At 38.9% G+C, this 72,089-nt stretch overlaps 2 protein-coding genes across 2 annotated transcripts; both read right to left on the bottom strand.

The window, feature by feature from the left end:
- Positions 1-1,292: 1,292 nt before the first annotated feature.
- On the bottom strand, positions 1,293-28,253 carry LOC108427622 (carbohydrate sulfotransferase 11). Its single transcript, XM_017697901.2, has 3 exons — positions 27,712-28,253; positions 8,485-8,567; positions 1,293-3,329 (listed from the first exon to the last, which is right to left on the bottom strand). The coding sequence occupies exons 1-3, from the start codon at positions 27,803-27,805 to the stop codon at positions 2,481-2,483; spliced, it is 1,026 nt and encodes a 341-aa protein (XP_017553390.1). The 5' UTR covers positions 27,806-28,253; the 3' UTR covers positions 1,293-2,480.
- A 7,641-nt stretch (positions 28,254-35,894) lies between these two features.
- Positions 35,895-52,180, bottom strand: txnrd3 (thioredoxin reductase 3). Its single transcript, XM_017697902.2, has 16 exons — positions 51,761-52,180; positions 50,368-50,428; positions 47,391-47,500; positions 46,599-46,706; positions 44,811-44,883; positions 44,575-44,694; positions 42,213-42,355; positions 41,168-41,283; positions 40,371-40,596; positions 40,060-40,152; positions 39,701-39,777; positions 38,752-38,908; positions 38,476-38,583; positions 38,284-38,379; positions 37,601-37,735; positions 35,895-37,469 (listed from the first exon to the last, which is right to left on the bottom strand). Exons 1-16 carry the CDS (start codon positions 51,875-51,877, stop codon positions 37,407-37,409), a joined length of 1,803 nt encoding a protein of 600 aa, XP_017553391.1. The 5' UTR covers positions 51,878-52,180; the 3' UTR covers positions 35,895-37,406.
- Positions 52,181-72,089: the final 19,909 nt, after the last annotated feature.

Raw genomic sequence — 72,089 nt, forward strand, 5'->3', positions numbered from 1 at the left:
TTAAATAAGTACATATTTGAGTTGGGAACTTTCTTAATCTGACTTCTTCAGCAACTTAAAATGAACAGTTTCAACTGAGCTGGCAGTACTCTATTCTTTTTAGAACAAACAGGTAGTGTGATGAGAATGTGCTGCAACAAAAAAAATGAACGAATGAAAACTGCTAAGAATGCTGAAAAGATTTATGAACAAAAGACTTCAATCTTTAGAACGTTTCCAAATTAATTGATCTTAATGAGCTTTACTTAAGTAACTAAGGCATTATACATAAAACAGTAAGCAGTACTAGATTTGCATCCATACGTTTAACTAATGAGTAACCCAAAAATATAACATTGCTGTCAGAACAAAACCTTGTATCTCAATCTTTGTCATTTTTCAGCTTTTGACATAACTAGAAAATACCTGTATTGTGTATACATTTCATGATGAATGGACCAACAGAAATGCACAAAAACATCACTTGGAAAAAACATCTGGTTCCATAGACACATTAAAAGTAAAGGAGGTTTTTTCCTTCTCCTGTAATGTTAGCATTTTGGAGAGGTTTTGATCCCACAACAACGAAGTGATAAATTAGTGCAACTGTTCTATTTTACAGTGTAGTTTTTGTGAGTAGGCATGTTTATGGTTGTTTTCAGTCAGAGTGTCCCTTTAATCAGCACTTTGTATAATAACAAAGCACTGCAAAGTAAACACGAACACATACACACAGACAGTTATTCCCCAAAAACAGACACGCACACACAAACAAGCCTGCTTTGCCTGGTTTATTTGAGTTGATGTGTAATAACGGAACTTTTGAGTGTTGAGTCTACAGTATGAGAACAGCAGTGTTTCTCCAACTTAAACTTCATAATAAATAAGCGTAATTGTTCCTTGCCCTGGAGTATCATGAATGGGCATGTGATTTTCTGACCCTGTTCTGTCTGACCATAACAGTTCTGTTCAATAATGTTTCTGGTCCTTAAGGCACTGAGAGAAAGCAGATAAAGAGCACTTGAAGGAATTCTTGAACTTTCCTCTACACAAATGTGTGATGGTCAATATGAAAATATGAGCACTATAGAATCCAGAAGAACATTCCGTTACTGTCTGCAGAAAGCACTTGATCCAGTTCAGGCATTGCATTTGCTCCATGTTCTGAACTCTTGATCTCCACTGTGGACAAAGTCCATGCCTCATATCCTTATCTTAGAAAGGAAAGCATTTAAATATTCATCAAGCAATACGGGGAAAGTGATACTCCTTAATTTCCTGATAGAATATCCACATCGACTATTCAGCCAGGAGGTCCAAGTACAACATAATTTGTGTTCTGTCAACTGAGACCAAGTAAAGATAAACTTGATAAACAACAAACATATCCTACTCCTAAGTCTTTCTGAAGCAAAGGTACCTCTGGTCTCTTGGGAGTGTTTACTGATAAAGCAGTTTTCCATCACAAGTGTGCATGGTGGTCATAGATAAATAAAAATCCAGAGAGCATGAGGATCAATCTCCAGCACAAACCACTACTGAAATCACATTGTTGGCATTTGCATTACGCAACATCATCATAAAGGCTTTCAACAGTTTGTTAGAAAACAATCCTTTATAACTTAAAATCCAACAGAGAACAGAAAAGGGATTTTACTGAAGCTAATTCAGTTTTTCAGGCTCTCAAAAACAGACAAAAAACTAACAATGTAAAACTTAAGATGTTTCTGCTGCTTTTTTCCCCATTATGCCATTGACAGTTTTTGTTGAATGGTACTGTTCCCTAGCAGTGCGATTACAGTTGATAATTTGCAGATCAATACTGGCCTGTGCCAAATGATACTCAACTCAGTGTGGACTATGCTAGAGAGTGGAAATCATGTTCTCAGTTCTTATTTCTCATATGGGGGAATTCTAACAATTGTTTCAGAATTTCTGCATAACGACATCGTTACGAGGTAATCAGAGTGGTTTAATGTGAAATGTGCCGTTCTAAATAAACTTACCGAGTCACAATTGTTCACAGTGGTGACAACAGGAACCAGATGTCTGAAGTGAGACAAGTGGGGTGTGTGCGGTCACTTCACAGAAAAAGGGCATCGGTTTGTCACAATCACACATAAAAGCTTAGAAGACATTGTTTGAATAGTAAATAAAAAGGCTATAGTAGCGTTGGAGACATTGTGAGCCCTGGTTCTCATCACCACCACTGTAAGTAATTTGAGTCTAAGTTTTTCTAAACTGCACATCAGACCTCTCTGACTGATCCTGTTCACATGACTGAAATCATGCATTCCTGAAAAGCAAATGTTTTATAGAAAGAGAAAAATTTATCCACCAAAATGGTTTCAACAACACTTTTAAACAGTACACAACAGCCCACCTAATAACTTAAAACCCAGTGAGAGAGACAGTTTCTCCTGAGCTTGTGCCATCAAACCATTAAAGTCTAAACTAGGTTTTCCTGTCTTGGGAAGTGGGTCAGAAAAAGGCGCCAGGCCTCAGGTGAGCTGCAGGTACGCAGGGGTGGAGTAGTTGAACAGCAGGAAGTCCATACTGTACAGCTCGTACAGCTTCTTCTGGAACTCCGGACTGATGCTCTTGAAGAAGTCTGAGGCCATGTCCCCCGTGGTGCGCGCGTTCCCGGCCGTGCTAGGGAACGTCACGTGATCGTCAACGCCCGCCAGCCGCAGCACATAGGCGGCGTCCTCGTGCAGCGTCTCGTACTTGCCCACCACGTCGTAGCCGAGGAGGCACGGGTGACAGAGTGCGTGCGCGCGCTCCCAGTGTTCGTTGAAGGGCTCCTCGCGCCGCGTGCTTGGGTCCACGAGGTATCTCACGAACTCGGCAAAGGACACGTCATCGCCGCGCTCGAGCGCTTCGGGCCGCGGCTCGGGCCGGTGCTTCCGGATGATGCGCGTGCCGTAGCGCCGGTGGAAGGCCGTGTTGTATGTGCGCGTGAACTTGTTGCGATAGGCCGACACCAACCGCTCGAAGGGCTCGCGCACGAACAGGAACTTGAGGTAGGCGCGCAGGCGCCGGTTGATCTCCGGCGCAGAGTACTCCGAGAGCGCACGCAGGCGGCCAGGCGCGTGCGCCTCGTTGGCCGGGATTTGTAGAGGCTCGTTCAGGCCCCCCGACTCGCCCGTGAGAACCAGCAGCACGCGCTTCCAATTGGTGCACGCTACTTTGGGCACGTAGCAGTAGAGGAGACCATGGTGGTCGTCCACGATAACGTGCTTGAGGTCGTCCCGCATCAGCACGCGACGCTTGCGCGTGTGTGAGCGGCAGGCGTCATGCAAGAGCTCGCGCCTGGCCTTGTGCATAAGGTGCAGGGGAGATGGGTCCATCTGAGAGAGAGAGAGAGAGAGAGAGAGAGAGGAGAGAGGAGAGAGAGAAGAGAGATAGAGAGGAGAGAGAGAAGAGAAAAAGAGAGTGAAAGATGGAGAGAGAGATAGAGAGAAGAGAGAGAGAAAAAGAGAAAGAGAGAAAGATGGAGAGAGAGAGACACACACACATGAACCACTTGTGCAGTGATTGCTTTAGCTGGCCCCAGTGCAACTGCCCACCTTGGTCCCCTCCAGTTACACCTCCATCCAGTACCTGTGTGAGGACTTGGACGGCATTTGTGATCCACAACTAATCATCCATCATCAGAACCTGACTTCACTGATGCTCTTGTGGCTACATTCAGGTCCTCACAGCAATGTTCCTACATCTAGTGCAGTTGTGTCAAATCTCAACTACTGAAAGGACCGCATTAAAAAATCTCAACAAATCTGTGGGCCAGAGAACACCTATACTTTATTTCATATATAATAAACATTTTGCTATAAACCAAACTGACTGTTATTATTCAAAATACACAAAACTTTAAAAAAGTAAAAAATAAGCACTTGTAGTTAATCTTGAAATAATATAAAGATCCTTGAAATGTTCAAAATTTAATTGTCACCAGGAGCTCAGTGTTTTAAACCTACCCATTTACTTGAACATGTCACCTGGCGTCTTTTCTTTGCTCCAGGTTCCTTGAAACTTTAGCTGAATTTCTGAGCTGCTGAGCTGAAGTTAAGTGTTTATATTGGCTGAACTGCAGTTAGTTGTTTGGTGAAATGACTGGTGTGGAACTGTGTAAATTTGAGGTGTAACCACTGTCCCACAGATTGTGGTGGGGTAGGAGATTCAAAGTGCACATAACATTGCAGTGCATGATTGGGTCTGTAGTGCAGTGCACTGTGAAACACGCTAATATTAATAGTAAATGAAAATACTTTCAGGGGCTGGACAGGATTTTCACATGGGATCTGATGTAAAGATGGAACAAATTCCCTATTAATAACCCATATGTCAAAAAATGTTGGGTGTCTACAAACTTTCAGATATACAGTGAATAAAGATTCATTTCTTGCTTCTCTAGTGGTTCTTTCGTGCTGATGTCCCTGACCTGAATTTCACCTATAATATATTCACCTATGACAACAACGAGGACGACGACAACCACAACTTCTTCCTGGAACATTTTAAAATGACGAATATAAAAAGCAACTGCCACTGATATAAAATAAGTAAGTTGCAAGTTGTTTCCTTTCGATAAAGCTTTCAGTCTACCATCTGTTTGTATGTTTGTATCTGTTTATAATACATTACAATGCATCTTTTCTGTATAACATAGCCTGTTCATATTTCACTGCATCCTACAAAACACAGAACTTAGCACTGCCTACAAAATACAAATAATGTAACGTTACCATGTCTGCAGGTCTCTAGCTGGTCTAAAGGTACAGGAACACATGACATTTCAGAACTGTGCTGTAAAATGTTATGCAAACTAATCTGAATTGAAATACCTATACAGGCTGAATAGAGTGTGAAGTGAGATTTAAATAGACTACTGCTGGTTTGCTCGGCTGTTATGTCTAAGCTTTACAGTAAACATGGTTTCATTGTCCTTGTACAAGTACTAAACAAAATATAAAGGATTTTACAGATGCTTTTGTCCTGGTCAGAGTCCAAATTTACACACTATAGAGAATATTTGGTCTCACATTAAACAAAAACTAGATTGGCAATGTTCTTCAACCGTCTGAACAATGCTGAGTGAAACAATATTGACTGCTTTACATAAAATGCTGTCGGCATGTTTTACAAAGAAAAACTATCCTGTACTTTATCCATACATTTATCTATCAAGTTACTTTATCCATTTTCTTTGATGATCTTGTTGTTAAGACCATTGCAAATGTTTTGCCATTTTTTTTCCACAGGAGAGCTCATGTTAGATGCAGTGTTGGCTTGTAAATCATACAAGCATGACGCCATCATGAAAGCATCATATTAATGCATCATGCCAAACTACAAACTTTGATAATTGTAAATAAATTTAAGGATCAAAACAAACAAACAAGAAAAATGCAATGTCTATTTCTGTATGCACTGGTATAAGACAAGTTTACTGACATGGGTGCTTTTTGCACATGTTGTACAATGCAGCATGATCTGTCTTTATTTGAGGAAATCAGTTTTAACCCTCATGTTAACCTCAAAATTACTAATGTCTTTTATCCTTGGGGTCAATTTAAACCCAGCATTTAAACCTCAGGGAAATATGTTTTGCCCTCCCCCATGTTGTGTGAACTATCAGTGGTCTCGCACTAGTACAGGAATAGCTTTGTAAGGTCAGGGCTCTTCAGTGAGGGAGGCTTTTTGAAGATTATAAAAGTGCATGTTATAGTGATCTCAAAACAAATGTTTTATGCTTATACAGCTAAAACAACCTGGGGTCAAACTGACCTCAAAGAACACTGATATGTACAAAATGTTTACAGGACATTCAAAAAATATCATGTTAACTTTCTGTTCACTCAGTTGTCCCCCTTAAATTATGAAAAGTAAAAGCAATGATGTCAATTATTTACTTAGAGACATTAGTTGATAGAATGAAGTGTAGGTAAGTAAGCTGAAATGTGATGTCCTCAGATGAGGACTACTTTATTACTGAAGTTAAAGCCATGCACTGGAGGTCTTTCCTAATGGGCAGAATTTAGCTGGGCACCTTCAACAGCAAGACTTCAGTATTCAGGTTAATAATTACAGTGCATGGAGTGCTTGTAAGGGCTGATTTATTTGTATCCATAAAATGAACAAGTTTAAAGCACATGTTCTGGCTCTGTAACAGCTCTGCTACACAGCCAAGCTGCGCTCTCTCACCACAGAGAAGCACTTGGTGTTCATACATTCTAATAAAGTCCAGAGTACTTTTCCACATACCCACTGAGTCAGACATGTTTTCCTCAATGCCAGTTATACACCGTGAGCTGTTATTTACCTGTCTGTCCTGAGTAGAGACAGGAAAATGATACTGAGGCCTTTGATCTCTGTCCAGCCGTCTGTGTTGCAGTAAACTGAAAGGATTTGGTAAGCTAAACTGTGTCGTGTGGCGACAGCCTTAATTGCTGGTGGTGTTCCCATATTAGTAATAAGCCCATCTTACCCTGTTATACCTCTCAGTGGTAGGGCTGTCCACAAATTATATGGAATAACAGCAACAAAGTGAAAACCACTGGAGTCCGTCATTAGCCCCGAGACACGTTTTGTCTTATGGAGTTTGTGGTTTTTCACTGAGCTGGAGGATTTAAGTCAAAACAGGTTCAGCGTGTAGCGGACTCTTCCCTCTCACTGGGTACTTAGAACAGTTTTTCATCTAAGAGTGTGGATGTGTACAAGGAGCCTAGAAAACGAACATGCATAAGCAGTGTGTTCCAAGTTTCTCAGCAGAGTGGACTTGAATGGTTCATTTTATGTGTGAATACTGGTGTAAAATGCAGACTAGTGGAAAACACACATCCCACACGTCTGGTCTGAAGGCTCAGATGAGCTCGCTGGTAAAAGCGGTTTATTAGTCAGTTTATTAGTCATTACCAAGAAAGCTGAGAGCACAGCTCTCTCTCACCAGGCCTACAGATACAGCAGCAGAGAGAGATGAGGAGGGGGGCCAGGCACCAAGCAGTGTGACCTCATGTTCTCCCACTGTTAGGAATGAGGTCAACTTGAGAGAGAAGAGCATTTGAACTACACTTCAAAAAAAAGATAAAAAAAGATAGTTCTTCAAGAATTCCATAGCCAATGGTTTTATTTAGAACCATGAGTTCTATATAGAATCAATGCTTCATGCTTAAGTGGTTCTCTGCATAGTGAAATGGTTCTTCAGATTGATGGAGAATGTGTTGAATATGGTTCTATACAACACCAAAAAGGTCCCTTATATTGTTACAAATATGACATTGTAACAACAGCAGAACCCTTTTTGGTGCTATACAGAACCACTTTCAAAAAAGGTTCTATATATAACTATACACAACACATTCTAATTCAATCTGAAGAAACATTTCACCATGCAAACAACTCTTTACGCATGAAATGGTTCTATAGAGAACTTGTTTTAAAATAGAACCACTGCCTTTACTAAAGAACTCCTGAAGAAGCATCTTTTTAAATGTGTACTAAAGGAAGTAGTTCCATTGCTCTTGTTAGATCCAACTAGCTGAAGGTCTTTTTCACCTGGAAGAACTTTAAAAGCAGTTGGTGGCCAACAAAGTCTAACAAATAAATTAGATTCAGATTTATAATATGATACTTATTATGAAAAAGGTGTGTTGGATACCAGTATTAAGAGAAGGCTGAGAAAACTGCTTGATACACCAAATATTCTGAATTTGAATTAAAATATTTAAAATACAAACACTAATGTGAGATTAATTTAACAAACAAACAAGTCACACATATTATACAGCAGTGTTCAAAGCAGAAACATTAGCACCAAGCTGTATGGTTTACATTCACTTTCCAAATGTGATGTAATACTGCTTCTTTGAAGCTTATGCAATATTCACATCATCCTAACGGTGTATGATTTTCAGTAATCCTTCATAAATACTCAATGCCTAACTCCAATCTTACTGGAGGAGACTATTAGCCCCTTAACATCTAGAGAGCCAAATGTGCTTAACACACTTGGCCTTGTTATTGTTTTAGTTCATTTTCTCTTTTTATATGCATTTTGTAAATTTAAATCACCTCTGCTGCCAGTTCAAAAGTAATCCCTTGTTAAAGATTGGAATACATTTAATCTATGATCTATGTTTTAGTCTTAAATAATATATTTTAGCTCTGAGGACAGAGCCCGACATTTATTTGTGTTTTTTTCCCTGTTTATTTCTTTTTACTAGTTTTCTTCATAAAAGCATTTTCTCACACACACACACACAGACACACAAAATGGGCTCTTTTTATAATATAGCATTATATAACTAGATAACTCCTTGTATATAACATATGAAACACTTTTTCAGTAAACAGTATTCAGTATGTCTGCATGAATTAACCCTTCTAACTGAGATGGCAGTAGATTTAGGGGTTTTGTTTTATTACTGTTGGATTAAACTCAGCTCTCTGTAGCAGCTGACGAAGTGTTACATCAGGTGGGTGTGTTGAGTGACAGCTACTCACAGAGTCAGCAGCGTAGAGGGTTTGGAGTGGGCTCCTGACAGACTTCCTGGAACCTCTAGCCTGCCCACTGCCCTGAGGAGATGCTGAACAGAACACAGAAAAATACAAATGTTATAAATGAACAACACTTAGTGGCACAGCACAGGCTTAATGACAAACTAGACCAGACAGTGGAAGCCATGAAAGCTACTGTAAAAATGAAAAGACAAACACATTAGCAAAACCCTGACTCAATAGCCAGCATTCGTGAAGTTGAAATAGCTCACAAATATCAGCCAAATCTTCTCTTTCTCAAAAGAAATAAACTCCTATTACCGTTAGTGCAGACATTGGACAAGTCTTGCTGAATGACTGTGCTGTATGTGAGCCTACCACAGGTTGACCACAAACTCTCTCTGTGTCTACCTGTGTCTGTTGCTCAGTGGACTGTTTAGGTTTTAGATGGAAAAATACTTCATAACACCCTGACACTGAAGACAGCGAAATAGAAGTTTCAGTGCCCATTCCTTGTTTGTTAATCACAAATACAGCTTTGTGCAAAAAGAGTGTTGAGACTTCTTTTGCTGTCTCTTTCTTGCTGCTTGTCTTTGCAAGGCCTCAGTTTCAATGGTACTGTCAGGGATCAGCTATTGGGTCAAGACAGTTGGGCTGCAGTGTTGAATGTCAGTTCAATACTGTACAACACTTTCTTTGTAGCCAACAGCTAAAATTCCCAGAGCGTTCGTCTGTACCCTGTTCCGGATTTAACAGTGTTCTCTTTTTCCATATGAAGGTTTATGAAAAGCAGATGGGCTGAGGTTTCAGGCTCAGACTGCACCCTCCATTTTCAAATATCCTATAGGGGATCAGCAGGACTTTCTACACAGGAGGAATAAATGTATGAGAGGCATTCATGTGTTTAAATGAGTGGTTAAAGCTTCTCCCTTCCCAGCCTTGACACTGTTTTTAGAGTCAAACTATAATTCTATCATGTACATACAGCAGTTTGGAGTCCTACTTCTGAAATTCAGGATCTTCTTTAAGAGCTGTGTCTTGTCCCCTTGTTTGGCTGTGAGACACCCCCCCCCCCCCCCCCCCCCCCCCCCCCCCCCCTAGGATCAGGCTCCTCATAGGTTACACATATCAGACTGTGTAAAATCCCTATCCTAATACAAGTTTAAAGAAAAAAATAATTCTATTCTGAGAGGGTTTGTGGATAGTGATCGCTTTAACTGATGCCTCACTCTGTATCTGCCATTCAGTTCCTTCTCTCTCCCTTTCACAAACCTAATAACCACTGCCTACATTCCTTCCATACCAGCCAGTCTTTGTCTGTTGGCCTGGTACTGCATGCTTACAAGTAGTGGTTTCTAGCAGAGAGAGGGCTGCTTGAATTTTGATGGAGTGTGTCCTGAGGAACTGTATTCTTGTGTTTGCTCTGCACTGGCCCTGTATCTACCACACTTAGGCCAGAACTCATAAGGACTCAACTTCAGCTGGAGGGATGATGTTAGGATGCTAGGATGTCTTCCAACACCTGCTGAGTCCAATCTAGCTGTGTTCCATTAAGCTGTTTAACACAAGAGAAGAGTGCTGTTAAATGTAGCCTCTTTACTCTTAGAAGTGACAGTTATCACTGGTGACAAAATCCTTTTAACTGGAAAAGCAATTTTGAAAATCAATAAATCTGAAAGATATTAACAATAATGTTTTGACACATATTGATATTTTCATTATGTTAGTGACGTTCAGTATATCTAGTAGCAGGTACTTGAGTACTCCGTTAAAACCATTTGAGGTGCCAGTATTCGATTACCAAAATCACTTTTTAGATATTCATTACGTTGCACTGGAAGACAAAGAAAATGTATAAGCTAACAATTCAGTGAAATGTTTGTGTTACACTTTGCTACTCCTAAACATGAGCTGCTGAACATGAATGAGTTTCCAAGGACAAATTGTTAGGGATGTGACTGAGAAAGCAGAGATAGCCTAGTTAGCAGTACAGCCGTGATTTTTAAATTTTAACTTTTTACAAAAGCCGTATATTTAAATGAAAATAGTGTCAGGACAACATATCAAATGTTAAACCAAGAAACTGAAAAATGTCCATTTTAAATAGTTAGACCAGGGACAACAAAAGACTGGTAAAGTTGTGTAATGCTAAAAAAAAAAACAAAAAACACTTGCATAAAATTGGCGGCAGCTTGGTAACATGACTGGGTGAAAAAAAAAAAAAACAGCATCCCAGAAGGGCTGAATCTTTCAGTAAAGATGGGTAAGGGGTTCACCACTCTGTGAAAGGCTGTGTGGGCAGGTAGTACAATAATTCAACACTAACATTTCTCAACACAAAATAGCAAAGGGGATCATCTATGGTATTAAATATCATTAAAAGATTCAGAGAATCCAGAGAAATCTCTGTATGCAAGGGACAAGGCCAAAAACAAATATTAGCCGGCTGTGATCTTCAGGCCCTCTGTTGGCACTGCATTTAAAACAGACACGATTCTGTAGTGGGAACCACTGCATGGGCTCTGGAACACCTCCGAAAACCATTGCTTTTGAACACAGTTAGTCGCTGCATCTGCATCAGTTAAAACTCTACCATGCACAAAAGAAACCATATACTGTATATACAGGATCCAGGAATGGCAGAGGAAGACATAGCCAACATTACTCATTCAACGGGAAAACCTACCAACGTACTTCTGTTGTTTTTAAAATCATGAAGCATGATTCTGTGCATGCTGCTATATTTTTGGGCAACACCAGTGCTGTTACCTATAAAGGTAACACCACAGCCCTACATTAGATTCCTCCAAAGTCCATTTTTGGTGTTTTTCTTTCTCTGTGGTTAACTGGACATTTGTTCATGAATTCTTATTAATAATGGGATATCAAAATGAGTCAAAATGCACATCCCAAAAATCATTTTCCATTCCAGAGTTTTACAGACAAAAAAAAAAAAAAAAAAAAAGAAGCATGCCAAAACAAGTTCTGAAAACCTACACATTCACACTAATAGTGTCTTTCATATCAAAGCTCATGGTTGCTGTCGTGGTTTGTTTGCTCCTTTAAATTCTCAGAACTTAGAGCCTTAAACTCCACCACCCATACATCGCTGCTGCAGAGCTTCAGGTCCTGGGAGGTTAGTGATGAACTTATTTAGCAGAATGCGCTGTTGCCCATCACCTTCACTTTTCAATTGATGCATTTCTTTTTCCTAGATGTTTTCCTGCAACAGTAATAAAAAAAAAAAAAACGACTTCACAGCAACTAAGCATTAAACTAAAATTAGAATGAAAAACACTTTCTGATGCCGTTTTCCTCATGTTACAGTGTGACACAACTCATTGCTGCATGTGCAAATGAAGTAAAAACAGGATTAGAGTTTCATATCATGGATCATCGTGCTGAATGCTTATTCAAAAAAATGGGAAAGAAAAAAGGAAATTCAAACTATAGATGTCATGGCAGTTATCAATTATCACTAAACTGACACGTGGTCTCTGAGCCCTTATTGTTATTTTATGTTTAATTACACCTCTCTCCTTAATCATCGAAACGGTTCAAAACTGCAGAATTTAAACATTTGATTGAGGTCACATTTGCATCAGTAAGTAGAAGAGAAAATATTTTATTATGATTTGAGTTAGTTTTTTTTGTTTGTTATTGCTGCCCATATAGTGTCTAATTCACCATTATCATCCTATTAAGGAGAAATTTCTCCTTAAAAATTGTTGATGAATAGGCCCATGAGGCCCATGAGGCCCTGACCATAACTGGTCAGAAGTGCAGACATGACCTGAATGCAAATATGTTTCATTATTATGTAACTATGTAAATGTCATTATATTAGTTACATTTAAAAGGACATCAAAGTGACAGTAATAGCTCTAAACCTCTAAGGGATAAATGTTCAAAAAAAGCTTATCAAATGGAAGCAAGCAGGTTTACCACATATGTTCCACACACATTTTCTATCTGTAGTTCTTGTCCTTGGCAGAATTTCTGAATTCTGTTTGGACAAGAAACTGAGACTGGAGGACACTGCAGCACTACTTCAGGGTCAAACCCAGCGTGTATAAGATTTCTCAATTCTAGTAGACTAGGAAGTGTAGACTAATAGTAATATCTGTTTAAATAGCACAGTGTTGTCACTGATTTAACCCTCTCAAAAGGCCAAGAGCTGCCAGCATGAACAAATAAAAGACAGCAACTGTTAATTCTAGCTTACCCTAATAAAACTTAGGCTCTTCAATTTGTCATTGATTTTAATCAACCTCAGTAAATCAATTTATAACACCTCTTAACTTTGCTATAATTACATACACCTTCTTAAGCAGTTAAGCCTATCAGAGCTGCTCTTGTGCCAGGCACCCACTTAAGGGGAGAACAGACAGACAGGTAAAGCGGTGTACACCAAGACAACCACATTAGTGTGCTGATACACTACATTGCCAAAAGCATTTGCTCATCTACCTTCACACTCATATGAACTTGAGTGACATCCCATTCTTAATCTATAGGGTATAATATTATGTCGGCACACCCTTTGCAGCTACAACAGCTTCAACTCTTCTGAGAAGGCTTTCCACAAGGTCTAGGAGTGTGTTTCTGGGAATTTTTGAACATTCTTCCAGAAGTGTATTTGTCAGGTATTTGACTGATGTTGGATGAGAAGGCCTGGCTCGCAGTCTCTGCTCTAATTCATCCCAAAAGTGTTCTATCAGGTTGAAATCAGGAAGTACAGGCCAGTCAAGTTCTCCCACACCAAACTCACTCATCCATGTCTTTATGGACCTTGCTTTGTGCACTGGTGTGCAGTCATGTTGGAACAGGATGGGCTATCCCTAATCTGTTCCCAAAAAGTTGGGAACATGAAATTGTCCAAAATCTCTTGGTCTGCTGAAGCATTAAGAATTCCTTTCACTGGAACTAAGGGGCCAAGCCCAACTCCTGAACAAAAACCCCACACCATAATCCCCCCTCCACCAAACTTTACATTTGAATTTTAATTTAGAACCATTTGCCAAATGTGTTTGCACACTGTAGAATAAGACCTCCACATTTAGTCCTTGGCATAATGCAGTCAGACAAGTACCGTTCTTCTGGCAACCGCCAAACCCAGACTCATTTATCGTTTCCCAGATGGAGTAGTGTGATTTATCACTCCAGAGAACACATCTCCACTGCTCTGGAGTCCAGTGGTGGTGCTTTACACCACTGCATTCAATGCTTTGCATTGCACTTGTTGATGTAAGGCTTGGATTCAGCTGTTCAGCCTTGGAAACCCATTCCATGAAGCTCTCTGCACATTGTTCTTGAGCTAATCTGAAGGCCACATGATGTTTGGAGGTCTGTAGCTATCACAGTACCATTCTGGAATTCCCTGAGCTCCTGAGAGCGACCCGTTCTTTCACAAATGTTTGTAGAAGCAGTCTGCATGCATAAGTTTTATACACCTGTGGCCATGGAAGTGATTGGAACACCGGAATTCAATTATTTGGATGGGTGATTGGATTCTTTTGGCAAAACAGTGTACGTACTAAATGAGCTTAGAAACTACTAGTCCATATACACTACACTGTCCAGAAGGTTTTTTTTTGGTATTTTTAGGGAGTTCCCCACTTTGTTGCAGTAACAATCTCTATGCTCCTGGGAAGGCTTTACACTAGATGTTTAAACAGAGCAAGGATCTGACTGCAATTCATCCATAAAAACTACGTAAAAATTACTAACTGAAAAATGCTGTTTGCATAAGTATTTAATCCCCGTGCTGGAGAAGCTTCTCGTTTACTCAGATGAAAATACTGCAATAATGAGGACATGGCCATCTTACAATTGACCTCTACCTGTTAATAACTAAAGAAGTATGCCTCTTCTGGACAAAAGACCTCTTAATTAATTAATAATTAATGAATCCGAAGAAAGCAGTGAAAATGAGACCAAATTAAATTAGAGATAAAGTTGTAGACATTAATAAAATAAGAAAAGGCCACAAAATAATATCCAAGTGTTTGGATATCCCAGTGAGCACTGTTGGATCAATTGTGTGGAAGTGGAAGCTGTATCATACAACCCAGCCACTGCCTAGACAAGGCTGTCCCTCAAAACCCAGCAACAGAGCAAGAAGGGGACTTCAGAGAGAAGCCACAGACTGTCCAGCAATTACTCTGAAGGAGCTCAAAGGCTGAGACTGGAGTGAAGGCACACCAGTCAACATCATGAGCTCTGCATACAACTGGCCTATACTGGAGGGCAGCTCGAAAGAAGCCTTACTAAAGAAAAAAACATCAAAGCAAGTCTGGACCCATCTAAATTGTAGGATAAGGTTTTGTGGTCGGACAAGATTAAAATGGAGCTGTTTGGTCTAAATTCAAAATGCTATACGTGGCACAAACCTAACACGACCCATTCCTCAAGAAACACCATTCCAACAGTGAAGTATGGGGGTGGCAGAATCATCATGTGTAGGTGCATCTTGTTGAAATTCATGACAGATGGATGATGCAAAATAGAGGGATATATGAGACAACCTGGTTCATTCTGCTAAAGAACTAAAGCTGGGGAGAAACTTCACCTTTTAGGAGGACAGTGATCCCAAACACAAGGCCAAAGCAACACAGGACTAGCTAAACAACAAAAAGGTCAATGTATTACAATGCCCAAGTTTACCAAGCTCTAACTTGAAAGGGTTGAATGTGTGTGCTAGCAGCATTTTTCATTTTTTTCATTTTTATTTTTAAAGGTCTGCTGATAAATACTGAATTTTGACATTGAAAACTGATTTTAAAGGCATACTGATTTGCAATAAACATACTGGACTGAATCTGTGCAAGTGTAATTTGTAATTCGGATGAATTTGATGACTTTTAAAGGTTTTAAGGGACTTTTAAGACAGAGTTTTGGAATTTTGTAACGGTAATCCAAGACATGACCTGCCAGACTATGTGACATGACTCTTTAATAGACAACTACTATTTCATCTTGTTGACAAAATCAAACTTTCTGCAATTTATGTGTGAGAGACAGAAGTGTCTGGGAGAATATCAGAGTGAGGTAATTTCTCTTTGACTTTTTGTGTGAGACTCCACGCTCCAGTGAGACTTCGCACTAAGCAGTACACTGCTGTCTGTGAACCCACTCACACTCTCCATACCAGTACCAGTCTGAGAGAGAGAAAGAGAGAGAGCGAGAGAAAGAAAGAGAAAAAGAGGGACAGAGCAAGAGAGAGAAAGAAAGAAAGAGAGGGAGAGAAAGAGGGAGAAAGAAAAAAAGAAAGAGAGAGGGAGAAAGAAAAAGAGGGGAGAGAGGGAGAGAAAGAAAAAGAGGGGAGAGAGGGAGAGAAAGAGAGAGAAAGGGAGAGAAAGAAAGAGCGAGAAAGAGAGAGAGCGAGAGAAAGAAAGAGAAAAAGAGTGACAGAGCAAGAGAGAGAAAGAAAGAAAGAGAGGGAGAGAAAGAGGGAGAAAGAAAAAAGAAAGAGAGGGTGAAAGAAAAAGAGGGGAGAGAGAGGGGGAGAGAGAGAGGGGGAGAGAGAGACAGAGAGAGCGCGCGAGAGAGAGAGTGAGAGAGCGCGAGAGAGAGAGAGACAGAGAGCGCGCGAGAGAGAGAGACAGAGAGCGCGCGAGAGAGAGAGACAGAGAGCGCGCGCGAGAGAGAGAGACAGAGAGCGCGCGCGAGAGAGAGAGACAGAGAGCGCGCGCGAGAGAGAGAGACAGAGAGCGCGAGAGAGAGAGAGAGACAGAGAGCGCGAGAGAGAGAGACAGAGAGCGCGAGAGAGAGAGAGAGACAGAGAGAGCGCGAGAGAGAGAGACAGAGAGAGCGCGAGAGAGAGAGAGAGCGCGAGAGAGCGCGAGAGAACGAGAGAGAGAGAGAGAGCGCGAGAGAGAGAGAGCGCGAGAGAGTTGAGTATCCAACTTGTAAGATGCCTTTAATGCATCAGTTCCTCAAAGATTTTTTTACTTCTGCTTTCTTTTTAAAAAAAAAAAAAAATCATAGCCCGTGTTCAGAGGCCCACACCTCTGCTTAACATTCTAAATTCCACAGACCAAGTCAGCGCTCCACATCCTCAACCTACACAGAAGAAAACTTGCAGAAAAACAATCATACACAAAGGCTCCATTCTTCTTTGACAATAGAACATGATGATAATGCATCACTGACATGACATACTGAATATATAAATAATAATATACTGAACCCTAAGGCTCACAAGACCAAACAGATTATTTTTAAGCCAAACACAAACCAAGAGCAGAACACTTTCCACTCCACAAAAGTATACAATGTAGCTGGGAAAAGAGAAAGCGAGAGAGATATTAAGAACATTGTATAAAGAAAGGTTGTAATGATTTTCATTACATTAAAAAAATTAACCTGAAATACATGTAAATGTATTGACGATTCGGCCCAAGTTCTTTTCCCAGAAACTCCAATTTTCCATCTTTCATAGAAACTCGTGTGAATGACCAAAACTAGGCATCTGGGTGCATCCTATCGGAGCCAAGTCGGTGGGGAGGGGTGGAGCTTATTCTAATGACATACACATGACATAGAGTTGGAAAAAATGTTCTAGTGGAGAACTTTAATTTATCTGGACCAAACTTATCTGGGTGTGGTTTCCAAGAAATATCTTGGCAGAAAGTTTCTTAAATGGTAGAGTGATCATCAGGGTGAACACTCTCTAGCAGTTAAGGTGATTTTAAATCTCAGATGCTTTTGAGGAAACAAAATATTTTTTAATACATAAAATATTGAAAATCAAATCTTGATCTAACCTGAAAATGTGTGTGTATTGTTACACCCCTAGCGTACACTGCATCATACATTATGCATTACTCCTGTGAAAATTGGCATACTGTGGGTCAGAATGTCAAATGCAGAAAAATCTATCTTCATGAGTTTTACATTCTACAAGTTCTACTGACAAGTTCTACTATAAGACGAATCTGTGAAACAGAATGAGAAGAAAGAAAAGAGAGGTGACCAACCACGGTGTGGTACAGACGTAAAAGTCTCTTGAAAATACTCAGGAAAGTACAAGTCAATCAAATGTTTTCTTGAATATATGGAACTAAGTAAACAGAACAAGTTACTAGCAATACATTTCGTAACTAGAAAATGTAGTCCACCTCTTATGTAGGGCCACTACATGCATTCACAGTAGGGATGCAACAGTACATGTTATTTTATCGAACCGTTTGGTACGCTTCCTACAGTTCAATACACACGATCTGCAGTTGAATGCCATGATGAACACTGTTATACACCTGTTATTCTCCTATAATGTCCTTACTTACTGCTCTGCAGGCTACATGGATGTTGCAAATGAATTTCCCTGGAGCCTATCAGCACTTTATGCAAATAGCAGCCGGAGAAGAAAGGGGGAGCCTAAACAACAAACAAAGGCCACCGGCACACCAGACCAAAAGCCTTTCAATTTAAAACCTTTGATTTTACAGGTTTATGCAACATCACTAACACTCCTAGTCAATGTACAGTGATGCTCATCCATCAGCCAGTCTTTTAGTTACACAGACAAGCCTTTTTCAGCTCATATCTTTCAGCTCAAAACAGTGAGTTTGTAAATAGGTAGTAAACAGACACCTCATTTTATATGAGTAGAGTGTAAAAATGAACTTGAGCCTGGCTTGTATTGGCTCTCCCTGCCGGTGTTCTACAGCAGTAATTCAGTAATTTCAGCAAAGTAATTCCCCAACTCTATAAAACATCATGGAAAGAAACTGAAAATGAACTGATGCAGACACGCTGTTTAGTTATTTAAGATAGAGAAGGCAAAGTGCCTAGGCTGTTTAAGCAGATTTAATTTGAAGCTTTTTTCTCAACTTGATTTCATATAGTAGAAACAGAAACTAGGCCTAGTCAGTCATGCTGTCATTTTTCTCAATGGGATGTTGAAGTCCTCTTTAGGCATAATAAAGAGTTCACTGTTTAAAGGATGATGTCTTTATTTTCTTCTTAAATATAAAGATCCTAATACCAAACCATTTCCTTTGCCTAAAATGGTACATGATACATACAGAACCGTGGGCCCACTGTACTCTCTCTCTCTCTCTCTCTCTCTGCCTCGGCCCAGGTAGTGTCCATGCTATCTATAAATTCCCTGACTAAGCAGTTATCCAGGACCACTGCAAAGGAGCAAACACACAGGACAAACCTGAGCCTCTAAGGCTGAATAGCAGCACTGTGTGTGTGCGCACACGTGTGAGCTAACTGCTGCGTTATTTCCCAGGTGGGGAAATTTTCCTTGAGCGTTTGGCCTTGACTGAAATATCCCTCCTCCTCTGCATCTGGAAATGTTGGGGGTTTTTTACTACGGGATGCTTTATGGTTTTTTTTATTTATTTATTTATTTATTCATGTCTGCTAGACCCCCTGCTTTTTCACTGAACCCTGTATTCAGAGATGGCATTCTAGCTTCAGTTTCTCTAGAACTAAAGCTATAACATTCCCCCTCTCTTTCCTCTTTCTATCCCCACTTCTTCTCTCTCTCTCCCTCTCTGGAGTTCAGAGAGGATAATGCAGGTCCCTGTAGCTGCTATGAAGGGCGCTCTGTACAGAGACCCTCAGGGAGGGAAGGGTACAGCTAGCTGAGGACTGCTCTTTACACTATAGGCCTCTAGTCCTCCTTTCAGCTTTCTAAGTGAAAAGAAGTTTGGCTTCTTTAGGAAGTTGCTTTAGTCTTAGCGGTTACCTCCAGCAAAGCAGAAGAGGAGCCAAGAAAGCCTTTTTTATTTCCTACTAATTTTAAATGCTTGAGGCATTTAGGGCTGGTTTCCCAGACTCTGATTACAGCTAAGCCTAGACTGAAAAGACTTTTCAGTGCTGAATCATCACTGGCAATGCAGTTTAGTTCAGGACTGAGCTTTAGTCATATCCATGAAAAACAGGAAAAACGTTTTAGAGCATTCAGAAGTAAATCTGTTACCACATGTTAGTGTTGAATGGGTTTAAAATTGGGTCTCTATAAATCTTCAAATCACTAACAAACTATCCAGTGATTTAGTTGAACCAGTGTTAGTGTTAGCGCCAGGGTGACGGTTAAAGGTATCTAAAAAGCATCTGAAAAGGTAGAGTAAAAATAAAGTGTTACTGAAAATTGTAATAAAAAAAGATATTATTTGTAAAGTAAAATAACCTTTTAGCAGCCATCCATTCTGTTCAGTGTGTTTATCACCTCTTTGAATGCAATCAATACATTTAAGGGCTATGATTCTATGTATCAAAGCACATGCATTATTTCTTGTTTGAGACAATAACATATATTCCTTTGGTTTTCATCTCTGTGAGGCCTCTCAGTGATCTGCATAAGCTGTTTTTTGCTTTCGTAGAATCATGATGTCTGGAATCGGCTATTCTAGTGACAATGTTGTTTAGTAGGTCAGTCACAGTAATGGAATTTTATTTGATGATCAATTGTTCATCGCAATCATTTATATGACAATTTAATGTTTTTTTTCCTGTTAAAGTACAAACCTAATGTGGCCATATTAGCTGATTTTTTTAATTAGCAATCTCGCTTCTTCACTGTTAATATTTAGTAACTCCCAACTGACAACAGAAACATCTTGAGCTCAGATTAACAAACATTACTCTAAAGGTGTTATAATCAGAAATTAGAACATTTGATGTTTTGTAAGGGTAAAGATCTATGATGTGTTCTTTTATTTACATGTATTTTCTTTCACCAAACTGATGAAAACAATCCAATTTCATATTCTCAAATATCTGTGATCAGGCAATTATGTAATAACTGTGACAGGCTGGCTGCCTGGCCACAAATTTTACTGTTCAATTCAAAATTGAATAGCATGTTTAACTATTGTCATTGGAATAGCTGACGCCCAGACATCATGATTCCACGAAAACAAAAAAAACAGCTTATGCATATCACAGAGAGGCCTCACAGAGATAAAAACCAAAGGAATACAAGTTTAACCATTGCTCTTCATGACTTGTAGGCTTTGGCTCTGAATCAAATATTAGTTGCAGCTTAGGTTTTTTGGCAACAGCAGTTCAGACTGTTTGATGTTAACAGCCTGGTCACAATCAGGTACTCCAGTCAAATCAGCACGTTCCAGTGAGGTCAGCATGACCAATCATTACATTCAAAAACAGACCCACTAAAGTCTGGACTCTCTTGCTGTGTGCAGCACTTTAGTCTGAGCCCCTGGCTAAGATGTGTTCCATTACTACAGGTACAAACGCATTTGGCTAAATGTTCAGTCAATCAATGTTTGGTCAATTGAGAGCAGCTGTAAGGAACACAAGCAAAGAGGAGCCACATGTGTATGACGTTACTGGTGAACTTCCAAATAATTCAGTCCATAAGAAATGTCACCATGATTTACCCGCACTGAATGAGATTTGCCAACACAGCTGGAACACAAAATGCACAAAAAAAAATCCACATATCATTATTGTGATGTTATGCTTTGCAGTACTGATATTGCAGAAATCTGTCATTACTAATCACAATAACAGAGGCCCATGTTTCATCATGGCATTAAAGGTCACATGGGTCTTTCAATACAGTACTGTGCAAAAGGGCTCCCTTCATTTATTTAATTTCCACTCAAAACTGGCATTATCATTTTTCAGCGCTAGGAAAAAAAACATATAAAGCATTTCATTCCAAAATGCATTACTGGAATGCATTATAATGAATTTTCCTTTTTTATGATATATGCTATTGAGAGAGGACTTTACACATACAAGAAATATCGATGCAATGTTATGATTAATAGTTTCTTCATTAGAAAAATAAAAATCATACATCAGCTGTTATTCTTTTCAAAAAATTTATGTTGTCCCAAACTGATGAACAACATTTTGGAATGAAAATATCTTTTTTTGTTCAGTATTTAGTGTGTGCATCTCTTGCTGTTATTAAAGCTTCATTGCTTTTCAGTTTTTTAAAGAAATCTGCGGGGATATTTTTCCACACCTCTAAAGTTCAGGTCTTAGACTGGTTCCATTTTTGCTTCTTATTTTGCTTCATACAATCCAAATAATCACACAACATTCAATGATGTTGATCTTTGGGCTCAGCTACACATCCTTTCAGACCCAGAACAATGGACACTGGAAGGATGGACAGAAACACCTGTGGATATTTTCAAATCTGAAGCAAAAGCGTAGCTTGATTTTTTCCTCTCTCACAAAGGTTAAAGCTTTTAGTACTGTTTATCCGATGGCCACAGTTTTGGTGGTCTACCAGGTCTTGCTCATTTGTTAAGGGTCCCATTTTCTCTACATCTTCAAAAAAAATTTAAACTCTAGTTTTGGAAATGCCGGTTTTTCCCTTTTTTGCCAGTGGAAGAAGGGTGGTCTATAACCTTTGCACAGTACTGTATATTGCATGGCAAAACATCATGTTTCAAGTTCTGAATATTAAACTGTTGTCTTAGTTGCCCTTTTAAATGCACCCTTTTCTTTGTCCGAGTGCTTTTTAGTTTAGTCTAGTTTAGTTTTGTTTAGGCAAAGCACGTTTAGTTATACAGCACCTTTCAAACACTTGTCATTCAAAGTGCTTTACAAATGAGAACAAAACATTTATATAAATAAAACATTTACCTTGATAAACCTCTCTTATCTAATTTTTAAATATTTGTTGCAAAGACCCTATATTGCTACATGACTTCACCCAATGTTTCCAGTATTTCTCCCAGAGTTTCTCCCATTTTGCCTGGCCTGCCATAGGGAGCCCCAGTTTGGAGCCAGATAGAGAGTACAAAAGGCAAGTCATGCTGCAACAGGGTTCAGCTGGGAAGCTTCAGGGTACAATTATTTAAAGATCTCTCTAAGCCTGGCCTCTGTGCTTGTACAATAAATAATAAACAGCAGGTGGAGAAATCATTATATGTACATTTAGCAAACCTAATCAAAGAGGACAGACTCATCCAACTGTCTTAGCTCAGCATAACCAAAAGCCCCTCTGAAGAAAGAAAAAAAAAGGGACAAGAACACAATTATTGCCAAATGATGTAAACTAAAAGACAATGTCTGTTTATGCTACGTATTTTGTCCATGTGCAACCAACGTGCACATGTGAATCAAGTAAATACAAAGGAAAATGCTGTATTGTAAATGTTCCTCTTCTTCATCATATGCATTGTAATTTCAGATCACATAGAGGCAGAAGTATAAATAAACTATGACAAGCGTTTGGGAAGAGCCTTGGACAGATTGATGTACTTCAATTCACTGTACTATGGAAAAACTGCTGTATATCAAAATAAAGTGATAGCCTGTGACTGCTGTTAGGTCAGCTTTGACATCTCACCAATAAATCTCTGCTATTATCATTTCAGACCAAATCCCCTATAGAGGAAACAAACGTCCCTAAAGACCTCAGGCAATTCAGGCAGGTTCAAACAGAAGGTGTAGGGAAGTGGAGCACCTGTGCTGGACTCCAGTTCATCATGCCCATCACTGCACTCCCCTTCATAAATCAGCCCTCCTTTCCAGGCCTGCTGCATTCCAGCCTCAGCTAGCCACAGTGCCATGAAAATGTGCTCAACCATGCTGCGAGAATCAGTGGGCCAAGTAGCTTCAAGACGTACTGACCACAACTGTAATCTAAGCTCATGATGCTTTTTAGACCACACTTCTAGTAGGTTGATTACATTTTATTCAGAAGTTTGGAATCACTTATCAATGGTATATTAACAGTATATTAGATCTAAATGTTATAAGCTAGACATAAGAAATTAAAGCGTTTTACTTAACAAGTTAGTAAAGAAGAATTCCACCAATTTGCCAAAATATCTGCATAATTAAAATGTTGAGTCTAAAACAAAGTCATTCAGAGTGGTCAGGAACTTGTTCAATGTGGAGAAAGTTACTGTCTCAGATTTCTTTATAGTGGTGCTGATAGGAACCAGAGGTCAAGATGACTAACCACTTTCTGTGAGGGAGCTTTTAGAAGCATCAAACTCTTTGGACATCTCGTTCCTATCACTATGGCTGTGAACAATCCTGAGTAAATTTCTCTAAAAGAGCATTTCACATCAAACCACTGGAAATGACTTTGCTTACATCTTAACAATTTAATTATATTGAAAAATTGGTAGGATTCCCCTTCAAATTGCAAATAATATGGTACAATTATTGTTACTTTTATATTTATCAGCACTCATGAAATACAAGGCATTTTGAAATGTTCTTTTTATTATATCACAACTTCCTCTTTTTTTTTTAGCAGTTTCCTAGCTTCCCATAAGTTATCTGAAACATGAAGTTGCACAGGACTTGCATATTAGAATCCTTTTACACATTTATCTGCAACCAAACTGGTTTTATATTATATAACTCAAAATTACAGTGTACACATGATAGTGCAAAAAACAATCCAGTGCCACGTAGGCAAGCTTATACACATTTAGCTCCTACAATGGAAGGCCATTTGCTTTCCTTTCCAAAAATATGACCCTGGCTGTCTCAGAGACCACAAACTGCATCCTGGGATGTGTTCTGGTCCCATGTGATGGATCACCACAAAATGTCCTTCATATTCCTTGTCCTCCTGGGACAAGACAGCTAAAACAGGCCTACCCAGCAGGGACAGCCCATACTCCATTTGGGGAGTGCTGTAGCTTTACTCTGATCCCTGGCTTTGGTAATGACACAGCACATGGATGGATTAGTCTCATTGTCAAGGGTTAGAATGAGGACAGAGAAAACTCACTGACTGTTTCTGCTGTGTCAAAGTTACTCTTCTGTCACAGTACGAGCTTTGCAAAAAGAGCAGGCTAGATTCATGAAAGCTACTGACTTGCACTTGTAGTTGTGCCACCATGACTAGCTGATGTGGTGATGGGAACTAGGAAGATCAAAGTTTACAATTATAGCCAATTTGTTTACTGTCTGTAATGACCAGGAAACCTAAATGTATTTTGAGGTTTTTATATGTAACGTTAAGGGTGAAATTATGGCAAATCAGTAAGAACAGATTTTCTTTGGTGACTAAGTGTGTGTGTGTGTGTGTGTGTGTGTGTGTGTGTGTGTGTGTGTGTGTGTGTGTGTGTGTGTGTGTGTATGTGTATATATATATAAAAATGTCAAATATTTTCTCAAAACTACCATGAAACAATGTCAGTCATCAGACAGTGTATTCATAAACATCACATCTAATAACTTTACATGAGGGAGTTTTTAGGGAAGTTAAACACTTCAGATGACTGGTTCCCATCACCAACACTGTAAACAACTCTGACTTGTTAACTTTCTCTAGAACAGAGCATTTCACCTAAAACCACTCTGAATGAGTTTGTTTATATCTTACCAATTTAATTAAAGGGATTCATCTTTAACACTTGATTTGACAACATGCTAATGAAGCAGATCTGCTATAAGGGTGGGAAATATAATTCTTCAGTGTATCAGGTTTCTCTGTTCTGAATTGATTCACAAAACGGCATAACAGTTTTTATGCAGTCTTTACGTTTCCTCTTCTGTAAAATAAACACATGCGCACCAGAAACAAAGTAGGACACAGTGGCTCTCAGTGGCTCAGAGGGGAAAAATGCAGGATCTTATACTTGTTTGCAATGTGTTTGCACTTGTGTGTAATGGCTTGTTAAGGGCATCAATAACTTTTATAACTGCATCATGTTATACTGTATACAAATTGAATCATGAGGTGCCTAGAGGCAAGCTGCCTAAATAATTATTTGCATACCTATTTGCTTATCTCTCTATCCATTTGTCTGCCTGTCCCTACAATGAACTGCATATAAGCAAGCACCTGGTAATTCTTTACTATCCTGATCTATTAAAAAAGCACATTTTCTTTAATCAGTAAGTATTTATCATAAATTTTATTCTCAATGTATCAAGTCTTTTAATCTAGTATCATCTGCTGCCTTGCACTGGTGTCTAAGCTTACTTCGCACTGTGCAAAATCTCACTCAGAACAGACAAGACAGTGGTTACATATTAGGGCAATTAATCTCATCCAAGGCAGGATTTCCTGGATAGGATCTGACAGTGAGTCATCACTTAGACACATGCTCATTAGTCATGCCTTTTGACTGTTTCTATGTGCAAAACCATTGCATACCTGCACTCTTGGCAAGTGCAAATCCGATTTTTTTTTACCCTCATGTTTGAAAGCTTTCATTGTATGAGATGGATCTGACAGCCAGGGGAAGGGAGGGAGAGAGAGCAAAGCCAGCACTCAGACAAACCAGTCTGCATTCGGAAACAGTAGAACTACATGCCAGAGAGTAATGGGTGTAATGGGTAAATTGTTAGTTAGCTCAAAGCCCTCAGTCTCACAGAGCTTAGCACATACGCCAGGGCAAAAGCAGGTCCAGCCTAATTAAAAAGAGCTACACCCTCAGCAGTTTCTACATGAGGACTACTCCTTTGAGTTGTCCCAGTTTAGTTCATACTGCTAAGAGGGGGGAAAACGGGAGCCTAAAACAACACATCTTATTTATCTCAATGATGCATCACTCAAGCAAAAAAATTTCCCATTAATGATCCCACAGTAACCTGCTCCTTTGTTGTCCCACTCCCTTATTTGTCTTACTTTGCTATACAGTTGCTAACCTTTACAATGGCAATGCATGGAACTGAAAGACAATCTGGCAAACACAACACAGGTTTAAAGTCCATGAGATAAATATGCCTGTCTTACAAAAAGTAGACTATACCCATTACAGATACAAATTTTAAAGGCTGTAGAGACAGCAGCAGGAAATATGTTAGTTATTACAACAAGCTTTTCTGTGGGCATCTTCAAGTACTTCTGATCAAGTGCATGCATCATCAAAAAGACAGATTTAGACCAATTATAGACACCCTGTAAACAAAAGTAACCCAACATTTGTCACACTCTCAGAAAAACTACCTTTCAGGGTACAGTCATTGTCACTGTGATGGTACCCGAAAGTTAAGTCTTCAATACCTTTAGGGAAAATATCTGCCATATTGTGTAGCAGTTATTACTCCCCACACCCCGTCTTGCCTCCCAGCTTTTCATTTTGTTCTTCTACTTGAAGCAAAGTTATAAAGTTCTAAAAAGGCTCAGGTATGCCCCTATCCTCTGGGAAACTTAATACTGTGTACCTTTAAAACTCTTTTACGGTTTACAGTTGGACCTTAAAAGACCAAACCATTAATTTGAGGGTGCATTTACATTGTACCCTGGGGGACTCAAATTTATCTTGACAGTATCCTTTTTCTAACAGTGTCCATAAGTCCATAAGCTACAAATAGGATGTCATTTTTGGTACATTAGGTCTGTTCCAACTTGTTCACAAACCTAAACAAAAACGAAATATAACAATGCATATTTTGTATCGTAGAATGTCTTTTTCAATCACAAATCAGTGTTCCACTTTTGCTACATTTCCCAATATTATGTCATAACACTGAATGAAACCAAACAACATAATCTTTATCAAAGTGTCCAAGTAAATTTCAGTCCCCCAAGGTACAATGTACATGTAACCTCAAAGCTTCAACACAGTCCTCAAAATCCAATCGTGCACCTTAAATAAGTATTAAAGCTACAATCCCATCACTTTCCCAGAGGAAAGAGGCATATTTGTACTTTTTTTATAATCTCAGTATAATGTGGTTCACACATGTTTGTTCCCAAACAGCTCCTGAGGACATAAGCATGAAGGTACCACCGCAGTGACAGCATGTTCCCTGAAAGGTACAGTGTTTTCCTTAGTGTGTGTGGCATCATCAACACCACCCAGGATCTCAAGGAACAGGAGGAGGCCGCTGGGCTATTTTCATCATGTTTAACCCCATACACTTAAAGATGGCTATTCAAGGGTTCCTTAGTAAAGAAAATGGTCCTGTATAGAACCATGAACCCTCTGCATGATTAAAGGGTTCTTTGCATCATGAAATAGTTCTTAAAACTGATGGAGAATGTGCTGTAGATGCTTCTATATAAAACCAAAAAGGGTTCTCCTATTATTACAAGCTCAATCGTAACAACAGAAGAACATTTTTCATGCTACTTAGAACCCTTTTTTAAAAGGGTCCATCCATCCATCTACAGCACATTCTCCATCAATCTGAAGAACCACTTTACCATGCAAAAAAACAGAAGCATGAAATGTTTCCATATAGGCTCTAAACAGAAGCAGTTCCTTTACTCGAGAAGCCGTGAAGAACCTTTTTCGGGAGTGTAAGTAACCCTTATAAGCCTACACGAGACAGAATAGAACAATTGTAGAAGCACTAGAAACTCACCTGATTTCAAATTACTTTGGAAATAGAATATGCCCATGACGAAGGAACCCAAACACATGGCCAGAACCATGCGACTGATTTTGGCTTTTCTCATCTTGCCCTCTTTCCCTGGTGGACACTGAAGACATGAGACAGAGCTGCTCTTGGGCCTCGGCCACCTGCAGAGCTTATGTGGTTATTTCACCGGGAACATCTCCGGGAAACGTGCACTAGTCCGGGACACACAATGACTCGTCTCCTCTCGAAGTCCTATCTCTTTGACCTCCGTCCTCTCCGTCATTGTGTACAGAGCCGGCTGAAGCTGACAGCGAGAAGAAGCCACTTACATCGAATGGACGAGCCGGTCTGTCACCGCTTTAAGCTAATTCCTGTGAAACGGTACGTGTAGCTCAGGGCTTCTAGTTCCCGGGCCGGGCTGTAGGTTGATGGTCTCACACAGCCTCGTGTCTGTGTAGCTCTTTCTTCAACTGTTTGCTCACAGGTTTAACCCCTCGGTGGCCAAAGAGGAGGAGAAAGGGCAGTTGTTCCATGCTAGGCAATACTGTAGCACCTCCTTCTGTTCCCCAGCACAGCACAGCACAGTGAGTGAAGGAAACCCCATAACCTCACTCCTCACTGCGCTTTATTACATGTATTAAGAGGTTACAAAGTACAAAACCTCCGCGAGCGGCTAGTGAGCTTTACTCAGCTACATGTAGCTACTTAAAGGAGAACTCCAACGATTTTTAATAATAATATACATAATTAAACGGGTGAGACGTAAACAAAGCCATTCCGAGTGGTTTGGTGTGAAATTCTCTGTTAAGAGAAACTTAAGAGTCCGAATTGTTCTGAGTGGTGATGAGAGGAAACCAATGTCCACTTCTAAAAGCTCCCTCACAGAAAGTCATTACATGAAGCAGTTAGATAAGCTAAATGCTGCCCGATGTTTGAGACATTCTTTACGATAGTTGTATGATACAGTTTTACCTTAAAAAATAATTTGAATCCATTTCTTTGAATCCAATCATTGCGGAGAGGCACAGGCAAGGTGTTGTTGTGAGGCAAAATAGTCCGCTTCTTTTTTCAGATGTATGATTATTGTACCATCATAAACATTCCATAGAAACCCTAGAAGACACGTGTAGGATCACTGGTGGTGTTGGATAGTAAATAAAATGGCTATATTTGTGGTGTAGACATTGTGACCTCTGGTTCCATTCACCATCACTGTAATCAGTCTGTAAGTTTCGCTATAACAAACCATTTCACATCAAACCAGTCTGTTTACATCTCAAAGACAGGATTATTCCATATTGGTGGAATTCACCTTTAAATAAATGTTGATGGACTTTCCTGGGAATTTCAAGTATATTTGTGAGGAAAATGAATGTACTTTTTCCCGATTTGCATTTAGTAATTAACATATATTTGGCTGTTTGAAGGTTTGGAATCATGTCATATCAGTGATCTTTTTTACTTACAATAATAACGTATACTTACAATGAAAAATAAAGATTTAAAGAGTTTTATTTTATCGTGTGAAGCAGAAAATGGAAGCAACTTCTGAACAATGGAAAAACATCCCGGTGCACTGTGTAAACAATGTAAATGTCCCCTTAAAAGTACAACAGTGGCTTTAGGGTCCAGTTGTGAACCTTAAATACGTTTTTCCATATAAAGGTTTTTTAAAAGAATAGCAGCTGGTGTGCAATGGACAGCTTTTTTTTATTCTTCTAATTAAAGTGGTATTAATCATAATGTAGCGCTGATGTTTCTAGTATGCAGTGGTGGACAGTAACTAAGTAAATGTAATTAGTTACTGTACTTAAGTACTTTTTTGTGTATCTGTACTTTACTGAAGTTTATCCATTTTGGGCAACATTTTATTTTCACTCCACTATGTTTCAAAGTCAAATATCTTACTTTTTACTCAACTACATTATGTGAAATCTGTCGTTCCTTTTGGTTTATGTGTGTATAAAAACATAACATGTCAAAACAAAAGAAGCGCAAAGCAAGAGCACCAATCAGGGCACAGCGGTCACTTTCTTTCTTTCTTTTTTTTTTTTTTTTTGGCTTGTTTTGACCTGTTGGACAAAACCAGGTTCAACATCAGTGCAGCAATGTAAAATTTTAAACCTAAATGATGGAACTAACCTAACTTTGTGTAAATAGACTACAATATAGAAATATGTAAACATATGCAGTCGTGACTGGCTGTGCCTTTATTTTCTGAATTTATACAAAAACTATTTCATGTTATAGTAAATTTGTTTACTATAACAAATGTTTTGTTTACTAAATTTGCTAGTGTATGAACAGAGACCTACAGATGCAATATAGTGAAGGAAACTCATTTGTGATCCTGAGTTTAAAGCAAGTTTTGATTAAAGCACTTTTTCCAAAAAGTGATTTCAGAGCCACTCTGTTCTACCTGATGGAAACTGTTTACCTTCAGCGTTTTGTGCTTAGGATAATTTTAATAGACATCAGTGTTAGACTAATTAATCACATTCTATTAAAAGACTGGTTTACCAAGAGAGACACTGGAGTATTTTCACCTAAAATGAGTTCATGAAGCCAGTCTTGTTACAAAAATGATACCAGGACATCAGAGCCAGAATTACTCTTTTAGTATACTTACTCTTTTACTTTTACTTTTGATACTTAAGTACATTTGAAGCCAAATACTTTTGCATTTTTACTGAAGTGGAGGTCTAGAGTAAGGACTTCTACTTTTACCGGAGTAATATTTTACCTTGGGTATCTCTACTTTAACTCAAGTGCATGATTTGTGTACTTTGTCCACCTCTGCTAGTATGTGTAAAGCCCACTCCCAAACAACAAATATTACTGAAGAAGGTCTGTAATGTGTTCTCGATCAAGACCCTTCATTTTAAATTTTTTAGTCAGTGTTTTAAGTTGGGAGGAACAAGAGGTCATTAAATGATATACTATTAGTATTTATTTACAGTAGAGATGGGTAATAGGGCAAAAATGTGATATCACAATACTTGAAGACTTTAACATACACAACATGTACAATTATATGAATTTATTTTCTGAGTTTGATCAGTTGCAAAAGACAAAAGATCTGTAGGGCTGTGTTTAAAATATTACTATAAAAAGTATGAATACAGCAGTTTTTTCATGGTTTCACACATTACACCACACTTAGTCCAGTTATACAGATCTGATTATGCTCATTTTGTAAAAACACAGGCAGTTGGTCACTGTTCTGTAAGTGCTGACAGTCTCCATGATATGCCCAGAAAAGCACAGTCTGTTGTAATTTAACATGATAAGGACAAAAAAACAATCAAATTGCTGTAATTTATAATATCAGCCTTTGATTACCATTTGAAATACAACACATTTAGCTTATTCATTTATTAATTCTAATTGATGTTATACAGCTTTTTCAGTCATTTTAGAGAGATTTATTTCCATCATACTGATTATTTGACGCATGTAAAGCTGCACAGGTAGCATATTCATCTATAAGAAAAGTGGCTTTATATTATTACTAACATTGACTCCAAGCATTTCAACAGTGCAGTTAGTCATTGCTTTTTGTGGTTTATTCATTCCGTTTTTCTGGACATTGTTTTAATTTAGACTGAGTATATCAAACAGAGTCATTAAATATTAGTTCCTATGCTGATATACGCTGACTGGACCAAGAAGCTCCACTGCGCTTCTGTAAGTTATTCAGTGCCTAAGTAATTTTTTGACCAGATACTTTTCTACTTCTACTTAAGGTTTTTCTTTTTTGAGACTGCAAATTGCTATAAAGCAGCAGTCACACAAACTATCACATGCTTTGTGGTGCTCAGGGTTATGCTTTGAGATATTTTGCAGTGAGAGAGGAAATGAAGAAAATGGCATGAGAAACTGTGACTGAGCTGAGTACCGTATAAGAAGAAGGGGATAAGAAGGACAAAGAAAAGAACAATGCTTTTCAGTATGGAGTGAGTTTTGTGAGCTCAGGCTTTATGGTAAGCTTTGTGTCTGTGTGTGGAGGGGGGTCATAACATTTGGCCAATTCAGACTGCAGAGAAGATTAGATCACTTAGTGACCCCAGTCCAGCTGCCTCCTCCCTTCCTGTTCATTTCTTCAAACACAGATTTTCTCTCCCCCTCCCTTTTCTCCCAGACTCTCCTGTCTGGACAACACATCTCATGGCTGATCTCTTTTCTGTCCTGTTCTGGTTAATTACTGTATTTCCTGCTCTTGTAGTCTAACTGTAGACCGTTACATGAGTAGGTTTTCTAAGAGGTTTTTTTTAATAGTTTGCTGCCATCTAGTGACAATGCAGAAACATGACGAGAGCTCAGGGCAAATCAATTGAACTGTGTTTTGCAGTGTAACAGAGCCATAACTTTACTATTATTATTATTATTATTATTATTATTATTATTATTATTAAGAAGAAGAAACCATGACATACTTTAAAAAGTGCCGAGTTCTTTTGTGAGGAGGGGCTGATTTTAGATATAGTGACATTTGCATCTGGCATGCAAATTCCTCATTTTTACTGACGTTGGAATCACACACTTCCAGAGTCCTTGTAAATGTTGGCAGTAACTCTCCCAGGTGTCCTAAAAATGTGAGTGTTAGGACACAAGACAATTGACAATTTTCATTCAGATCTCATGTTTTATTCATTTTATTCAAACAGAAGCCAATTAAGCTGCTGGGCTATGCTAGTATATTTGAATCCGGAAAAATAAATTGGCCTGGTTGTTTTAAATGCTGGAGATACATGTATTTCTGCCTGTCACAAATCAGTCACATTAATCAGGGCTAAGTCTGAACTTCTGGAAGCCCTAAGCAAAATCCTCATTGGCACCCCCATTCAGCCCAATCATATGAGTTAATATTTTACTAAAATATTCAAACACAGTAAAAAAAAATGACTTGGAAAACGTCTGGTTCCATTGACATCCATTAAGGGTAAAGTAGGGTTTTTTTCCCTCCTCCTGTAAAGTTACAACAGCAATGTGTGTGTACACACACACACACAGGGTGGGCCATTTATATGGATAAATAAAATGGGAATGGTTAGTGATATTAACTTCCTGTTGTGGTACATTAGTTTATGGGAGGGGGAAAACATTTCAAGATGGGTGGTGACCATGGCAGCCATGCCATGCACACCATTGTTTTTCTTGTGAAATTCTCAATAAGTTTGATGTGTCACATGACCCTCTTCCCATTGAAAAAACTAAAGTTGGATCCAAAATGGCCAACTTCAAAATGGCTGCCATGGTCACCACCCATCTTGAAAAGTTTTCCCCCTCCCATAAACTAATGTGCCACAAACAGGAAGTTAATATCACCAACCATTCCCATTTTATTTGGGTGTATCCATATAAATGGCCCACCTTGTATATAACCTAACTTAAGCTGATGGGGCAGTGCTGTTGTATTGACTGTTGGCTATTCAGACAATCAGTTTTTTTATACTGTTCAAAAGGCATTCCTGTATTCTGCGTTCTCTTTTACAGTTGTCATTCAGCTCCCAGGTCTATGGGTGATGTTAAACACACTACTCTTCATTGTTTTAAATAGGCTTCTTTCTTTCTCAGCACCACTGAAAAGAAGGGCTCCTTACTGCATTCTGAGACATCAACTTTTCAAATGGCTGTTTTTAAAGTACAAAATACACAAAAAAGCACAGACTTCAAAACACTGTTTAATTTATGTAAAGTCATGGTCAATTCTTATTTAAAAAGACACTACTAATAAATATCAGCAGGTGGCAATAGAGGACGAGTGCCCAAGGGTGGAATTTAGTCACCTAAATTAATCTCAGTGAAAAAGGAAGCTGTATAGTAGTGTATTCCAGGGCCATCTTGGGAAATGCATCATCATTACCAGTCAACAGTCTTTCACAACACCCTGGTTTTGTACCCAAGAAAAAAAATTTAACTGCACTGTCATCCTGCAGTTTCACAAATCTTAACGTCATAAATTCATCTCACCATAAAGCCTTAAGGCCCAACAGTTGCACATATAGATTATAAGGCTTATTGTAATTTCTCAATTTTAGAGTGATGACAGAAACCTGCCAGGTCAAAATGTATTACTCACGATGACCATGCAAATTCTGTACAGTCTGAGGGTGGAGTGGGCAAGGACAAAGAACACAAAACAAAGGACAAATTGAAAGGTGACTGAATATTATCTCTTTTCTTTTTAAAATCACTAGCACACAAACCTTTGAGCTGATTGCTTGGAAAAAGGCCATACAGGTTCAGGTCTGGGGTGGAGAGAGAGAGATAAGACGTACAGAATAGGAAATAAGTGATGTTATATGTCACATGAGGCCTATCAGGAGCACTCCTTTAAGCCTCTTGTTCCAGAGATTTGTAAAGTTTAAGTGTAAGTCACTAAATGCCTATCTTTTGAATCACTAGGAATTATGGGGAAGATTAACATACAAAACACAGTCAGCTTCTGGCAGATACACATTGGTAAATAAAGGTGGCAGAAAGGGTTCTTTACAGCGATGCCTTAGTACAAGGGCCGCTAGTTTTATTCACAAAGGGCCGGAGTGGCTGCAGGTTTCCATTCCAACCATCGCATCTAACTATTCAATTATTTGATAACTGAGACCAGGTGAAATCAGGCGTGCTGGAATGAAAAACTGCAGACACGCTGACCCACTCTAGATAAGATCGGTGACCCTTGCCCTTCCTGAAAGCACCTGTATATCCAAGTCAAGACTCTCACAGATTTTCAAACATCATTAATGTTTATGGTATCCTTGAGTCTAACGTCAGTTTGCAAATCCTAAATTCAGTAACCCAAAAGAAAAGATCAGATTTCAGGGCTGAAACCTGCAAAAATACCCCCATAACATCAAAGTTCTGGCATTTACTTGTGCATTTGGGGATATTTAATCCCCATGAAGACAGAAAAACAAGACTAGACCCACACCCACACAGGAACTAACACAAAAGCTTCACACCAGTAAGGCCTCGTCTGATCTTCAGGCCTGTGTTGAGCACCATCACAATTAACCCATTGAATGAAGGCAGATTAAAAGGAGGCGTTATATTATTAGACTGCCCGGTCTCCTCTGATGTATATAAATGAACACCGCTCTACTTCACAGGGACAGGTGTGAGCTGCTTTGTTACAGTCCTGGAATTGAATAAAGTGTTTTAAATCTGGTAGTATAATTGGATGTACATCAATATTCATTAATGATCAAGAAAGGCTGTTTAGAATGGACACATTTTGCTGATCAAATACTGTAGGCTCTATTCTCAGGCCTATCAAAATGAATCTGTGGTCAAAAAACATGATTACAGGATTATGCAAGAAAAATACTGACTACAGATATTTAATGCATCATGACCAATACTCATCCGTCATAGATAGTCTGCAGTTAAGAATCAGGTTTAACCGTTGTCGACTTCTGCTTCCTCTCTGGGGCAAAAGCAGAAACATTTAATTACTAAATCGACTTCTGCTGTAAGTTAAAACCCAGATTTCATCATAATCACACCTTTGATTTTTTCCCCTCTTCTTACTAAGCAAACCTGAGCAATTTCTTCATCTTTGAACGTTTATGTCTGTAGTCCAAAAGTTGAATAACCCTGGTCAAATTACATTTTGTTGATTTTCTAAGTGAACAGATCCTTCACAGGGAACAAACATGGCATTTTCTGCTCATTTTAGTGCACATTTTTTAATTTGCTGAATTCAACAGAAGGAAAAATAAATAAAATGTGCCATACTTTTGCACAGGCCACATTTGTGTTAAATTCAGTACAGTAAATGTGCTGTATTCTCTGTAGAGCACATGTGTCAGGCTCTAGTCCTTGTGGGCCAAAACACTGCAGACTTCAGCACACTGCCTCAAAACACACCTCATTCAGCTCTTCAGCTAATTTGCAAGGCTTTTATGAACTGAATTCAGAGCGGTAGATGAGGGCAATCTCCACAGCCCTTTGGCCCAGGAGGTCAGTTTGACATGCCTGCTATAGAGGATACGTTATTCTCACTAAATCAACAAAATGTAACTTGACCGGGGTGCCCAAACTTTTGCATACAACTGTAGAAAATCTCTAAGACATCATTTCACCAGTTAGTTCATTAACCACAATATAATTTCTACAGATTATGCATGCGGCAAGCACTGCAAACAGATATCAACTGTAAAGCATGTCAATCACACTGCAAATGATAAGGTTGTGTATACAGTTTTATTAAAGTTTGTTTAATTACTCAGAAATCAATGATACCATAGAAACCCTGGTTTGTACATTTTCCAGGCATCAAACAAACACAGGTATTCATTTATGACCATTTTAAATAGTAACATTCATGTTACGACAAATTTGGAAATAAGTGCACTGAAAGGCTTCACAAACTGGGCAGCTTAAAATACATGAATATTTGTCATTTATATGTATATACTGTTTATATTTTGGGGACATTAATTGACATTTTTACAAGCTCATATCTACATGCAACTTTTGGTTTGAACTTTGGTAGAAAGAGGAGTTATGAAGTGTTATTGTACACAGACTGGCTGTTCAGTCAAATGGCTTCCTATCAGATATTCAACTGACAAACAGGAAAAGAACGAGCCAACTCATTCTGAAAGCAATTCAAGGCTGGAAATGAGAAACGAGCTACAAAAGTAAAGGTAATGGAAACCCAGAGAAATATATACCATCATTTATTACTTTAGAATGTAAAGTTAAAAAAAAAAAAAGAAAGAAAAAGTGTCTGACCTGATCTCCTAATAATATTGTAGCTCAGATTGTATTACAGCATACATAGCGTTTAACTCCAAAAAGTGAAAGGGTGGTTCATCTGTACACAAAGGAGGCCAGTCCTGGACTATTAAGTATCTTTGATAGAAAATCATCACTTGACTCATACTACAATATTCCTGGGAAAATGCTGGCCTCTTGTAAGGCCCTGGTTGTGAGCCTGCGGTTGAGTATGCTGGACTAGAGTGTGTGTGGACGATAAAGTGTTTACCTCCAAGCAGTCCAAGCAGAAAACATCAGTCTCAGCCCACCTCAGCATGTAGGTTAAGGGCTAAAACATCACATAGCACTAAGAGTAAGAATGCTTGTGTAAGTGTATGTGTGCGAGAGAAACATCCACTCTTAGTGCATTTCTGACTCAGATTCGGAGGATTTGGAGCAGCAGAGTAACCCCGCTGTTTAACAGACTGTTCCTCGAGTATTCAGCGTCTCCTACTCTCCTATACAGCAAGGCCAAGCCTGGTCATAGAGAGTCATATTCTGATGCATCTCCTACACTCAGCCACTAAAACCACTTGCTCCAAAACAGGAAGTGGCATTTAGCAGTTTAACACAGGAAAGTTACAGAAAAGACCTGACCCAGGCTACTTCATATAAAATGGACTATGCAGTAATTCTAATTGTTTGAACTTCAGCTCTTATCAATTTGTCAGGTTTGCTCTGTAGTTAATTTAGTTTCATTGAAGACACAGGTGAGCCTTGAACTGAAGTGAACAGGAGGGTCTACTGGCTAAAGACCTAGAGAAAGTTTTTTTTTTTTTAATATATAAATAGTGTGTCCAATACAGAGGAAGAGAGAGTGAGAGTGCACTGAAGGACTGGTCAAAGAATGGTTGAGACCAGTATGGCCAACATAAACTAGTGTTAACCAGTGTATATGGTCTTAGGACAGTCTGTTAAACGAGCAGGGTTTAACCTCAGCAGCCAGCCTGATTAATGTCACCACCTGACCGTTTGGTCACCTCCATCGTGGTGAAGATCTGAGAAAAGAGAGAAGAAAGACTGAAGTTGCTATTTGCAAATTTATTCTCAAAGACACATCACGTCGGCCAGTAAAATATGCCAATATTACAGTTTTGATCTTTATTATACGCCACACACAAACACTCACCTCAGCGCAGGTGGGATGTATGCCAATGGTATTATCCAGCTGCTCCTTGGTTACTCCACACTTCATGGCAGTACCAAAGCCCTGAGTGACCTCTCCAGCATTCGGGCCCAGGTAATGGAACCCAATCACACGGTCCTACACACAAACACATAACCATTACTTCTGTTGGTGCCTCACAGGTCACAGTGCATCATTTGCCAAAACAGCTTTGATCAACGGTCAAAAGCAATAACTGTGACAAAACATGTAATATCAGAAGACCAATTCTGATGGTATTAAGAGCTTGCAACACCTGACATTTTGAAGTGTAACCTCAGTTTTTAACATTTTATTTTTATAAGAGACACTACACATGCAAATAAACTATGTTTGGAATCCCATTCTCTGCATATACAGGAGGGATTTAAAAAAACCAATTAATTAATCAATCAATTAATTAAAAGCCTATGATTTTTTTCCCCCCTCCTCCACTTCTGGCAGCAATAGAATCCAAACTCGCTTTGCTGAGTTAATGATTTATTATCTTGTAATGACTTGTCAAAATGATGACCATTTTAGGAGGTTAGTTTTAGTTCGTTTTTCCACAACAAAAAGCAGTACTAATTACTTGCAAACAGTTGCAATAAAAAAAAAAAAATTAAAAAAAAAAACACGACAGATAAAAAGTAAATGGGGTTACTTACATTGTCTAACTTGTTGCAAATAATCTTGGCATAGCATCTGTTGTTGTCCCTATTGGGCACTGTGTACTCCAGAGGCCAAAACAGGCTGTGAAAAACCTAACACACATACACCACAGAATATATTCTTATGTTAAAAGACGACAATCAACATGAAATACCTTTAAGACAGAGAGGGAAATTTAACATACACACCTCCAAGTTTTCCTGTCCATAGAGCTCTACAGCCCTTTCTTCAGGGAGACCACAGCTGCCATACTCCAGTGGTGTGAACACAGTAGTCGGAACATTTACATAGTCACACTGAAAATGTAAAACACAAACACGTTGAATACTCCCAATAGTAGCCTTCTAGGGCTCATGTAAAAAGCATTGGGGAAAACATTAACCATTAGTTGCATGTTTAAATAGATTTTGATTTATGAGTGTTTATATATAATAGCTTAATGATATGCTATAACATATAAGCACCTTCAGAGTGGAGCCTGCAAATAGCCTGTGAGCTAGCAGCTTCCCAGCCTGAATGGCCACAGGTGTCAGCTCCCACTTGCCCTCCAGTATGTCCCCAATGGCATAGATATGTGGAATGTTGGTCTGCTCCTCATCGTTTACTGGGATCTTCCCATTCCTCAAGAAACCGCAGAAGAAAATTAAGTAATACGGCCACACAAATCAAACAATCTCAGCTACTAAGAGAAGATGTGGGTTTGGATTGTTGCCATTTCTCTGTCAGTTGTGACTAAGCTCACATTAGTCACTAATCACAAACATTACTACACTGCCAACAGTAGGATTAAAAAAAAACTACTTAAACGATGCCTCTAGAACAGGTGAGTGGTGATAAGTACTATACCATGCACAAGTGTACAAGGTGGTGGCCAGCCTGAAGGGTCATATGGAGTCATATGACTGCCTGAGTGGGGCCTTAAGCCTCATGTGCTAGGCAAATCTCCACGCTATGGAGCCACATAGACATCTGCAGGCAGCCCTGAGTCAAACGATAAAATACTCCTGGCAGCTGTACACATGCGCGAGCATGTATATATACACACACACACACACACACACACACACACACACACACACACACACACACACCCAACTAAGCTCAATTGCACAAGCATGTTTTTGGTCGTATTTTGCAGGAAAACAGTCATTTCCTGCCATCTATCTCTACTCAACTCAATTCAGTTAAAAACTTTTCACCCCCACCTCCATACTGATGCAACTCCTAACAACATTGCTGAATCACAGTGACTACTCTTTTCCAAGTGCCCCAGAGTTTTTCTATATCCCCTTTACAAATAACCACAGCAACAAAATCCTTCTAAATGAACAGAGGGAAGGAGGGGCTATAATAACTGGTCAGTAAGGAGGCAGAACAAGATCAAGATCATCAAACATGATGAAAAAGACATACTTGGGATTGACCTTCACTCCAGCCTTATCCAGACCGATATTTCCCGTGCAGGCATCACGACCCACAGCTATCAGCACCTAAAAAAGAGGGGCTTGTAAATATTCTGGACACATACAGATGCTTGTTGTGCATAGTCAGTATTTAAAAACACTAACCAACTGTAAGTGTATTTAGTGCAGCATGGCGTGTGAAACACTGAATAAAAAATATCTATATTCATAGCTCTGGCACTACTGATTCTTTTTCTGTCTGTTCTGATTTACCAGACATCAGAAAAAGCCAATAACCTGACATATCGGGCATTGTGAAAACAAGTAAGAGACCATGGTTAAATCTCTGGTGCACCTGTTCATACTCACAGTGTTGTATTCTCCTTCAAAGACCTCATCAGTTTCTGTAGACTTCGCGGTCACTTTCAATCTGCCTGGAGTACCCGCCTCAAGCTCCTCCACCTGCAACAAACACAAAACATTTTATTTAAATAGGGTATTTAAAAAATAAAATAAAATAAATTAAACAGCGAACTTTCTCTGTATTAACGGTCAGGTCAATAGGGGTATGCAGACATGAGTTCTCCGCTACTTTTTACATAACTGCAGTGGCAATAATTTCACACTTCATAAAGTAAAGACTTCCATAGTTAATCTCTCTCATGCACATTCACACACACCTTAACAGGAACAAACTTCTTGAGGAATTTGACTCCGTGTGTCTCCATATAGTCCCCTGCACGGTTGGCCATGTCTTGGTCAAAGCCTCTCAGCAGAATGGAGCGTACCATTACGGTCACATCCAGCCCCAGACCAGCAAGGAACCCCCCACATTCAAGAGCAACGTAGGATGCCCCGACCACTAGGGTCTTACCAGGACAGTAGGATAAATAGAACAAGTCATCACTGCAGCAATAGAAAGAGACATAGATTAGCACGGAATAAGCAAGCAATGGAATGTGCACACAAGCTAAGTACACATGCATACAATCAATCCTTCTTGTTCCTTTTTCTTTACTGAAGAAAGATTTCCAGTATTTCCAAAGAAGCCTGACTGCGGCTGGACTTCCTGGTCTGAGAGATTAATAGGTAAACTTGAAATCTGTGCTACATGATAGCACACATTCATTTTTCAGGTGACTGGCTGGCCAATGTAACAATCCATTTCATTATTGCAAGTAGGTTCTGATTGCGCATTTTGAAATCATCTTTGTGTGTTGTTGAACCATTTACCTTGTATTTACCTGAACTGCTCTGAACATTATGTACATAAAACCAGCACTACGCTAAGCCCATCCACAATCACCTGTAGGGCCTGGGGCTCCCATAGCCATTCTCCCCAGGGTTAGTGCAGTTTAACTAAGCTCTGGGCCATGATGTTCTGCACTAAGCTAGGTTCTCCTGAGACAGCAGTTTATCTCTGCATGTGCTATAAAAGCCCTTCTGCAGTCTCTGCTCTTTATAGAGAACCACTAACCTGGTGATGCAATATTCTTTATCTCCAGGGATGCCAAGATACCGTGGCCGCTCTCCCGTTGCCAGCACAAACTTGGCTGCTGTGTAGAATGTCTCCTTGCCACGTTTGTTTGTGGCCTATTTTTTGGGTGGGGGGGTAGGAGTTAATAAACAAAGAAATAAATATTCAACATCATTAGCACCTCTGCATTTTCAAACCACATCAATAATGAAACAAATATTAAAAGTGCAAGTCCTAGCATGAACTAGGCAATCTAAAAATAATTAGCGGCCATCTATTGAGAACTATTACACCAGTTATAATAAATGTCACTGCAAATAAGAGTTTATGAGCTTAAGGCTTGGGCGGTATCTTTTTTTCATAGCTTAATACTTTCCTGACATTTCACTGGTGTATACAATATATGGCTGTATATGATAGATAGATAAATAAATAAATAAATAAATAAATAAATGGGCTAGTGGTGAGTTTCTTTTACATCTCATCTAGTATTAAAAAAAGTATTTCAATTTGCACAGATGCAAATAAGTGAACATTATGCACAATTTTCAAGCAATAATTCAATAACCCATCTAACTGTCTGTAGAACAACTGAAATGCTAAACAGTACTGCTAAAGACGAGCATATTCAAAATAATCATTAACTTAGCTTTGGTCAGTCTTAAAAAAAGAAGTCTGCTTTTTACAAAGCTGAACTTGGCTTCTTATTTGCCAGCTTTTTGTTCAAATTTTTCTGTTCCAACTTTGTGTAACAGTTATTCCAAAGCCTGAGCCTCAGAACATGACAAACATTTGCCAAACAGTGGAACACTTCACAAATCGGTCATGGTATAGTGGAAGAAAGGTTAGCTGTTATTATTGCTTTTTACTCACTGCCATCAAGTTACTTGTCCATCTTTGATCTCATTACACTGAAATACTGTCCATGCCTGAAACATACTTTCTCCAGTCTACAGGTTTGAGATTATTCATGCTTGATGAATTGGCTGTTTGAGAAACACTGGTCTTTGTGTGTTCAGTAAAGGTAGAAGACCAAGATTCTTACCTTGATTTTGTGAGGCTCCACAAACTCTGCATAGGCATTGACGTAGTTGACATTCTTGTCGCGCAGAGACACTCTGTAGCCCCAGTTCAAAGAACCAATATAGTTATTCACTGCTGTCTTCATTGTCTCCCAGTTATGAGTTACTGAAAGGGTGAAACGGGCAGGTTTATTTATAAGTAAAGGGTTTTAAAATCCTGATGAACAAAAACACACTGAACAATGTTCTTGAATAACAGGACAACTGTAGGGGTGGTCACAGTAGCACCACATAAATAAATAAAATAAATAATCACATCATGGTACTTAGACATTTTAATGAGATCCATGATGATATTTTAATACTGACAAAATAAACTTCCATCAAATAACATAACATCAAACTTTCCAAGAGTTCCTAAACTGAAAATAAGATGTGTGTTCAAGAGACTGTTTAGAATCTATTAATAGATATTACAACAAAAATCACACAAATAAATGTTCATCATAAGACACCAAACTGGTTCAACTATAGCTGAACATTAAACTTTAAATGACCTTTAAATGGCAAGTAATTCTTAAGAAACTAAAGCAGACATTTTAACCTTTTGAACAAAATACAATATACATGTCCCTCTACAATTTTGTTCATTAAAATCAAAAGTAGTTTAAGAAACAATATCTCAATGTTTGCACACCAACAGTGACCAAAGCATTCAAGCAGCTAGAAATCATTTAATTTCAAATAGAGGCACTGACTAAAAGCAGCAAGCAGCCTAGCAACCACTGGCAGTACAATGCAATGCCATCGCCTTGAGCCCAACGCAGGGACCCTAGGCGGCAATATCCATTCAGAAATGGTGTGCTCACGTCAACCTGCTGCCCTGACCTTGTTTCCTATCAAAGATTTGTTCTGTTGTATTCATAACGAAATGGAAAGAAACCCAATTACAGCCATCACAGTGTTGTCCAAGTTTACTGTGAAAAATTAAGCATTCATTAATATACTGAAATCTCAATAAAAAGGTGTGATACACAAAGTATCTTGTAATGACAATGAAATAGGAAATGATATTAAGGCTGTTCTTAGGTATTAAATGTTAAGATATTAAAGCAATTCTTTCACCAGTGGTGTGTATTGTTCCCAAAGCTTCAATTCATCTTTGTTTTTGGTCAGACATCCACTAGATATGCAAAGCACAATCACTGTTAAAGTCACAACAGATTTTCATCTCACTATTTTCTCCAAGACTAATGCTCTCGTGTGATATGATTTTGCAGGGAAGGCATAGTTCAGTGAACAACCAGCTGGCTAGGTACTCCTACTGACTATAGATCAGTTTTTCCTTTTTCAGAAAGCAGAGAACACTGCCCTTTTCTATTGGCTCACACTTTCAAGTTCCACAAATTTTCAGGTAACATTCACCTAAAACATTTCCTTGCCAGGAAACAAAGTTAACTGCAACCAGAAGCGAATTCCTGCATAATTTCTCCTTTAGAAAAATTTGTTTTGCCAGAAAAAAAAAAAATCATTTTGTCTAGCCTAGCTTTGAGCACTGAGAGCATCTAAATAAGTAAGATGATGACTTCAAACGTAATCATATAATGCTCAGAATCATAACTAAGGCTACGGTCACACAGCAAGTGAAAGTGGTCTAAAACCAATCCATTTCTTATGCAACACCGCGACAACATCTTTATGAACAGCAAAAATAAATATTTTGATATTTCCACATCCGATATGACACTCATCTGTGGTACTCGTATCCAATATGCATCAGACATGCAGCAACGTGACTCAGTCTGAACAGCTAGATCAGAATTCATGCAACTTTTACATCAATCCAATTTGACATTCATCATTATTTTGTGCTGCTGAAACCTTTAACATTTGGGGTGAGGTTTATGATACTGTGTTTGAAGAGATCTATAAAGAAATAATGTAACGCTGCTGTACCACAACAAGTTTACAGAATCAAAGAAAAGTTAAGTCTAAAAACAAAATTTACAGAAACCAAGGATGTCAACCAACCAAAGAAGTGGCCGAGGACAAATAACGTAGCCTTTTTCACAGTAAGCTTTAATGCATTCTGGATGGTAAGCCAAAGTATCAGCCCTCAAAACCTCTTATTAGCACCGATGATACTGCCGAAAACTAAAACCTCTGGGAGCGGCTGTTACTGTTGACTCCATTTTGATTTTTCACCACTGGATGACTGTGCCACACGAAGCACTGGTCTTCAAACTAATGTCGCATATAGGTCACAATTAAGATTTTGTGAACAGCACGTCAAAAAAAAAAAAAAAAAAAAAAAAAAAAAAAAAAAAAGGACCACTTTTACCTGCTTTATGTATATAACCCAATAGTCTGAGCAATCCATCTCACCTTGCTCACTGAACTCCCAGCCAAACTTGCGAGCATCCTCCATGGCTGTGCCCAGCAGAGCAGTCTGATGCATGAGCTTCTTCGGGATACAGCCTACGTTCACACACGTGCCACCCAGACCTAGACACATTAGTTAGACACTTATTCTTAAATAAAAGTAAAAGGCAAAAAAGTGAGGGAAAAAGTTTGCTGTGCTATCTGCTAAACTTTGACCACCTCTAGTCATCACCACTTACCCCAAGAAGTGCCCTTTGGTGTGGGGACAACATAATCCAGGACCATGACTTTCTTGCCCAAATTAGCTGCTGCCTATTGAACATATCAGAACATATGCAATTTAAATACAATAAAACCTGCAACGTTCATCAGATTCTTAAGGAAGTGCGTCAATGAGAGCATTTGAAAAAGACAGTTGAAATTAATATTTCTTTTCCTTCTGTGATAAAGAGATCAACGGGAGATACAAGGCTGTTACACAAGCACCAATCTTCTTCCATGTAACTCATTGGTATAGCACCTTAGAGCTATAATGACAGCAGGAAGCACATCACTAAAACTGTTTCAATTTCTGTAAGTAGATCTGCAACGATACAGATACCATGAGTAAAGGCAGTGATCTTGGCACTTAAACGCAGCATCAGCAAAGTCAATACAGATACCATTGACCAATACCATGAAGCAATTTCTTGTCTCATGACAAAATCTTTAACACTAGTATTTTGAGGAAAAGCAGAAGTAGTAGGACAGACATTTTAGAATTCTTGCTAAGCTATTAGTTTTACAGGTATGCCACAAATACACCAGATAATACAAACAAACAAAGTTACACATGATATTAGAAGCCCCTTCCCTGAATGGTTGAGTCAGCATTCTTTCAATAATCTACCACTGTGTATGTCAAGTTAAATTATTATTGAGGTTTTATTTATTATTGAAACATTAGAGAGACATATGGAAGATAATGTTTAGCCTTGGTTTAACCTTTAACATAGCAGTCTGCTAGCCAAGAAACAGCTTGCTGTGCACTTGTCAGCCAGCAGCATCACTCAGTGGCATAGTCTTGTAGCCTTTTGCTTAAACAAAGCAGAGACTACCCACATGAATGACTAATAGTTACTGAACTCCAGCAAAGCCTGACACGCCAAGATTTAAGCACAAGTTAATGGGACACGCATGAAACAAATGACTTGAAATTTTGATGTGAAACAACATTCAGCATTGTTTCAGATGAACAGGAAAAGCTGTGGTGTGCTTACATATACAGACCACAAGTTTATCCATGTATTGTTCGGTTCAGCTTTTAACTGCTGTGAACAATCAAATATTCAACCTATGATTCTTATTACTAAATTATAATATTAAACTCTACTAAAAAGGTAAATTCTATTCACTCAAGCTTGACGCTTTTATTTAAAAAAATAAATAAAGAAAAAATAAACCCAATTTAATCGTCTCCTATTTCTCCTACTACTTAGGACTCCGGGTCACACGATTCCACCAGTTTTAGGTGGGCGAAGGCTAGCACAGGCTTCCTCTGCGACCTGTAAAACCAGCCACATCTTTTCGAACTGCTCACATGTCGTACCACCAGTTCTGTTATGTCAGCTAACAGACGGCTGCGCTGACTAGAATTGCGCTGAGTAATTGGGGAGTAATTGGTAATTGGTGCAGCAACCTACCCACCCAGAGAGCAAGGCTTATTGTGCTCTCTTGGACTCCTGGCCACAGATGGCTGTAGCATCACCAGGGATCAAACTCACAATCTCCTGATAAGGCCAACGCTTAGACAGCTGTGCCACTCGAGAGCCCCTCAAGCTTGACATATTTTAAGAGTGACACAGAACTCTTACCAAGCTTTTACCAAAATATTTAAATGGTGGAACTATGCAACCATCAGGACTTACAAGCTAGTTTGGTTAGATAATTAGTATCAGCAGATACTCAAGAATCTGTATCGAAAAGGAAAAGGCTGTACTTGTGTATCTCTAACTGTAAGCACTTGGGTGCTGGGCAGATTTTCTTACCTTTGAGCAGGCTAGGCCCCCAGATCCACCTCCTATGACAATCAGGTCATAATCATACACCTCACTCTCCCCTCCCAGCAGCTGCTGGAGGAGGCCATCTTTATGCGCCTGTAACCACGACAACCAGGAAAATAATTATCATAGACACAAAAAACACAGCGATAAGAGGTAATCATAATAAGGGTTCTCATGTATCATTCATTCCAATTACAAAGGTCTTTCCTCCCCATCACTACATAAAGTGGCATTGTGAAAGGGCACATATCTGCACTGCAGGCTGGTAAAGCTGTAGGACAGAAGACTGAGATGAAAGAGTGACAACAAAAGTGTCTCTAAAACAGAGTACTGTCCAGACAAATTTGTAGTCATTAACATGCTGGCTACACAGAACTGCAATATATATTTTACTGTTTACTTGCTATTTTACAAAGTTTTCTTTTTATGAAAATGTATTATTTATCACAGATCATATACTGAGCACACAAGAACAGGAGAGTTGTTACAAGATCAGGTTCACTTTTTAGATGTAGCGCATCCATTAAAAAGCAGGACTGCAAACATGTTTGTGAAGCCTAAATATGACATAATTAAGGACTGGACCGACTTATTTTTAAATTGTAGCTTAGGGTTTTTGGATGCCCTGCTAACTGAATTCTAACTGAATACTAACTGAATTCCACACAAGATATCACCATTTCAAACAGCTGGATGTTTCAACATCAAGCAGAAATACAAAACCTCTTAAATAAGTCAAACAAAGGTAAACATTCATATTTCTGCATGAAGTACTACCTGCATGGTCTTGTCGCAGCCTCCAACGTGGGTCTTGTTGATAAAGACATTGGGGACGGTTTTCTGTCCAGTCATCTCCATCAGCAGATCCTGGTAGTTGGACCCATTTTCTAGAACAGATGCCAGACAAATGTAGTGTGATACGGCCACTCAAGTTACTGCGCTTCATTCAGTGTGTCTGAAACACCGCTGTTGTAACGTGCCAAATGTGAGGCAAGACACCGGGGTAATGGCATTACCAGACACACTGAGTCAGAGCCCAGACACTGTGTACCAATACAGTGTCAAAGAACACCTTACCTGACCTATCACTACTGAATAAAAGGCATTTTTGCTAGAGTTGTTCCTGTTAGACAATAATAGCTTTTGTACACACCAGTAGAAGTGGGAAAAAAAGAAAGATTAGAATATGTAAAAGAGAAACAATTGTACTGTTAAATTACTTTAGTCAGCACAGTATTATTAATTGTAGGCGTAACTACACAAACATTCACTTCTGCAAAGCTCAGCTAAAAGGCTTAGAAAACCTCAACGATACATCATACAGTAATGTGAAAGACTGAGGAATCTTACTACTTTCAAATACTTGGTACCATTTCTGAACAAGCATTTGAATCCTCATTCTCAAAGTCACCATGAAAACAATTACATTCAAAGTGTTTTTGTCTACTGATGAATAGAAATGCTTCCATTTTAATCCATGCTTTAACAGCTGCACTAGACACAAGTCTTAAAGCCCTCAAAATGTGAGCCAGCATCTTCACAATGCCGCTATCTATAGTGGTCTGACCCATTTTTAAAATGGTAGGTTACTAAAACATGATCTTGTTGGTGCAGCAGTTTCAGAGCTGCTCCAGTGCTGTACTGACGTTGCGTGGTGGAGACTTTGATTTTAATAAAATCCTGCTATGGTGATCTGGTCAAAATATCTGCTGTTTGTGACACGTTTTACACCTAAACAACTATTCAACAACACAGTGAGGTTTAAACACATGGCTAAACTCAGTGAAGGACCAGTTTAATTACATTTTTAAGCTAATTCATTAAACTTGTCATCCTTCAGTGTATTCCAAGCTGTAAGCTGGGATGGACAAAAAAATATTTTATTGTTGTCGTGATAAAATGTCACAATACATTTTTCTGAGCATAAGGTCGATATCATCAGCACTTAAGGAACAATAACATTAATTCCAAATAAGCCTGTTTAATCAGATTTAGTGCAGTGCAGTTTGTTAAAAGTTTAACACAAGTTACTGCAGTTGTAGATTATTATGCCTATATTAAAGCATTTTTCATATGTGGCACTACAAGTTCCATTTTGTTTCTCCAGTTCAACTTATTAAATTAACAAAAACTAAATATCATGGCACAAATTGTGTACACCATAACGCCCCCCTACTCTAAGTGTAGATTTTTCACTGAGCATTATTCTTATAGTCCGAAAATTCAAAGTGCTCCCGCACAGGATTTCTTTTAGAGGAACCTTTGCTCGTTTAGCTTTAACTACCAAGCGGAAAGCAGCGAAGTTTATTGTACTTTGACGTGAGGTGGTATGAATTTATGATGCACTTTAGTAAACAAAGTATACATATTTTTGTAACGTTTAATATATTAACATTCACTGCTCTATTTCAGGCTAATATTAAGCTTCCAAATACTAAAAAAAAATAAAAATAATAATAATAATAATAATAATAATAAATAAATAAATATATATATATATATATATATATATATATATATATATATATATATATATTTATATATATATATATATATATATATATATACACACACACACAAAGATAAATATTAATTATTTGAGCCACTCCTACTAATGAAGCAAATTCTGCAAATATGGCACTGCTTGAGTACTTCACCAGTCTACAGAGGCTGATCTATGATAGTATGCGTCATGCTATTTGCACTCCAGCATCAAGCAAGTACATGTATGCAGACAGATAAAGGAGAGTCAAGAGCAAACAAGGCGGAAGACGTGGGAGCAGCAACAGAGGGCAAGACTAGAGACAGATACAGAAACACAGAGTGTGTGGGGCGGGGAAGAAAAATAGATTAATTAATGATTTGAGATCATTTGAGAGTCACAGGGTAAAGTGTAGCGAGAAAGACAGAAAGGGATATGGTGCACTGCCAAGCAGAAAGCCAGAGAATGATTCAGCATTTTGTGTGGACAACTACAGTAACTGTACTCAGTACTGACACTTATTCTGACCTGCTAAACCTTTTAGTTCCTCTTTCCCCCCCATGCCATGTTAAGTGACCTTGGGTTTGTGAAAGGCACTATATAAATGTAACTTATTGTTATTTTTACTACTACTAGTATTATTAAACAACATTAGCACACAGGCCCAACACACAATGTTCATAGGGCTTAGATAAATGCAGGTATCCCTGCTAACAATGTTTAACTTAAAAAAATAAAAATCAAGTCTAAATGTGAACTTAAAAGTCCTCAAATGAACACACCAAACTTGCTTACCCAGGCAGGGGATTGAATCCTAATCTACAGCGTAGATCTACATCACATAGAAGGTCTACTGGTACAGCTAAAATATAAGGTTCATAATGAGAGGACATTCGTCATCCTATTTTTTATTTTTTTTTATTCTGGAATGACTAACCTAGATCCGAAATTCCGACTCCGACTGGTTTTCTATAAAGGCAGTAAATCTTGCCTTGTCGTAGCCATTGTGGGCCAGTTAACTGATTTTTATTTTAAATGTGCTCGCAAACTGCACTGCAGCATTTCTGTAAAGACTAAACAAGTAAAGTCTATTAGAAAAATTATCCAAATCTTATGAGATGTTTAGACTACTCTTTACCACACAGCAGTGATCGTTTAATAATTCACTTCATTAGCCATCATTCATCACAGCTAATTTGCCATTGCTCACACTGTTAAAAAGACAACACACAAATGAAGAAGGCAACTGTGTGCCACTAAAGTCATGCTTACCCATCAAATCTAGTTCTATGACGTTGCATTTCACCTTCAACTCCTGAAAGAGATCCTTTACCTAAAAGACAAAAAGAAAAAAAACAACAACAAGCAAGGCTTCATCACATGTGTAATGTTGCAATTGGTCCGGTCATCAAGTTCTACATTATGCAAAACTAAAGAACATAAGTGATCAAGTTCATTTTTAAGGTCAGACATGTTAACACTAACTGAACTTTGAGCACTGAGCCAAGTGATTTGTAGCTTATTCTGTATAAGCTGAACTGACTATAAAGGTCAACACACTGAACTAGGATGGGGTGCCCTATCTTGGTTCTGGAAACCTACCATCCTGCAGAGTCCAACTCTAATCTAACACACCTGATCTAGGCGCATCTGAACATTAGAACCAGGGATGCTGGATCTGAAATGTCCAGGGTAGTAGATTCTCAGGACGAGGACTAGACACCCCTTAACTAGGATAACCCTTTATTCATAGTTGGACTTACTTTAAGCTAAAATGTTTAACTGCTGTCTGGGAGACACACTGCTATAAAAAGTTTGGTTCTCCTTGTCCTACACTAGTGTTTCCCAACCTAGTCCTAAGTGACCATATCGCCACATCTCGGCTCCATCCCAGCACCCAATATCACCCTATCAGGTGTCCACTGCTCTTTACTGCTTGATGTAGAAGTACTGGAGGTGGGTACAAAAGGAAAACATGGACCACCAGGAAGGGAAATCTTGTTCTCAGGCCGTGGTTCTCACCCCTTGACCTGGAGTATTCTGCCCTGCATGATGCATTCCTCGATCCAACACACCTAGTCCCACTAACAAGTCCTTTCTGGGTTGAAATGGGCGTGTTTCAGCGCGAGAAAAACGATAAAATGACCAGGGCAGAGGATAACCAATGACCAGACTGGGAATCACTGCCCAATCAGACTCAACCCTTTAACTTTAAAACGTGCGCCGAGGTAGATCAAGTGTATGAATGCATGCAAATGCTCGCGCCTTGGAATAAGAGTAGAAGAGACAGTAAGCAGCCTTCTCGAGATAAAGCCGCCACTGCTATCGGTTGAAGTCCAGGTCATGAGTTCTGCTGAAGTAGAGTGCACTCAGCTCCATTCGCGGTGTTGGCTACGCTCAACACAATTTAACGTGAACTTAAATTACACAATGTTCGGGCAACATAACTTCTTATAACTCCGTACAGTCTTAGCATACGTACACACAGAACATCGTAAAACCTTCTTCCATAACACTGCACAATCTACATCTTAACTTTGTGTCTCTACACACAGCACAAACTGTATGGCGCCATTTCTTGTGAGCTAACTACTAAGCTAGCCAGTTAGCTGGTTGAGCTAGCCAGAAAAAGAACAGTGCTCAATTCATAGACTAGTCTACTTACCTTCTTACAGAAGGGACAGTAGCTTTTACTGAAAACCACGACGGAGTTGGTGTCGATAAGCTCTTGTATTTGGGCTTTAATTTGACCCCGACCGGCGTCTTTCTCTATCGGCGGCATGATTTCACCGATAAACAGCAGCTAACGTTAGTAGGGCAGACTCGGCGGATTCTACTGTTAACTGAGCTAAAGAGCTAGCACATTAGCCAGTCAGCTAACCTATCTGTCTAGCAAAGTTCCGAGAAAGTCCCTGCAATTAGAAAAGGGCCTCACTCCCTCCTAACATAAAAGGTTGTTGTGATAAAATAAAAAAACACAACAACGTAGAACAAAAATATGAACTGTAAAGTGCTATTGCCCGCATATCTCCGTGTCCGTCTTCATCGTCGCGCCGGTATAAGAACCCCGCGGAATGTCTTACGCAGTGACGTCCGACTATTTAATGAATCGGCTGTTTTGAATCAACTCTTTTCAGTAATACTCGTCGAACCGATTCAGGAGTCAAAGTGAATCAGACCTTTTCTGTTGCGTTTACAAACATTCGAGCGTCGCGTAGCGACAGCCAGTCACGTTAAAAAACCTCGCTTTCCACCTGAGGGAGAACTCATACAATATACATGTAAAAAACAAAGCATTTATAATGCCATAACGGGCACCACTGGCATGTAAACAGTGTTGTTTCGTTCTGTGTTGTGGACTGTTCTGAGGAGTTTTTCCATCGCTTGATGGAGAAAGTGGTGCCTAAAGATGGTTGCTAAGCAGAGTTGGTTGAATGTCAGGTTTCCGTCCATGTTAAAGGCTGCTTTTTGAATACTGTTAGAATAATAATAGTTTACAATTTAACCTATCTAAACTCACCACATCAAATACCCTGCGACATGCTTTGAACCCCTTTTCTCTTCCTCTGTTATGCGCTACATTCATGAAAGACCCAGGGAAATTAAATCTGTGCTTTCTTTTAAATTAGGTTAATCTTGTTCTTCCAGGCAAACACTATGTATCCCCTCAGAGTAATGTGCCAACAAACAGTACACGGCAGATTATTTCTCTCGATGTAAACTGCCCAGCAAACTTGGTTACGTTGGCGCCCACAATGTTGTCACAAAGTTTAAATGTAATTCCTCATAAAGTTATGACAACGTAGTGAATAATAATATATAGGAATATAATATCCTCATAAGCTCCATTATATTGTGAATTTGCTAAGTCTCAAGCAGGTAGTCACAACACCAATGGTAACGTTACTTAATAATAAGGTTGTGACAGCACTATATATATATATATATATATATATATATATATATACACACAAGCACTGTGTCCCAATTCAGGGGCTGCATCCTTCAGATGCATGCCAATGAGGATTCGAATACATGGCAGCATCAGCAGAGGAGTGAATGGCTGAGGAGTACACTATTAAATGTAAGCATTTGGTTTAAACTGAGTTGAATGTCTAACAATACAAATGTTAAAAAGCCACTGTGGTTTGAAGCAAAACGTACACTTACATTTAATTTAGTTTTTTTGGGAGCAAAGAGCGGAAAAAGAGATTTCTAAGCACGCAAGAGGATCTCCAGCTCCAATATAATGAAAAAAACGAAAATCTAGTACATAAGTTTCTGACTCCATCCTTAAAGAACTTGAAAAGAACACGACAAGGGGGCAGTCATGGGCTGGAGGTTAGGGAACTGGCCCTCTGACTGGAAGGTTGCCGGTTCAATCCCTAGGGCTGACAGCACATGACTGAGGTGTCCTTGAGCAAGACACCTAACCCCCAATTGCTCCCTGATCACCGTGGATAGGGCTGCCCACAACTCCTAGTGTGTGTGTCTATTCACTGGTGTGTATGTGGTGTTTCACTTCACGGATGGGTTAAATGCGGAGGTGGAATTTCCCCGTTTGTGGGATTAAAAAAGTATCTCTTAATCTTAAGAGCGGCGTTTCATGACGCAAGGGATGGCGGGAACAGCGGTGCTGTGACGCTAACACGAAATCTGCCGAAAAGCAGACCGTCTCATTTCGGCTTAGCCTTCGAAGGACGCAGCCCTTAAATTGGGACACAGCTAAAGTTGTGACAGTGTTGCGTGTTTGCTGGGTGGACGGTCCTAATCTTGTGCATCACTCCAATTAATATTCCCCTAACCAATCACACGAGAGGCTGACGCCTCTTGCCCGCCCACACAAACCCGTTTCAGTGCCAGAGAAGCGTATCACAGCCTAACCAATAGCTAGCAAGCTAGACCACCTGTATATAGCTACATATCGCCCGTTCATTCGTTTATTCATACACAAACATTGTTCTCTCGTTCCTTTGTGCGTTGCTTCGTCTGTCCATCCGTCTGGGCGTCTATTTGTTTGTGCCTTAATGATTAGTTCTGTGTCAGTGGCGGAGTAGGCTAGGAGTCTTGGACGGAGAGCTGTCGGTCAAGCTGCTCATTAGCCACGCCCACACAGTTTAAGGAGTGATTTTTCGGTTTTCAAGCCGTGTTTTATCATTTTTTTTATATTTTCCTTTCAAGCATTGCTGATGTTTGATGTTTAATATAACATTCACATTTAGTATCAAACAACATTTGTATCATACAAACACATTTTACTCGGTTCCCTGGCACTATAAGTGTCACTGAATTAAACGTCATCGTATATGGAGAGAACGAGATGAAAGCTGATTATATCGCAAGGCGCAGTAAGAACAGAGCAGACTTGCACAGTCATTGTAGGGAGGAGAGTAAAGTTGACGGGTGTAGTCATTCTGCCCGCCCACGGAACGAAAATGAATCGCTGAATTGGACTCACTTGATTCACTGAGCTGCACAGTTCAAATAATCGGTTCAGTTAACTGATTCGAACTAAATTCGTCTTACACAGAAATTTTAGTTAAAATAGTTAAAGTAAAGTTAAAATAAAACGTCACGTCACACGGACAGCCAGATCCGTATTTCAGAACCAGCCGGAGTGACGGATTAATTCTTAAATTTTAAATGAAAGTTTATTATGGATTTATAAAAGGTTCGACCGAATTTACAATATTTCTTTGAAATACTGAAGTTTGACTCAAAAGGACCAACAGGCAATACGTCGAGACAACTAAATGTCTTTTTCTAGCGCACCGGTGCCACCTGGTGGATAGATGAGACGCTACATTGAGCCGGATTGTTTATCAAATGTCTGTTAACACGTTTTGTGGCAAAATAATTTTTGCTAGATTTGAAAAAAAAAACCACATATTTAAAATGTTTTAGAGTAAAGTCAGTTATGTTTTTTTTTTCAAATATACTACAAGATATACAATTGCTCTGGTGAAATTTACTAGGCCTTTTAAAATTAATTTATAATTTTCTGTGTGTTTTTAAAATAATAATAGTCCCTTTTTTTGTTGCTCTCTCATTCCTTTAATTGTAATTTAATGTATTTTGTTCTGTATACAACACCTGGATTGCTTTCTCACTTTTGAGCTTTAAGCATTTATTTTAAACCAAAGGCATCCCAAAAAGTGAAGAATAGGACAACTTCAGCTGCTGTGCTGATTGGTACTGAATGTAAGACATTCCACTGCTGTTCTGATGCTGTTTGATAGCTACTTTAACTTCTGCTTGAGTCATTATTTCATTGAAGTAACATCACTTTTACTAGAGGATGTCTTTGGGCTGCTGATTTCACTCGATCATTAAACGAACGGAGAGAATAACTAAATACCAACAAACCCTCGCATAATCTTTGAAGGGGTGAACCATCAGAAGCTAAAAGCATTGGTTAATGAAAGCTTACATGAAAAAAATCTCTAAGTCAAAACTGACATTCTTTTCACCATCACATGTATTACTTATCTTCACGCAGAAAACTCCATGACAGTTTCAAATCAACAGTAATATCCTTTAAAGTGTGGCTCATTCAGATTGTTGCCTCCATTCTACAATATAAAGACGCTGTAAATGAAAGAGAATAAGAAAGACATCACTGTCAGGCCCTTGTTGGCGTTTCTGTGAGTCTGTGCTGAGTGTGGCTGTGTGGTTGTTGATGTGGGCCGTGTCATAGTGATGGCATTAAGTCTTTTATTGTGCTCAGGCAGCGTTTGATGTTGTTCTCTGTGTAATAGATGGTGTTTTGCTTTTGAACCGTCGCTACTGTCCAGCTTTGTTTAGCAGGACACACATTGCATAATGCAGCAGGGTTTCATGACCTGCAACAAAACACAGCAAAAGAAAGTTCTCAACTCTGTTAATAGTGTTTGAGACCTTTTAGTGTTTTAGGTTCAAGTCTTTTTAAAGTCATCACCTAACATTCTCAAAAATCTGCTGATGACTGTGATTTTTTAAGACAGGTTCTGTATTAAAATAGCATCGCAACTAGTATTTCTCGGTATTCATACTAATATGGTTTACTGGCTTATGATCACAATGCAAAAAAGATCTGTTGGGTAGGAAATGCAAACAGTGAACCCATCTAAAGTTTCTTACTGTGACATTACTGCAAGATTTTCAAGACATTTTTACTTATTTTAAGTAATCATCTCAGGTCAAATGATCTCACTGCACAGGCGGTCTATTGTATTTCTTTCTTGCATTACTTTTTGTGAGGAACAAAACAATCTGTCAGTGCAGGGAGATCGTTTGGCCTGAGACGATTGCTTGAAATAAGACAAAATATCTAGAAATAACTGAATAACCTTAAAATAATACCTAACAAATCTAATAATAAAAATATTAGATTGCACTCAATACATTCAGGGTCTTCCCACATTTTCACTTGCCAATGTACATTCACTGCCCACTTTATTAGGTACACTTAATTCTACCTTCACCACTATATAGGTGCGCTTTGTAGCTCTACAACTACAGACTGTTGTCCATCTGTTTCTCTGCATACATTGTTAGCCCCCTTTCACCCTGTTAATGGTCAGGACCCCCACAGGACCACCACAGAGCAGGTACTATTTGGGACGTGGATCATCCTCAGCACTGCAGTGAAACTAATGGTGGTGTGTTAGGGTGTTTTGTGCTGGTATGAGTGGATCAGACACAGCAGTGCTGCTGAAGTCCACTCACTGTCCACTCTATTAGATACTCCTACCTTGTCATTCCACCTTATAGATGTAAAGTCAGAGACAGCAGCTCTATTGTTGCACAGTTTTTGTTTGTCATCCTCTAGTCCTTCGTCAGTGCCCACAGGATGCTGTTGGCTGGATGTGTTTGGTTGGTTGACCATTCTCAGTCCAGCAGTGACACCGGGGTGTTTTAAACTCCAGTAACACTGCTGATTCCCTCTGTGCAGCTACCATGTTAGTGTCACAGAATGATTCACTACCCAAATCATACCTGCTCAGTGGTGGTCCTCTGGGGTCCTGACCATTAATGAATAGGGTCAAGAGGGTGGGAGAGGTGGGGGTGTAACACATTATGTAGAGACATGGATGGACTACAGTTTGTAATTGTAGAGCTACAAAGTGCACCTGCTATACTGTACCAAAGTCAGAGACCACCCTTTTGTTTATTTAAGTTCCAGTTAAAACAGCCTTTAAGTAATCAACATTCACTGCTAAAAGAAAAGCAGGAACTTTTAACAGAAAATGCCTCCAAAGGCTCCAACAATAGGTGCAATATCAAATCTATCAGTATTTAAATCCACTCCTCACTTTTGTGTGTCTACTGGCACTTTAACTTGTTCATCCTTCTAATCCTAAAACCAACATGTTACAGCTACGTTCTCCCAACAAAAGCTGTTCCCACAGGACTCGTTAACATTCACACAAATAACTACCCACACACACCTTAGCTGCCTTGCAAATCTGTCTCATGTGCATCTAAAAAGGCTAAAGGAGATTTTTATGGAGAGAGGACATATAAGATAATGCACTTGCTTAAAGAAAATAAGTGAAAAAAAAAACGAGTTTTTAAAACTGGAGGTCAAAAATGATATCTGATCAAAATGGTGACCATCAGATAAACACTTTACATAACACATTAATAAAGTCTTGCATATGAACCTCATAACGTGTTCGCAAATGTTTAAACCAACATTTATAAAGCATACACATTTTACATGATATTAATATGGAATACTATGTCATTTTGCTGAGAGACATTTTTCAAAATAAAAGTCCTGGAGAAGGCACAAGTATAACTGTATAATAACACTATGGGTCTGAGAGGATGTGTAGCTGTCAAGAAGCTGTTACTGACAAAAGCATATGGCTAAAATGGAAGAACATTCACACGAGAACACCAAAACTGGGCATCTGAGATATGAAGTAAAGTTATATGGGATTATTTACAACATGAGAAGCCGAAAATGCGGCTGAACTTTAGAGGTGAGGAAGAATATTGCTGCAGATTTCTCTGAAACACTGAAAGTGAGACTCCTGAAAAGAATATAAGCTGTAGAAAATGAAGTAGACAAAAACAACAATTAAGCAAAAAGAAAATCTGCAAAACACGGAAGCTGCTAGTGTTCTTAGAAAGGATTGTTCAGCCCAGAGTCCAGACCTCAGCATCTCTAAATGTGTTTGGGATGACTTGGATTATATGAAGCAGGAAATGCAACCAACTTCTACGACTGAACTTTGGAGGTGAGGAATAATATCACTCCAGATTTCTTTAAAAACTGAGAGCAAGTCTCCTGAAAAGAGTAGAAGCTGTAATAAAGACAAAGGTGGGCACAGTAAATACTTACTACTACAACTATACTATTGAGTTGTTGAGGCTGCTTTCATTTTCTGTTAAATGTACGTTTTCTGCTTTTTTCCTGGCACTAAAAAACAAATAATTAAACTTAATGGCCATTTTGACTGGAAATTCAAAAATGAAAAGGGTGGTCTGTAAGATTTTCACAGTACTGTATATCTGATATGAGTGTATAGGCGAGGTAATAAAGTGGACAGTGAGTGTATTATATTGAATAAGGCTGGTGTTAAATAATGAAAGGGGCTTTTGTCCTCTTCACACTGTACTACACATTCAAATCCAAGTGGAGCCGCAGGCCGGGGGATGATATTTCTAACTGAAGGCAGTGCAGACAATTGTATTGATTCCTTTTGGAAGGAGCAAAATCTTTAATGCAATTTGGTCCATTGTGGCCGGCTGTGTTGCTCAGCCCTTTTTGGCTGAGTGGCCACTCTATGAAGCCTGTAATTAAGAATAAAGAGCCCGAGCTGCTGATCAGCCACACAATTCAAGTGCCGAGTGTGAAATAAATAATGGAATGCAACACTTAGACAACACAAAAGGCTAAGCAGAGTTACAAATTAAGCGATTTTCTATAGCCACAAAAGGGAGATAAGAAATCTGGCAGAAGTACTGGACTCTTAGTGATTATGCTAACTCTTGAGCACATATGCAGTGAATAGTACAAGAGGAGTGATACTGTAGATTCCCGCCTGAGTCTACTTAATCAGCCTTTTTCCTCAAAAGAGTTCATTTTGCTCATTCAGCCCTGAAGAGTAAGACTGCTTATACAGGCATATGCAAAAGTTTGGGCGCCCTGTGATGAGTGTGAAGAATTTAATTCCAAAATGCTGCATAGTTTTATGACAGTAACGGGTATATTAAACAAACACATTTTACACATTTAATGCATTTTGCAATGAAACCCTTTATGTTTTATTGATTTTCTAAGTGAAAATAAGCTACACATCCTCTACAGAGCACATTTTAACACACAGTTACTGTTTATTTGCTGAATCTAACATATTGAGAGAAAAAAAACATAAAATATGACCTGTGAAAAAGTTATGGCACATATAATATTTTACATCTATTTTTTCAGTACGTTACATTCAAATAAAAGGAAATTGTGCAAGAAATGTGCATATTCATGTTTGTTTCCTGTAGATGATGTGATTAGTTTCACTTTTTAAAGAGAAAACATGGAATTTGAGTGTGGGTGTTCACAGGTTCATATATGACTGTACATTATGTGCCCACAAGAGCAAGATTAACCTAAGTAGAAAGAAAACCAGGATTTGAGTTCCTCAGGGCTGTAACTCATTCAGAGGATTTTATTAGTTAATTCTATGGGGGCTATAAGATCATTATAGAAGGGATTTGACCTTCTATTGACCACACAGCTGCATATGGGTGTAGTGTGTGATTTCTTGATATGTGAATCATGTGGCTTGTACAAAAGGTATGACACATTTATGCTTTATTTTTTTTCCAATATGTTAAACTCAACTAATAAATAGAAATTGTGTAGTAAAATGAACAGAAAATGTCATTTTCATTCCCTGTAGAGGATGTGTAAGCTTATTTTCACTTTCATTTGACTGGGGATGTTCAAAGTTTTTTAATAGCCATTATGTTGAAGCCAGATTTCTTCTGGGCTTTTGCCCATTTTACACTTGACATGAAAAGAAGCAAAAAAAAAGAAAAGAAGCATCACTGAGATGCTTCAACATTTCTTTAAAATCGTACTCAAGGTTTTGGCCTAATACATCTTATGCTTATGTGTCCTCTTTGTGTCCTTATGACTGTATCTCAAAACTAAAATAATGTCTCAGACATCTCAAGTGTATAATAGCTTTCAGTGAAGGAGCTTTTAGAGGCATTTAACTCTTCAGACATCTGGTTTATCATGACCACAGTGAACAATATTCCAACCCTGCAAGTTTCTCTAAAACAGAGCATTTCACATCAAACCATATAGGTCAGTTGTGTCAAAGTGGTCTTTATTGTCATTCCTCAATATAAACTATGGAGGGTGTTTACATAATACATTAATAATGTCTTACATAAAACCATTTTAAAGTTCATGAATGTTTAAATCAACATTTATATAGCATATACATTTTACATGATATTAATATGGACTATGCCATTTTACTGAGAGATATTTTTCAAAAGAAAAGTCCTGGAGAAGGCCCAAAGTACATTTGCGCATTGGTTTTACCATTTAATTTAATTGACACTCTCTGAGGCTAAATTTTGGTTTCCTTTGGCACTGCAATGGACTGGCAACCTGTCCATGGTGTATCCTGCCTCCTGCCTGATGACAGCTTGGATAGCCCCTCCCCCCAGACTCAGAAAGATAAACGGTTTAGAAAATGTGTGTGTGTGTGTGTGTGTGTGTGTGTGTGCGCGTGTGTGTTTCTTTACCTATAAAGGGTTGGAAGTGTGCGAGACTGAAATTCATGTTATGTGGATTTTAGTCTACTTACATTCATGTGGCTATCCAGTATCTACAGGGAATAGATGAGTATTATGGCCCTGTAAAATTCCCACCACCATACTGATAATCAGTGAAATGATTCTTCCTGGCATATTTGTGAGTAATTTACTGTCCATTTTTGTAAAGTGACATGCAAAGCAACAAATGGTTAGGAAACACCAAATAACTCAAAAAAAGTTTCAAAATCAAAGCATTTAATGACCCAAGGGATCAAAGCACTTAACCACCCAAGGGATAAAGCAAGGTCATTTCTGGCTGTCCAGAAATTAGACACTTCACTGAAAATAATATAGTTTTTCAAAATAAAAAATGGGGATGTATTTTCAAAGAAAAGTTTTTCAGTAAAATACATAGTAGTCCAAATTATTATCATGTAAAACATGTATACTTTATAAATGTCGATTTAAACAGTCATGAACATGCTATGTGTTTGTGTTTATGTAAGACATTATGAATGTGTTATGTGGACTCCCTTTAAGTAAAGTGTTGCCTAAATTACTTGAAACATAAGTGTGTAATCAGTGCAGAATAAACAATACAATATACACCTCTCAACTAATCTACAGAAGAATAAATACACATGGCAATAAATACTAGACAAGACAGCAAAACAATATATACACATGGACCATAGACATCACATATCGCTGCCGCTGGACCAAAACATTATATCTCCAAAATGTTACTTTACAGGAGAAAAGCATTCTTAAGTTTTAATTTTTTTCCAATCACTTTCGGAGCATTTCTGTTGGCTGTTCATTATGTTTATTACACATAATGGCACAATATATATATATATATATATATATATATATATATATATACATATATATACATATATATATATATATATTGTTTTTAAAGGAACTAGAACAAATATTGTCAACTGTAAACTGTCCAGAAAGATTGAAGTGTCATAGAAACATTTAAATAATTAAAGAATGTAAAGTACAGGCGTGAAGTGGTGGTAAAAGCATGTGTAATCGGTCGGTGGTGGATGTTGTAAAGGGGCTACATTAGTCCAGATGGATGTTGGGGAGCATCAGTGTGTTCAGTAATCTGACCGCCTCAGGGAAGAAGCTGTTGCAGAGTCTGGTGGTGCTGGAACGGATGCTCTGGCACCTTCTGCCAGATGGTGAAGAGTCCATGAGAGGAGCGGGAGGGGTCATCCGCAAATGCTGGGGGCCTTGTGGATACAATGTTTGTGAAAGGAGGTGTCAATGGTGCGTAAAGACACCCCAATGATCTTCTCAGCTGTTCTCACAATCCGCTGTAGGATCCTGTGGTCCGAGACATGCAGTTCCTATACCAGACAGTGAGACAGCTGGTCAGGATGCTCTCTGTTGCCCCCCTCCTCCCCCCTTAGAATGTAGTGAGGATGGAAGGGGGAGGCTTGCTCTCTTCATCCCTCACAGGAAGTGAAGTTTCTGTTGGCCATTCAGTCACTCAGTGAGGTCATCGTTAATGTGCACACTAAGGAACTTTGAGCTTTTGACTCTCTCTGCAGCTGAGAGTGGAGCATGATCAGTGTGGTTCCCCCTGAAGTCAACAATCATCTCTTTCTTCTTATCAACATTAAAAGATAGACTATGGTCTCTGGATGCTGACTCATCACTGTTGCTGGTAAGACCCACGACAGTCATGAGTCAGCAGTCTGAAAAGCAGGTGACTGAGCCCAGAGCCATGGGGAGCGCTGGTGCTCATTGTGATGGTGCTGGAGGTGGACTTGCTGATTCTGGCAGACTGAGGTCCAACTGTTTGAAGCACTTAATGATGACTGGCAAGTGCACTATGGGTCAGTAATTACTGAGGCAAGACACAGTAGATTTTTTCAGCACAGGGATGATGGTAGTTGTTTGAAGCACTGCCTGGCTCAGAGAAATGTTGAAGGTGTCAGTTAGGACATGTGCAAGCTGGTAAGCACATTCCCTGAGCACCTGGCCAGGTATGTTGTCAGGGTCAGAAGTCTTCTGAGGGTCATCTCTGATTTTCTTGGACTACATCTGGGAGTGAGGCATTACCATCACAGATATGTGATGTCACTTTGTTGCCCTGCCACATACACCATGTGTCTCTGGTGTGTCTTGATGTGCTTATAGTTGCCTTGTTGTCTGACTTGTAAGCAGCATTCCAGGTTCTCAGCTGTTTACGCACCTCTGCAGTCAGCTTCTGGTTAGCACATGTGGTGATGGTCTTGAAGGAAGTTCCATCATCTATGCGCTTGCTAATGTAACCAGTCACAGATGCTGTGTATTCCTCCAAATCATTTGACTGAGATGTCCCCCTCAGACCAGGTTCTCACCTGTTTCAGGACCCATTTTGGACCTTCGAACAGAGGTTTGTATGCTGGAATTGACGTTACAGATGTGGCTCCAGCTGAGGTTGGAGGCTCGTACACAGAGTGGATATTTGAGTATACAAGGTCCAATATGATTACTCCATGAGTCGCAAAGAAACATGCGGGTTAAATTTAGGTAGCACTGACTTCATATTTGCATAATTAAAGTCCCCAGTGATGCAGAAAAATGTGTCAGTGTGTGCAGTCGGGCAATGTGGATGTGGCTTTATGTACCAAAACTGTTGTAATTCATTTTTACATGACCATTTTTCAACCTATGTTTAACTCAGAATTGAACGAGCTGTTTGGTTGCTGTGCCCTTAAGATTGATCTATGTAAATGAACTATGTTCTTATTGACTGTGTCAGTTTTTGTGAGAACAAAAACAATGATGTAAAATGAGCATTTCTTATCTATTAATTTCCATATATGGACTGTATGGACTGAGGAATGGACAGCACATTTGAAACTTTAACAATATTTACATATGTCAACAAACATTTATTTAAAAAAATAGGGGGGAAAATGATTTACCATCATAATTATGCAGAAATTGTGAAAAATCAGTGCAATTCCCCTTTAACAACTGGACATGGTTTGAGCCAATTGTGAAGATTTTGTATGATGATAAAAGGGGAATTCCATTGATTTTCACAATTTCTGCATAACTCCATTATTAAGATGTAAACAAAGTCATTCCGAGTGATTTGATGTGAAATGCTTTGTTATAGAGAAACCGAGTCAGATTTGTTCACATTGGTGATAGGAAACAGATGTTTAATGCCTCTAAATGCTTCTCACAGAAAGCTATTACATAGTGATGAGATCAAGTTTTGTATTTTTGTAAATCCATTCATGGCAGAGTGTTGTGAAGCAAAATAGCCCCAAAAAACATTGAACATGTAGGTTCACTGATTGTTTTGGATAGTAAATAAAATGGCTTTATTTCTGCTGTAGAGATTGCAGCACCTGCTTCCTCTCACCACTATTATAAAGAAATCCTCTCTGAATTGAACCATTTCACATTAAACCACTCTGAATGACTTTGTTTATATTGCAATCACTGAATTAGGGAGAAATTTTGAAAATCCTCTTTTAATTAGGGTATTAGGCTCCATCACTAGCTAAATTAGTCTCCAGCAAAACTAAGGAGGCATATTTCAGTCACCAAACATGTATTTGTTGATTGAAACATTTGATTCACTACAGACACACCCTAACCTCAACAGTGACATACTGATGTGCCCAGCGCTTTGATACGAGCTGATTTCACTGCCCTTGTGTGGCCAAATGGCAATCACAGCGTGCTGCAATGCATGTATACATAGACACACACATATTGGATACAGTGTGAAACTGCATGTGATTATAAAAGAACACTTGACTGATAATGCATATCCATTGCTTTCTCAATTGTGGGGAACACGTAATTGTGCATTAGGGACTCGAGCTACAGCATGAAGTACAGTAATCACTCTTTCTTCCAGGAGGCACTGTATTATATCTGCTACATTGAACAACTATATAAAGCCTGTGTGCCTGTGGGGATGATCATAGGGACAGAGGCTGTAGATCAATGGCTGATCCATCTCGCTAACCCACCTGCTACATGCTGAATGGTAATGGGCCTCATGAGTGAAAACCAAATGAATCGTGTTGAGTCGCATTGCAGTTATTCTTAATAGTGGCCAACACCTCTTCTATAGTTGCAATTCACTGTTTGCTATCAAAGCCAAAGCAAAGACATTTTATTCTCTCTCTCTCTCTCTCTCTCTCTCTCTCTCTCTCTCTCTCTCTCTCTCTCTCTCTCTCTCTCTCTCTCTCTCTAATGGTCTCAGTGAGGAATGCCTGGACCATTGGTAAATCATCGACTTTCCCTCCCCTCTCCCTCCATCCCTCCCTCCCTCCTCGTCTCAGAATCGAGCTCTTGCCCTACGAGGGTTCCTCCGGCCAGGTCGATATCTTGTTACTGCGGCAAAATCAATTACCCCAATAACGCCCAGGGAAATGGGGGCCATGATGACAAGATGCTCCTCCTCTTTTTCAGTGTGGCTGACAGATATTAAACATGAATGTGTCTCTGCCTCCTCTTTCTTTAACACCTGGGATGAATTTGGCCTTCACATCAGTTTGCCGGGCCATAATTGGGCACAGTAAATTTTACAGCTTTGGCTCTTGTAGATATAGGGTAAAGGATTTAAATGTCTCATCCATAAGCTCCACCTTCTCCAGTGTTCTCGTCCTGTACAGAGCTATTCCACTGCGGGATAAAGTGAGGAATCAGTGAGGAAGGCCAAATACCGAGACCACTTGAGGAGAATTGAAGAGAGGAAAGAAAACCTACATAATAGCCTGAGGACGATCCAGAGGATGTATTATTTGTACGGGAGATATCAATATTACAGAAAAATGATATATATATATATATATATACTGTCCGCATTATAGAAAACACACACACACATACACACGTTTTTGTACCATGTCAGGACATGAGGCACTACATGTGTCCCATATGTAAAATATACATTTATGTAACTACTGCACTTATATGCATATAAGAGTTTTCTAAGCCTAACATTAAACATAACCCTAAACATTAAGGGAAAGGTTTTCAAAATTTCTGTGTAATTAAAAAAAAAGTCATTCTGAGTAGTTTGAAGGAAATGTTCTTGAGAAGCTTACCAAATCAGACTAGTTTGGCTGTGATAGGAGCCAGACATATGAAGAGTTTAATGCCTCTAAATTCTACCTCACTGGAACACTGCAAAAAATACATATATTGTTTCGGATATCACTATTTTGCAGTGAAGCTATTACATGAAATAAATAAGAATATGTTGCCTAATTTTGGCCTAAACTTTATTCCTTAAAATCCACCTATGAGGAAGAGGTACATGCAGGCATTTTGAGGCAAAGTAGTACCCAAGGAATTTCAGATATTTGCTACTATTTCACCATGATCAGCATTTTATATAAGATTTAGAAGATGTGTGTATTTACTGGTTGTTTTGCATAGTAAATAAATTGACTATATTTGCATTGTAGACATCACAACTCCTGGTTCCTATCACCACCACTGTAAAAAAATCGGTGTCGGTGTGGAGTTTCTCCACAATGAACTATTAGACATCTAACCACTCTGAATTACTTTTTTGTATATCGATTATTATCATTTTTTTCCACAAATTTTGAGAAATTGGTGGAATTCCTCTTTTTTCGTATCTCGATAATTACATTTTTTCCACAAATTTTGAGAAATGGGTAGAATTCCACTTTAACCAAAAAGTAAATATTTTGCCCTTTTAGCTTTAAAAATTCAAAATGAAAAAAGACTCAGGACAATTTTATTGGCCTTTGTTTGCTGGCTTTGTTTCTGGGTTTCCTACATAATGAGGAAATTTTTGTCCTGAAAAAGTACAAACACACACACACACACACACACACACAGAGGGGGAACTGGGTCGAACAGTACCATTATAAACAGTGTGTCCTCTAACAGGCTGGTCAGACCTGCAGGGAAGCAGGCTGATGGACGAAACACAGTGAGAGAAGACAGCACAGCCACAGGTGCATATGAGGATAAGTCCTATTATTCTACATGCTTTATAAAGAGGAAAGGGTGACAGCTTCATTTAGTTAGACTTGAGGTTATATTGCAGAAGTTATAAGGAGAATAGTAATTGTCAGTGTGCTGAACATTCCCTCCACATTCATCAGTAGGAAATACTGACACAGAGCTCCTTCAATACATCCAAGCAAATAGTTATGTAGAACTAGGAAAGGACACATTTAATGGAATCATGTTTTATAACTGATTACACTTTTGCTAAGATTTACACAGTGAAGTACAGTTGTGTACATTCTGTAAAAAGATATGACTAAGCAACAAAATAGGCATCTTTGTGGATTTCACTTGAGCTGTATTTTACTTCTGCTTTTATTAGATATTTCTGATTTTTAAATGGTTCCTTTGCAAAATGTAAACAATTTTTAAATGGTAAAGTTTATCTGGTGGTCAAGTCATTTTATCTGCCATGCTTTTAGGCATGTATTGTTATGTTCTTACACTCCCACACACATACACAGACAGAAGTGCTGGGAGTGAAGAGCAGTTAATTCTGCATTCTCAGTGGATTTGTTTGATAATTCTGTTCTTTTCTTAATTCTAACACATTGTATTTACTGCTGTGCAATGGATGACTCTGGCGTATGGCAGACAAGTGGGCCCCTATTTTGAGACACATAATGTAGAGAAAGGCCTATTTTATTCTGTTAAAACATTTATATTGATATTTAACTTGACAGAGGCCGTTACTTTATGGTCTTGAGACAAGGCTTGAATACCACAGCAGTAATTGTTACTGTAGGCCTTCTGAAAGTCCTTGATACATCACTGACTGTAAATATGAGTGGTAGCCTGACTAGGACTTTTTGGTAAAGGTAGAGGACTTTCTGACATTGATGGCCAGAACCGATAGCCTAGCTTTAACAGTCACGGTTTGCCACTAGAAATAAGAATGATTCATCATCTATCTGCCAACATTTTTCGATGTGTTTAGAAGACTAGAAGATTCTTTTCCTATGAAATTACCTTCACAGTTACTAATACGTCATGTATGTCAACATGAATTGGAAATCAACAGTGCCATATTTTCTAGTGAAAGACAGTATCAGGAAGGGTGTCTGAGCTGGCTGAGCATTTTAACTGATGATAAGAAGGGTAATAGAAGGTGAAACATGATATTATTGGTTAATATTGTTTTCCTAGCCTGCTAGTGCATTATGAGGATGATGACAATGATGATGATGATTATTTTTATTGTTAACATTATTATTTTAGTAGTAGTAGTAGTAGTAGTAGTACATAGAGTACTATTTTGTCATTTAGTAAAATTAAATAAATGCATTTAACAGTAAAATTGCATAGGACTCTTATTATGATAGCTTTGGTATTTATGCTGAATGCAAGTGAACACTATAATCTACAGTATTGGTTAATATTATTTTCCCCACCTGCTGGTGTGTGATGTAAACAAAACTCAGCAAATGTTCTTGATGCAGGCAAATGGCACTACATTTTGATGAAATAATGTTAAATTTTGTGTTTAAATAATATGACATGATGAACTGTACCTAGTTTGATCACCTGAACTAACAATGTTTTAAAAAAAAGAGTACATTTTGCTTTTGTGTTGAACTTTTATGTGTGCAAGAAAATTACAATAGACAATATCAATAGAAACCCCTCACTTCCTCCTCTATTGTGTAAAGCTCTTTACCGCAGATACGTACCACAGCCTCTTGTGATAAATGGAACTGTTGAGTTTTTAAATTAGAGTGTGTTTGCTGTTGTGTCTTATTTGAGCTTTTTCTGGCTGTTTGGTTGTTGTGTTTGGTCTATTCAAGCAGAATAAAGGGGAGTAATGAGGAGAGAGGAAGGTATAATCTTCCCAAAGAGCCACTGCACTCACGCTGCTTCTGAGCAAGAGCTGCGGCCTGCAAAACACACACAGCTGTTGCTTCTCTCACTGTCTTATTCTTCCGTTCTCTCTCTCGTACATAAATACACAGGAAAAAAAAAAACAGAAGCACTGAAACAAAAGTGAAAAATGTGAAGTAAAAAAAATAAAGTTGGAGTGTTTATTCTCTTGAGCATTTTGCTCTGAAAAGTCACAAAAAACCTCCCGAAATGTACGGTGGATGATGAGGAAAGCACGCAAAATGGCTCTTTTCTGCCCATTTTATCGGAGATAGACAGAAAAGAGCTAAGTGGAGCCCATATTTCATGGCAGTTATCTCATGTGCAGGGTGCCTAGCAAAGCATTAAATCAATTGCAGTAAAAGACTTCACGCTGAGTATTTGAATACAGAAAATCATTCAAACTCAAGAAAATGCTTTTGGAACTTTAAGCGAATACAAAGCCATTTGAATGTCAGTCTTAAGGCATGATGAGGGCACTGCGGAAGATTTTCCAGAAAACCCGGAAACTTCTACAATAGATGAAGATGACAGCCTGTCCTTAGCAAACCCACTGAGAAAAAAGGCGAAATGGACGGCGCTCCTGTGCACATGAATTCCTGCACACTGTATGCTAATGAACAGGCTAGCCACAGCAATCAGCGTGTGTTAAGCCAGGCATTAAGTCTGTTTGTTTCCACGTGATCACTTTGTTGCACTCTAGTGTATCCACACTCCACATTGGGTCATCTGGTCCATTACCCACACACATACAGAGAACTGCCCTTCATAATTAAGGGTGTGTGCGAGGACAGAGTGATATTTAATGGGGTTGCATGTTTCGTGTTGGATCATTTCACTCACTGCATTTTTGAAGACGGAAAAATAGCTGTGTGTGAATAACCTTCACCCTTCCCTCATGGGTCCCGTCTTCTCACCGGACACCTTCATACCACGGCAAATAATTACTCTGTCTGAGTGAGCTGAAAGGGTCAAAACATTGAAACTATTTATTCCTCCATTAGGCCTCAAATGTTTCATTCTGACCTAAAATGATACCACTTAAACAGTTAAACTGATTCCAATCAAGTTGCCAGACTGAAACATCCTTAGAGGGTTTTTACCCTCTGGTCCAAATGTAGTTGACATGTTTAGTGTCAAGCATTTTGCACTGGAGCTATGAAGCTAATGCTAACAAATAATGAAAGCTTATTCCATCTATTAGCACTGTGAAGTCTGCCTACCTATATGCCTATATATACACACACACACACACACACACACACATATATATATATCAAAGTGCATAGACAAAACTTAGGCTGCTACTACTGATTTTAGCTGTACAGTGTATTTTGTCCATTTTTTGATAAATACAATAGTAAAGGAATTTAAAAAATGTATTTCTTTTTTGAAAATCAAACAAAGATGTTGCTGGTGTTCTCAAAACAATGGACTGTCTACTCCAAAGAACTACTTGGCTCGTGAGAAGAAAATGCAATCAACTTCTAATATAGAACTTCGGAGGTGTGGAAAAATACCCCTGCACATTTCTTTTTAAAAACAGAAAGTTGATAGCAGCAATCTCTGTCTCTCCAGAACTGGAGCTAGCCAGGGGTGCGTTTAGGCTGACTATTGGCTGTAGCCATGGGTCTCTTTTTACTGCCTAAATATTTAACATGAACATGAATTGTGGGCTCATACAACCTTTGAATCTTTGTTCTAAACATATCCCTGCCTCAACCCTGCCTAAGCCTCTAGACCTAGTGACTTTTGGGACCCTTTTTACTTAGCAACTTTATTTGTACAAAGCAACAAATCTCACAAGGGGGAAATCAAGAAATATAAATCTTTTATAGGACCACTGTAAGTTACTCCCATGCATGCTGGCCATTTTCTTTATTGATTGTTCCATAGTTTACCATAACTTCACTCACCATGATAGGCTACTGTGATTTTCAGACACAGTTTCCAAAGTTACTTAGTACCCAATTTTATCAGTGGGCCTTCACCATAGTTTATGACAGTAAACATGGTCAAAATACATGAAATGTATGAATACATGAAATACATGAACATATTATGTCATAGATAAAAGCATTGGATATTTTGATGATATATGCACTACCAAACTGGAAATGTGCCCAGTTTTCATTTCAGAAATCTCATCACCTTATCATATCAAAATGTGGGAGACCATACGCAAGTCTACTTGAGATTACGTTACATGGTTTGATACAAATGTGAGGCAAAGCATTCAGTTTGCATGATGCTAATTGTTAGGCTATAAGCTTACTGAACTTGTTAGCTATAATAGCCTCGTAGCTCCAGTGCAAAACTAAGTTGTGTAAATTTGTTCCCCAATCTACTGCTGTAGTGTCTCACTCATTTCCTGTCCAGTGTGTTTTGGCTGTTGTTCTGTAGGTATGAAAAGGGAAAAAAAGAAAAGTGTCAGTGTCTGTGTCCAGCTTACAGTACACCTCACCTACAATCACAGCTAATGTGATGTTTGACTCGTACTCTGTATTCTGGGACATCACCCAATGGCTTGAATTGTGTATGCACAGGGACGGTGTGCTAAATTCCCGAGCACTTCGAGATGGCCTAAATCACTCTCGGATCAGAGGAGCTGTCAGGGAGGCCAGTCAATTACTGCTAAAGTGGAAAGGTGCTACCACCGCTCTATGGGCACATGGCACAAATAGGAAATTTGAAGGAATGTTTATGTGTGGGTCAGTGGGGGTGTTAATGAGTGAGAGAGAGAGAGAGAGAGAGAGAGAGAGAGAGAGGGAGTGTAAAAGAATGTCTTTGCTGCAGATCTGATGCATTAGATATGACAGTCCCTCACAGAGTAAGAACATTTACAATGACAGGTTGCCTGCCATCCGAAAGGAAAGTCAAGCCCACCCGGAGACACACACACGCACACACACACACACACACACACACACACAAAGAGAGCATGGTGACTCTGAGCTGACAACTCCTCAATGTATTATTTATGGGCTCCCCCACACTGCGCAGAAAGACTGCTGAAATCATCCATCCCCGACCCCTACACACAAACCATCAATCCTCAATCAATTACTGTAGTTAATCAATAATACTTTAAACTTGTCAGTGTTACACGTGTTTCAGAGAAAATTTCAAATGAAATCTTTTATCATCTTCATATAAAAGAGGGCTAGTCTTTCTGAGTCCTCTGTGAATACTTTGTACACTCTTAAGAGTGATGGTTCTTCAAGAGTTCCTTAGTAAAGAAAATGGTGCTATATAGAACCACGAACACTTAAAGAACCCTTTGCATGAATTAGATGGTTCTTTGCATAGTTAAAGGGTTCTTCACATCATGAAAGGGTTCTTCAGATTGA

The sequence above is a fragment of the Pygocentrus nattereri genome, chromosome 26, assembly GCF_015220715.1.
Source record: "Pygocentrus nattereri isolate fPygNat1 chromosome 26, fPygNat1.pri, whole genome shotgun sequence".
In the NCBI taxonomy this organism is placed as follows: domain Eukaryota; kingdom Metazoa; phylum Chordata; class Actinopteri; order Characiformes; family Serrasalmidae; genus Pygocentrus; species Pygocentrus nattereri.

Excerpts from the sequence above, each read along its gene's own strand:
- LOC108427622 (XM_017697901.2), bottom strand. The coding sequence starts at position 27,805 with ATGAGAAAAGCCAAAATCAGTCGCATGGTTCTGGCCATGTGTTTGGGT. Across the intron at positions 8,568-27,711 it reads CCAAAGTAATTTGAAATCAG|CATCTCCTCAGGGCAGTGGG; the intron begins GTGAGTTTCTAG and ends TGTTCTGTTCAG. Across the intron at positions 3,330-8,484 it reads CCCTCTACGCTGCTGACTCT|ATGGACCCATCTCCCCTGCA; the intron begins GTGAGTAGCTGT and ends TCTCTCTCTCAG.
- txnrd3 (XM_017697902.2), bottom strand. The coding sequence starts at position 51,877 with ATGCCGCCGATAGAGAAAGACGCCGGTCGGGGTCAAATTAAAGCCCAA. Across the intron at positions 46,707-47,390 it reads GCTGCGACAAGACCATGCAG|GCGCATAAAGATGGCCTCCT; the intron begins GTAGTACTTCAT and ends TCGTGGTTACAG. Across the intron at positions 38,380-38,475 it reads ATGGACAGGAAAACTTGGAG|GTTTTTCACAGCCTGTTTTG; the intron begins GTGTGTATGTTA and ends TATGTGTGTTAG.